This window comes from Pyrus communis, chromosome 13 (assembly GCF_041283825.1).
Source record: "Pyrus communis isolate YQ-2024b chromosome 13, ASM4128382v1, whole genome shotgun sequence".
Classification (NCBI taxonomy): Eukaryota; Viridiplantae; Streptophyta; class Magnoliopsida; order Rosales; family Rosaceae; genus Pyrus; species Pyrus communis.
This window is the reverse complement of record NC_142577.1, coordinates 18995402-19067015: the sequence shown is the minus strand read 5'-3', so window position 1 is coordinate 19067015 and position 71614 is coordinate 18995402. Positions and strand designations below refer to the sequence as shown.

Sequence of the window (71614 nt, the reverse complement as noted above, 5' to 3'; positions counted from 1 at the left end):
TAAAAATATTTGTAAATAGTAATCGCCCTTACCCTTGCCAAACGGATAGACTTGCACAACAATCACTTTTTAGAAGCAATTACATTTCCTTGCCCTCCTAAAACAGTTGGACATGCCGTTATAATTGTTTAATTTTGTTTGAGCTATTAACCCCTTTTCAATCAAATCAAAAATATATTTATCTCCAATTTAAAATTTTAAGTGACAGTGGTAGTCATATTTACCCACAAAAATCACTCCACATATCATATGCTTTGTTTTGCAATAGCATGTCAACACATTATCCAATCTATGCAACAAATAATGGATCTAATTAACGGGGTCCAAAGTGTCCATTTGGTGGCATAAGATTGGCATCAGAATGATGCGTGAAATATTAAATATAAGTAACAAAAGAAAGGAAGAACAAGATAAAAATCTATGTGCCCACAGAATTACTATGGTGGAGGAGGGCATAAGAGAGAGGGCCCGAGTATTGGAGAAGTGGTGGCGTTCTATTTGATGCAGGCCAGCTATGAAAACCAAGGAAATCATTCTTGTTACTTGCAGTGTGTTTTGGTTTGGGGGTGATGATGGATTCGCCAAACTCTTGTTTTAGAAAGGTTATGATGACCTCAAAGGCCTGAAGCTCCAACTCGAAGGTCCCCAGGATACTATTGTGTTCCCCTAATCTTTTACTTGCCTCCTTCTCCTTCTCCATGACCTGTAAAAATCATTGCACTGGCCTAGGCTTTGTCACCCAGCAAATCATATGACATGATTTTATAGATTTCTTGCCTTGCTGCACATAAAATGATGTCTCTTCTTCATGTCCCATAATGAATCATGTCATCACAAGGCAATACACTAAGTATCTCATGTCTTTGCTTTGTCGTATTATACTTTTCTTCTTCATCTCTAATCAACTGGAAAGTTTGAACTTAAATGTGACGTTCGGACCCGATCAAAATATAACATTTCCCCCACTCCATGCATTGGAAAGTTAAAACTCATATATAACTTTTGAGGCCAATTAAAAGTCATGTCTTTTTTATAAGTAACTAAACTTATAAATTTGAATTCCAAAAAATGTTTGAGTCTAAGGTGAATGTCGTGACAAAGAGAAAAAAACTTCATTAAATAATGTTTGAGTATTGATTTTGATGTACATACTCACATAATCACATGTAAATTTATAATTTGGAATTTAACATTTGGGCAAAAGGAGAAAATAAGAAAACTCAAACTCACCACTACCTTTGAACTCAAATATAAAAATATAGGTATAATTTTTTTTTTTTTTTAAACAAAATATAGGTATAAAATTTTAAGTCTTGCATTTGATCATTTCATTTAGGAGAGGAATAAAACAAGAAAGATGCCCTTTTTGAAATATTTATGGTTGTTATTAATCAAGGAAGATCTCATAAATGGTTACATTTTCTGACAATTAAGAGTCGAATTAACTATTCTTTGATAAAAAAAAAAATTTAAGTCTTTTTGAATCGTAAAAACACATTTTGAAGAAGCAAATATCAATATTCTCATGATCATAAAGTATCTCTATGTTATAGGCATAATTTACTATACAATTATGGAGGCCAAAGAGAGAGGGGGTGCAACACATAGAGAAAGAAGAAAAAGATATGTAATTGTGAGATGTGTGTTATCTAATCCTATTGTGCCTTTATTTATAGTAGTATAGATGGTACTTCCTTACCCCAATAGGATTACAACTCTAATAGGATAATATCTAGCCTAAGAGATATGGTAGAATCCCATAAGGATATCCTAGATATGATAGGATTTACACGATCACATTCTTAATCTAATAGGACTGCAATACTCCCCCTTGAGTGTGTAAATACTCAAACAAATGACGCATCAAGTCTTCAGCGATGAAGTAAGTTCAGTTGATGAAGTCGTTGGTACAATGAGCGAATGCGAGTCTCAGATTAACAGAAGATGCATAAAAGGTAAAACTCACAAAACCTCGCTATGGTAAAATCTAAGGTGGGATAAAAACCCACAAGCTAAGGAGAAAAGTAAGATGTTGCATTAAGTCAAAACTATGTCTTCTGGACTTAAGTAGAAAAGTTCACAAGGGTATGACCAAACCAGGATGACTGCCTCGTCAAAACCTAGTTAGGTAGCAAAAACCCAGTGGGGCTCCTAATCGTAGGGAAAAAGAGTACATTAAGATCAAGTGAGTATACTTCTGGATACTCCCCCTGAGTTTGACAAAACTTCCAAATGAGAACTATAAGAATTGCATATGAATAGTTAGGCATACCAATTCCTCGGACTAGCTTTTGGAAGGTTAACTTTGGCAGTGACGTTGTGTAGAGGTCGGCAAGGTTGTTTGGGATCGGCTTGCATGACTTCAATCTTATGATGCTTTGCTGATGTAGATGCAATATGTCTTGGCGTTAACTTCGTTGATGTATCGTGTCTTGGTCGGGTTGATACATGCTGCATAATCTTCATGGATCATCAATAGGACTCAACGATAGATGAAAACAGCAAGTACTTCGAATATTTTCACCAAGAGATCTCAACCATGTCTCACGTGTGGTGTAGTGAAGTGAGGTGAGTCTTAGAATGATTTGAAGATTCTGCAACTAAGGTTATATCATTAACCTCCAAGATATTGCGATATCCCTTAACTGTAAAGATATAACCATTCAGAGATTTTCCTTGGGCGGGTTTAATAAGTAACCAACGTCAACATAACAAATAAGGCAAACATCATTCCGAGGATCAAAGGGGTCAGATCCGCTAGGGATGCGTTAAGATTAGCCCAAATCCGTAGTACTTTAAGGGTAGCGGAAAAACGTCTTTAATACCAATTCAGTGGATGCACGTAGGCGCGATGCTGCATCTTTACCAATAGATCAACAACGAATGAGATGTCTTATCCAATGTAATGTGCTAAGTACAACAAAGCACAAAGTTGAACTCAGATATGGTACTTCAGATTCTATAACCTCTTTAAGGGTCTCATTTGTAAATAACGTATGAAAGATAATAGGTATACTCAAAAGGTAACACCTTCCAGGTGTTGTTCGACTGGTAGACCAAAGTACTGTTAGAACAACACTTAAACTTCAGGTGAACGTATAAACAAGTTTTCCCAAGATCCATCATCTCAAATTCCATCTTTAGATACGAGACAATTTTCTCAAGCTATTTTAGAGTCTTAGTGAGATGCATGCCATCAACATAAACCGTAACTCTAGCAATTCGGAATAAGAGTTCATAGTTTAACACATAAGAGCATAATTCATATCCCTAATTGATTAAATAATCACTTAGACAGGTATACCACATCCACCAGATTGCTTCAATCCGTAAGTGAACGCCTCAAACAAGTTGAGAAGGTGTTCCATGGTTTGAAACTATTTGAACCAGCCCATGTAATTATTCGGGAACTTATATGTCAATCTCCGTATTAATATCCCCATGGAGAAATACTAACCACATTATAACTGCAGTCAATCACAGGGCATTTAAGAGAAACCTTGCGCCGTAAGGCATGCATCATATTGCACTGTGACATCCCACATCGCCCAGGGGAGTGATCCTTAAATGTATATTCCAATCCTTACCTAGCACGAGGCCTTTTGGGAGCTCACTGGCTTCGAGTTCCGTAGGAACTCCGAAGTTAAGCGAGAAAGGGGCTAGAGCAATCCCAAGATGGGTGACCCACTGGGAAGTTGCTCGTGAGTTCCCAAAAACAAAACCGTGAGGGAATGGTAAGCCCAAAGCGGACAATATCGTGCTACGGTGGTGGAGCGGGCCCGGGAAGTGGTCCCACCCGGGCCGGGATGTGACAAATTGGTATCAGAGCCAATCCCTGGTCGGAAATGTGCCGACAAGGATGTCGGGCCCCTAAGGGGGGTGGATTGTGACATCCTACATCGCCCAGGGGAGTGATCCTTAAATGTATATTCCAATCCTTACCTAGCACGAGGCCTTTTGGGAGCTCACTGGCTTCGGGTTCTGTAGGAACTCCGAAGTTAAGCGAGAAAGGGGCTAGAGCAATCCCAAGATGGGTGACCCACTGGGAAATTGTTCGTGAGTTCCCAAAAACAAAACCGTGAGGGAATGGTAAGCCCAAAGCGGACAATATCGTGCTACGGTGGTGGAGCGGGCCCGGGAAGTGGTCCCACCCGGGCCGGGATGTGACAACACTATTTCATTCATCTCATTACACCTCATTTCCCACTTGTAACACAATAGGGTTACCTTGGGTAGTGTAGGAACTACGGGTCTAAACATACTTTGGTAAGGAATTTAACTTGGATTGTGATTTCAATTATCCAATCAGTTCTACGTTATCACTAATTAACATAACATAGTTCAATATTATCGCTTTTCATTTATATCTGTAGCTTCTATATAAGTGAAAAAAATCATGGATGATAATTTCATTCCAATTCCATTATCTCATCCAAACTAGTATACTGGACTAAGAACTTCAAGTCTTGAGAGTAATCCAGATTAATCTCATGAGATGAAAATGATCTGAGACAACGATCGAGTATGGATTCATATTGTGTCGTGACCTTCCTCTTCTAGGGAAGTGAATCATATGAACCGTGTGATTTGTCGTGTTTTAGGTTGAGACATATTGATTAGCTATTCACCGGTGTATTGAACCGTCCAACAAGGGCGGCCAAACCAGCCACTAAGGGCGAGCACACCCTTTGGGAATGTTGACTCAACGTCTGTTAAGTACGTTTATCCTTGCAGGCATGTTTGCAGCTGGTATATGGTCTCGTCACTTTAGCTAGATCAGAGGAATGCGTCTGGAGCAACATTTTGAAAGTTAGAATTCATCACACTTGTTTATCACACTTGTGCAGTACAGGGATCAAGATGAGACATAGTGGGCAACGTCCTCGGAAATTCACGTCGTTCTACAAAAACATTAACGTTTTTATCTCCCCTTAATGGTGGGAAGACTCTCTCATTGAAGTGACAATCCGCAAATAAGTGGTAAAGAGAACATATGCAAGGGCTCTAAGAGAGCTAGTGTGAAGGAGAATCGTAATTAACAAAGATTCACATCCTTATATGAGGACCCATATTGGTACGTTACGGCGGTGTAACTTGGCACATGGAATGTACACCCAAATGCGTAAATACCAAACCTCAGGTTCGTATCCAGTAACCAACTGTAACGTCGAAATGGTTGGGTGGTAATGGGCTTCAAGACGGACCAACATAGCTATGTATAAGATTGCATAACCCTAGGCAGAAACCGAAAGCTTGGTGCGTTCATTAAGTTCGGGTGATCATTTAAATTGCGTTTTATGATCACTCTGCGAGGCTATTTTGGGGTGAACATGAGAATTCGATGTCCAATTCTAAAACCAAAAGACATGCAATTCGTTATCAAAAATCATCGAAATAAACTCTCCGACATTATCCAGTCTTCCAGACTTTATGAGATAAATAGGATGGTGAACCCTTAAAGTCAGCTAGACGGTTTAGCAGCAATGTGTCATGTGACCAGTTTGTCGATTCATCAACCAAAACCATAAGTATGTATATGGTCTGCATTTTGGTTGGATTAGTCCACATATATTTCCTTGAATCCACTATGAAAAAAGTCGCTTTGTATCTTTGCTAGGGATGATTTAGAAAATAAATTTCCCCAAAGAGCAGGCTGGGTAAAGTGTGCTTGTAAGCAGATGATCCTTACTTAGGGTTAGGAGATGTGTCATGGCATCATTATTCGCCCAAAGTGTCCTAAAAGGTCGTGCCAAGGCAAGTAAACTGGTCAATCATCAAGCTATAGGCTGGCCACATGTGGCGTGTTCCCAATTGGGAGGTAGCCTATTGGCCCCAAAACAAAGCTTCATGCTCATTTTTGAAGGTGGTGCAAAGATATTACTATCTATTTTCTTCAATAGTTTCACTCATGATCATTGTCATCTCGAATATCCTTAAAACTCAACGACATTCTTTTGGAACGAGGAGAATATAAGGTCTCTTAAATGGTAATTTAGTACCATTCATAGAATGAGAAGCGTGCCAATGCTCTTAATCATGTTGGATAGACCTGAAGCCGTCGTTAGAAATGTGATTGAGCTATAAAGTTAGTGTGCGTAGTATTGCATTCATCTAGACGACTAACTTTCCCACATTCGTACCTAATCACATGTTTAATTGAATCCGGTCACATGTATACAAGAAACATGATTCAATTAACTCATATTCGAGGACAATATTAATAAAGATTATCCATAACGAAAAACAAACTCTAAACTTGAATCTAAGAACATGGAAAAATGTTCACAAAGTAAATGGTTTACTAAGGGGATTCGGCCTACAAGGTCATCCATGTCAAAAGTTTGCTCTTCTAATGGTGTTTGGTAAAGCAAAATTAGTCTCATTTATTAACAACTAGAATGGTACTCATCAATGACATTGGTAGGGGCACAAACAGGTGCATAACCAATGATCTATTCCATTAAGACGAAAGTAGATTCTGCAGGGTTGAGGTTTGGGAACAATATCCCTTATTCTTGAAGCTTTAGGTCTTAGGTGCCAAAGATCACACTTCACATGTGATGCCACTCCTTGGCAAACCCTTATTCTAACATATGTTGTAAAAACAAACTTGAAATTGGATGTGAGATAAACAGACCCAGACTTGGGTTCAGTAGGCTTCAGCCTAAGCTATAGGAGTTTGTTCGGTAGGCCTTTGCTGAAATAGAGCAATACTATTCAGTGCACCTCTGTCGAAGCAAAGTATGCCCTTCGGTGCATCCATGTCGAAGCAAAGCACCACCATTCAATAGACTATAACCGAAGCTGAGTTTATACCTTTTTCTCACATTTATGGTAGTAATCAGATCTGAGAATTTGGTAAACTTCCACTCTCTATATTGCTGCTTCAAGAGCTAGTTAGAAACATGAAAGGACGAGAAAAATATTCTTTAGTCAAAATTCGATCGGATTTATAAACTTTAGAATGGTACTTATTCATGGACGTAATCATGGTGTGTTTCAAGCAATATCTTTCATGATTAGACAGTTTGTATGAGCGAGCCAATGAGTCGTGAAATCCTTGTTAGGGAGGTACTTCTGTTTGTAATGCTTCGGGCATAAGTCTTCAAATGAAGATCATGGTGGAAGCTTATTCAGCTATTCCATGCCATTGTTGGCTACAATGATTTCTCAGCATCTTGATAGTCAAGTGGAGATTCACATCTTGTACCCACATAAAGTGATTTTTGTCCAAATCAGTGAAATCAAACTTGTTACAGTTCGACAATCCACTGAATGGAGGGAAAAAGATTGTAATTGGTGCTTATGGAAATAAGATATCCATAAACATGAAAGTTAGAACATTCGGGGTTCTAAGACATGGTTTACATGAAAAAACTTTGAGTTTCTGTGGGTGTATTGTTTATGAAAACTTTGAGTTTTAAAGCCACTTAATTTGAAACTACAAGTTCGAGTTTAGTTATGAACTTCCAGTTCATAAAAGGAGGTACCAGTAAGAGCACATAATACAATATATAACTAAGTGTTGTGGATTTGGGTTGCTTCAGGAACTCAAGTGTGAGTGCTTCGAGACTATGAAAGGGAGTCAGCGGTTCAAAGAAAAGAAATAAAATAAAATATTGAATCGTTAATATCCAAAAGTGGGTTTCAGGCCAATAGTTTTGAATGTCATGTTAGATTAATAAACTGTTGGTCACTTTAATTAATTCAATAAATCGAGACCATTTGGGATTAATTGTAGAAGTAAAATAATATAAAGATTCAGGCCTATGCACAGAAATCATGTTGGCTGCAGGCCAATTAGGAGGCAGCCCCAATCGGACTTGGTCTGTGAAAAGAAGCAGCCTATGCTGTTGGTTAGACAACTAGTGTGAGTTGGTATGGGCTTTAGGGAAAAAGCAGCCCAGCTGCAGGTAAGAGGGTTGGATAAAGCAAAGAAAAATAGGAGGCCATTGGGCTCTTGGGGACATGGGCTGCGCAGCAACCTAGATGGCTGCAGGTGGCAGCGGGCCGAGATGGAGCGAGGCCGAGCAGCGCAAGCCTACTGGCGATGGGCTAAGGCACGGGACGAAGCCTAGCAGCCTCTCGCTTTGGTTTTTGGGCCTCATAGACGACGGCCCAATTTTGTTTTGGGAAGACGATGGCAAAGTCGTCGCTCTGGAGGTCTGTTGCTGAGCATTGAAGGCTTGGCTCAAATGGCGTGGCTTCAAGCCGCAACTCAGCCATATTTTTCTCTTTTTTTTCTTTTTTCTAGATTTTTATTATTTAGGATTTTCAGAACCCATAAAGTTAATAAAATCATACTTCTATTTTATTTAGATTCTTTGACTCACATATTCCACATAGCGAATTTCTAATTGTGTTATGCATGAACACATATATATTGACAAATATATGAACATATACAATATATATATCGGTAGGAAAATATAAATCTAGGGGGTTCATGTATCATGAGGAATGTTTTCATACTTCATAGTCGTTTCAAATATCTTAATTTATTTTAAAAGAACATGATTGGCAGAAAACAACTGAGTATTTGAATTTGTAAAAGATCCTTCTAGGAAAACCAGAATTGCATATCTAATGAATTGTATCATGTTTAACAAGAAAAATTAAATTGAATCAATAACATGCAGATCAATGTAATAAAATAATAAATTAATCATTAAAAATGATTAAAATGTAATACTCCTTTTAATGCAGCGTCAAGATGTCACATCCCGGCCCAGACCCCACCACATTCTAGGCTCAGCTCCAATGTAGCACGATATTGTCCGCTTTAGGCCCTTATCATGCCCTCACGGTTTTGTTTTTGGGAACTCATGAGCAACTTCCCAATGGGTCACCCATTATGGGAGTGCTCTCGCATGAACTAGCTTAACTTCGGAGTTCCGATAGAACTCGAAGCCAGTGAGTTCCCAAAAGGTCTCGTGCTAGGTAGAGATGAGAATATACATATAAGGCTTACAGGATCCACTCCCCTGGACGATGTGGGATGTAACAATCCATCCCCCTTAAGGGCCCAACGTCCTCATTGGCACACTACCGACCAGGGATTGGCTCTGATACCAAATTGTCACATCCCGACCTGAGCCCCACCGCATCCCGGGCTCGACTCCACTGTAGCATGATATTATCCCCTTTGGGCCCCGACCACGCCCTCACAGTTTTGTTTCTAGGAACTCACGAGTAACTTCTCAGTGGATCACCCGTCATAGGAGTGCTCTTGCACGAACTCGCTTAACTTCGAAGTTCCGATAGAACCCGAAGCCAGTGAGCTCCCAAAAGGCCTCGTGGTAGGTAGAGATGAGAATATACGTATAAGGTTTACAGTATCCACTCCTCTGAACGATGTGGGATGTAACACAAAAGCATGCTAATAACACATAGAGAGTCTCACTTTTAACGCCGGCCACCGCTGCTATCGTCGGATTCTAGGAAAATTTCAAATCTTAATATCTCATCCATTTCTCAACCAAAATTCATGAAATTTGTACCAAAACGAAGCTTAGGACGAAAGGAACACATCCTTACCACTTTTAGGACCTAAAACCAACGTAATTTGGCCAAAAAAATTCGTGAAAACAAGCCAAACCCTGGAACTCGATAAACCCAACTGTTCATACGTCAAAACCATTCTAAAATTGATCCAAAGTGCTAGAAAAGCAAGAATAACCTTCTTAAGTCTCAAAACTACCTGAAACCTTCGCAATCACATCGGAGAAATTTTCACCCTTCACTGGAGATCGAATAACTCGAGTTCTACAAGTCCTCACGTCCAATCAAAACTATAGCTCAACTCCTGAGCTTGCAAGGAGCATGAAACTGACTTCCACAACTTCGATCCGTGAGTGATGAAGTTGGTTGAGAGGTTGTTCGTACAGTTGTACAGAAATGGAAGAAAAATCTGAGAGGGAGAAAAAGAAAAAGGGTTAACGGATGTGTGTGTGTGGTCCAGGTTGGCAACCAAACAAAACAAACATAAATCTTAACTTCCAATTGGGTCCAAATATTTAGGAAGGGAATTGGTCCTAAACCTAAGCTCCATTACACCATCATAACTCAACGTTCAAGGGCATACTAATTATTCCATGCTATCGAGGATAAAATATTCCATATATCGGGACGGGTTGTCATAAATTAGATATTTTAAATTCATTAGTTCAACAATTAGATATTGTAGAATCACTAAAACAACTATTTTATTTTAGTATGTGGTATGTATTTTATTTTACCTAATATTTTGCAAGCAATTTAATGTTTAGGGTCTAGTTGAATAACTATTTTTTTTTTATTTTGTAGTTTTTATTATATTGTTTGAAATAACAGGGACATAGAAGAAATGAGAGCTTTAGAAGAGTGAAGAAAGATGGAGGGAGAGCTGAAGACAAAAATGTACAAGGAATATAAGAAAATACATACAAAATGAAAACTAAAAACAAAATGCTTTTTAGCCAAAATGGTCCCTAAGATTTGCATAACACATCACTTTGGTCTCTGAGATTGAAAATCAATAGAGATGGTTCCTGAGATTGTCCACCATCCATTATTTTGGTCCTTCCGTTAAAAACTCCGTTAAGTGTCTTGGAGCTCTTAGTCAGAAGTTTGGGCAATTTTCAAAGCTTCATAACTCAATCGTTTCTTAACCAAATTTAACGCATAATATATTAAAATGAAGATAAGAATAAGATTATACCTATTTGGAAGCCCAATGGTTGCCAAAGATGGCTGGAAAATAGCCTGAAAGGTGACTGGTCCGTGGGAAAACTAGAAAACTCGCCGGAAACTGGGTAAATTTAAATGTTCATAACTTCTTCAATACTCAATGAAGTTTTTAACAGAATGATCAAAATAATGGATGGTGGACAATCTCGATGACCATTTCTATTGATTTTCAATCTTAGGGACCAAAGTGATGTGTTATGCAAATCTCAAGGACCATTTTAGCTAAAAAGCCAAAACAAAAAATCATTTTAAGGTGTTTTCACTTTCAATATTTTCTTTTTCATTTTTTTTTGGTCCTTCTCTCCCACCATTCTTCTCATATCACAAGTACAAAATGTAAAAACCAAAAACTAAAAGCTAAAAGGTTGTCAATTGTGCTATCATATTTCTTAGGTGTTTTTTTTTTTTTCAAGAGGTGCTAATTTTTAGAGTTGAAATTAGGGGTGATTTTTAGAAAAATTGGACCATAGATGCATTAAGGGGCTTGGGTGGTTCCAGGACCACCTAGAAGCTTGGATAAATGGTGTGAGGACCTCTAGATCATCCAAATTTGGGCATATGGTAGAGGAGAAGAGTGCAACGGCAAATTGCCGGTCACATGGTCTGCAAATGATTAACAAATGAGAAGAAAATATTTTGTTTTTAAAAGACTTGGCCAAAACGACTTCGTTTTGAGCCAAGTCATTTCAAATAAATTATTTAAAAGCAAGTCTTTTTATTAAGCCACGTGAGAGAGTCACTTTTTAATTAAAAATAAATAAAGAGAATCTATTAACTTTCTTCCTACCCGAGATCTCCACCTAATCACATTTTGCATTCACTTTTTCCAATAGCATTATGGATAATGTTAGGGAGGCCAAAATTTTAAACCAAATTTGCAAACCAAACGATGCGTCACTAATCGGAAATAAGCATGTTAATCAACATTTAATTAATAATTCAACCATCTACAACCACATCATTTATTTTACACAGTTTGATTTAAAAATTTGGTCTCTCTACAATTCTCAATTCCAAGTCCCTTTTTCCTCTAACCCCCCACCTAACTAATCCCTAGGGCACCACCAGTTGCTCCACGTCATCACCTGTTTCACCTCCACGACCACCATCTCGTTCACTTCTCTTAATTTCCACCACCACCTAATCCCCTAAATTTCTGAATTTAAGTAAGTTTTCTATTTTAGCCTAAACTAATCATCTACGATGTTAAAATCGATGTGTACTGCATGGAAAATTTAATTTCATAATAGATTATAGTTATTGTTAATTTGTTATGATTTGACTTCATAATTGATTTCTTGGACAAATTTAGTCTTTGTAGTTTATAATGTTGTTTGTACAAAGATTATGAATGAAAAGTTTATAGTTTATCATTTAAATTTTTAATGTTATTTTTGTCTAATTTGTTTGGGAGCTTTTATATTGAGATCACCTGATGTTAAAATCTTGAACCTGCCACTGATTAGGGGCATGTTTATTAATAAAGAATGCATGGAATGAAAGTCATTCACATTCCAGATTACCCCCTTGTTTACTAACTTAAGAGGGAATCATAATATGCATGGGTTTCGCATGAAATGAGAACTAGATTCCTAGTTTTGGAGGAACGACATTTTTCCTGGAGAGATGGGATTGGAGAATAGGGAATGAAGAAAGTGGAGGTTCCATTACAAAATCAATTAGCAATATGGGGAGTAGTTCAACTTACTTATAAGCTCATGCAAGGTCCCTCCTCCCATCAAGGGATTTATTCTCAGTACTCCCCCTCACGTGTGTCAAATTCTCAAGTCTAGTATTTGGACAACACAACTGGGTGGGGGTGGAGTGCATGTGGCTATTGAGTTTCACACGTATGACAACCTAGCTCTGATATCACGAAGAAAGTTAAGGTTCCACTATAATGAAGAAAGTTAGGATTTTACTATAAAACCAATTGTCAATATAAGAGTACACATGCAAGGTTCCTCCTCCCATCAATATGGGATTTATTCTAAAAAACGCCATCTTACGTGTGGCAGATTTTCAGCTAAACACGTGGATAACATAAATCGGATGATGTAGAACACGTGTGGCCGTTAAGCTTTAGACGTGAGACAACTTGCTCTGATACTATGAAAAAAAATTAAGGTTCTACCATAAAACCAATTAACGATATAGGGAATAGTCTAACTTACTTATAAACCCATGCAAGATCCGTCCCTTCTCCCATTAATGTGGATTTATTCTCAACAAGGAATGAGAACAAACTTTTTAAGCCAAATTATGCTAAATTTTTTTAATGATGAAAAGTAGAATGTAAAGGGTATTTGTGACAGCCCGTCCCGGACTTTTCGTACCGTAGGGATGAAATGACGGTTTTGCCCCTAGTACGGTTGTTTCGTTGTGTGGTTGTTTTTGGGTTTTGATTGGTTGATTTTGGACCACACACACACCACACTCATTTCTCTCTCTCTTTACCTTGTCCCGAGACCCTCTCTCTCTCCCTTTCCTATCATTTTCGTACGGACAACACCACAAACCCTTGGATTCGTCACGGACCGAGGAAACAAACCATATATTTGTGCTTGTGAGGTCCTTAGGAGTTCAACCATACCCATTTCAGGTAAGGATACCTTCATTTTCACGTCAAACTCGAGATCCCCGATTTGGTCACTGTTTATGCACACGTTAATTCTTATGTTTTTGGGAATTTCAAGCTTGTAGGAAGCTTGGTGAGGTTCTCAGGAGATTTGTTCCTCTTATTGTAAACTTCATTTTGGTACCAATTTTGTAAAATTTGGACGAAAACAGAAGGAGATATCAAGTTTTGAAATTTTCCCAGTTTTCTGGCGCCGGCGACGGTGCTAGAGGTTGGCTGGAGAAGATGATGGAATATTCCGTCAGTTTGGACGAAATATTCCTAACGGCATTAACGAAATCAGTTAAACTTAACGGAATATTCCTGACGGATTTAACTGACGCCGTCAGTATGCCAGGCATGTGCCTGCGCGTGGGCGGTGCATGTGGTCATGCCTTGGCTGGTGCGTGCGGGCGCGTGCGGGGTTGGGAAATTATTTTAAAAATATGGGGATGTTCATGAGGTTGAGTAGATCACGTTAGTGTATTCATACACTTCATTTGAGCATTGTATGAGAAGTTATTTCGTAATATTGGTTATGTGCTTTAAAATTAATTTTTTTATAGTTGTTTCGCATATAGGTGAGACCTTAAGGACAAGCGCAATCACTCGTGGCAAGGGGGTTACGACCCTTCTACATACTAGTGAGTAGGCTTTTGGCTTTTCGTATATACCTATATACTTGTGTTTTTCCCAGAAAATGAAATGGAACGTTTATACGTTTATATGCCATGCATATTGTTTGCCCGTTTAATTATGCATTATTAGTTGCATATATATATATATATATATATGTTTGGTGCTGCGAACGCACAGGTAAGTACCAGGTAAGTTATGGTTTATGTTTATATTTAGTAGTGATTTGAGATGCATAAAGATCTCATAACCTGCACCCCTGGTGTTAGTGCTCCCGCCCAGAGTTAGGCACAGTCTTTCACATGATGTTCACCTCCCGCACCACACGCTCATCTTGAATCCAAGTTAGGTGCACAATCCTATCGTACAGACCACTTTAGGTGGTTCCGACTCGTAGGTGACCCGCGATTATTCGCCCAGTTTTCACGTGATCGTAGCACTTGAGCGTACTTATTTTACACCCAGTCCTGTCGTACAGACCACTTTAGGTGGTTCGGACTCGTGTGCAGGTATAGTTAATGAGTTGTGGATTTGAGCTCTAGATTCAGCCGTACAGGTCACGTTAGGTGACTCCGGCTGACAGATTACATGGCATGGTTTGGCATTACCTGAGTACTTGCATTTTATTTAGAGGCATTTGACATGGCATATTTCTGAGCATGACTTATATATATATATATATATATGTATATTCTATTTTTCTGGGAAGCATACAGGTTTTACGGCGAGGGGTTAGAACGTTGTTTATGAAATGGTTTTTGAAAAGCTTGTTTTTGCCCACTCACGTTTTCTGTTTTGCGCCCCTCCAGGTTCTAGTTTGGCTAGCACTCTTGGTGGCTCCCCAGAGGATTTTCCCGGCTTATCTGACAGATTATCACCAGTGTAGGACCACCTTTGGGTGTGTTTATTTAGTGTTGTTTCTCCCGAACTGCACTAGGTTTTCCGTGCTCTGAACTTGGTTTTTCACACTTATGCTTGCAAATGTATGTTATTACTTTGTGTATAGCTAGGTTTGTATTTTATTCGTACTCTTATTATTATTTATTAGCTTCCGCACTGTGCACATGGTTACGTCATTTCCACGTGACGACCAGCATGCCCTGATCTAAGTCGGGGTGTGTCAGTATTTCAGTAATCTAATTAGCTTTTATTATGATTATTAGTAGTTAATAAACACATTATTAGGCTTTAGCTTTTTTCTTATTTTGATTCATGATAGTTTGTAAGCATTTCAAAGAGGGTGCTTCGTTTTTCGTTTCATGCCTACTCTAATTTTTACACGACCAGATTAGGGTGCAAGCTGGAATGATGTTTCCGATTACGATTGTAGAATTTTCGAATTTGAATATTTTCTGAAAATTTAGAATGGATATTGAAATGCATATAAGGATTTCGAGAATTCTGAATTTTCTCGAAGTGTTCCGTATTTATTCCGATATTTAAAATATATATATATATATATATATATATATATATATATGAATTTTTGTAGTTACTCAAATTTATGGATTTTGCAATCAACTTTTGTATTTTATTGTTAGTTTTGGCTACTTTTTGTTCATTTTTTTATATCATACTAGCATTTGCCTACAAACTTTGTGTCTATGAACACATTTTTTTAGAAAATGAGAAGATGAGAGGGGGGAGAGAGAGAGAGAGATAGAGAGAGAGAGAACATGGGGGGAGTGAGAGGTTTTTGTTTTAAAAAAAAAAAAATATTGGAAGTATTTTAACATCACCTGTAGTGAGGCGTCAATAAAAAACAGTAAATTTTGGACCTGTGAAATTACATGATTGCCCATCATTTTTTTGTGTGATAGAAGACTAAGTAGTTTTTTTTACCCTCTTTTGGTTGACAAAGAGGGTTTCATTAATTAATAGAAATACTAATATATCTCCAATACCACAAACTTTAACTGAATTTATACATGAACATGTATCAAATATTATGAAAGAACAATATGTCACATCCTGGCCCGGGGCGGATCACTTCCCGGGCCCAACTCCACTACCGTAGCACGATATTGTCCGCTTTGGGCTTACCATTCCCTCACGGTTTTGTTTTTGGGAACTCACGAGCAACTTCCCAGTGGGTCACCCATCATGGGATTGCTCTAGCCCCCTTCTCGCTTAACTTCGGAGTTCCTACGGAACCCGAAGCCAGTGAGCTCCCAAAAGGCCTCGTGCTAGGTAAAGATGGGAATATACATTTAAGGATCACTCCCCTGGGTGATGTGGGATGTCACAATCCACCCCCCTTAGGGGCCCGACGTCCTCGTCGGCACACACGCGACCAGGGTTAGGCTCTGATACCAAATTGTCACATCCCGGCCCGGGGCGGATCACTTCCCGGGCCCAACTCCACTACCGTAGCACGATATTGTCCGCTTTGGGCTTACCATTCCCTCACGGTTTTGTTTTTGGGAACTCACGAGCAACTTCCTAGTGGGTCACCCATCATGGGATTGCTCTAGCCCCCTTCTCGCTTAACTTCGGAGTTTGCCGGCACCACTTCCCGGGCCCGCTCCACCACCGTAGCACGATATTGTCCGCTTTGGGCTTACCATTCCCTCACGGTTTTGTTTTTGGGGACTCACGAGCAACTTCCCAGTGGGTCACCCATCATGGGATTGCTCAAGCCTCCTTCTCGCTTAACTTCGGAGTTCCCATGGAACCCGAAACTAGTGAGCTCCCAAAAGGCCTCGTGCTAGGTAAAGATGAGAATATACATTTAAGGATCACTCCCCTAGGTGATGTGGGATGTCACACAATAAATTGCATGTACGAAAAAGTTCGAGAATATTCAAAATCCGACAAAATTTATGAATTATGTTTTAAAATTACCGAGTTACTTTGATTCCAAAAATTACAAAAAATAAAAATTTAAAAATTAGTATCCCAATCCTATTTGATTTTTAAATTTTAAAAATGAAAATTAGAAGCATTATTTCGAATCCGTTCCGTTCAAAATCACCTCTTGACCCAGTTCATATTAATCCCTGTTTCATTCACATTGATATTGTGATTCTAATTTCTACGTACGTAAACAGACCTTAGACATTGTTTGACCCGAATAAAAAAGAGCCCAACCTTTTAAAATAGGCCCAGGTTTGAGCCCAATGCTTCCACCCTTTGTAAAACCCCAGGCGGCACTCTCTAATCTAAACCCTCCACTGTATTCTGAATCTCAACTCTTCCCTTGTAAAATCTGCTGTTGTTCTTCTCAGTTCTCACCCAGGTCTTCCCGCTTCCTTTCATTTTCTATCTTAATTTTACTATTGAGGATTTAACTAAGCTTATAATAATGAGAAATTTCGCTTTTTTTTTTCAATGAAAAATCACACCTTTTTTTTTTCTATTTTTTTTCTTCTGAAACCCATTGCAATTTCACGCACCCTCTTCACTCTCTTGCCTAAACTCGCTTAAGTTTTGTAATTTTACTAATTTCTGGCTTTTATTTTTTCATGGAAGTTTAAAACCTTGTTTAATATGTTGATTTTTCTATTGGGGTTTTGGGGTGAGAGCCATGAGGGAAGCTAGGGTTTGTTTGTGTGTGTCTTTGAGGCCTACGTAGTAAAATCTTGGGTTAAAATCAGAGGAATTGGAGTTGTGGGTTTTGAGTAGGGTTTAGATTAACTTTATGGGATTGTTGTTGATTGATTATGTTTTAGATTTTGAATTTTGCTCCCAAAAAAAAAAAAGAGATTTTGAAATTTTTTTAATATTTGCATTGGAGGTTGGTAGGTAAGTATGTGTCACAGACATGGGACAATTGAGATGAGCCTCGAATGGAAATGCCCATAACAGATTAACATTATTGTGGGTTTTATTCTGCATTTGAGAGTCATTAGGAAGTGGGTTCCAATGATTGAGTATTCCACCATACCCGTTCATTGTCTTAATTGAGAACGGTTTCTGCTGTAATGGGTTTCATGATTAAAAGATAAAAGGTGGTCCTTTCGTTACTGATTTTTTCGTACAAGTGTAAGAGTTGTTGAGGGTGTTGAAGGGAAGGTGAAAACAAAGTTAGCTTCTTCTCTGAGAGTTAGCCTTCTTTATTTGAATTACTTCCTTTTGGTTAGTTAAGTGTTTTTTTTTCTTGATTTACTTCCGTCTTGTTTGTCTAATTTTTTGATAAGTATAGGCATGAACCATGATATAGAGTAGCCATATTGTTGCTGAAACAAAGCCATTATGCATTAATTTATGGAACTTTGCAGTTTGCTTGTCATGGCGTTTAAATTTTAGACAGTGATTGCTTTAGCTACTATTTGTTCTTGTTATCTATGGGGTTTCCTAAGTTGGTTGTTACGAAGTTCTAACAGATGGAGTATGTGAGCCCAGAAGGTCTTCGCTTAGATGGTCGTCGGCCCATGGAAGTATTTTTCCATCTCTTAATTTTCCATTTTATTCAATCATAATTGTTATAAGTTTTCAATTATATTTATGAACTAAATATATATTCTTTGATCCCAGATGAGACAAATTCGAGGAGAGATTGGTGTTGTGGACAAAGCTGACGGGTTTGAATTACTAAAGCCTTGATTCTTCTTTTCTAATCTTTGTAATTTAAAAAAATAAAAAAAATTGGTCTTTCATATCAAATTTCAGTTCTGCTGTGTTTGAGATGGGGAACACCAAAGTCATTGCTGCAGTGTATGGCCCTCGAGAGGTTAGCCAACACTTTCTCTTCATTCTATAATTCCGAGCTAAAATTTTAATGATCTTGTGTGTGGTACTCATTATTATTTAAAAGGTCTTGTACATTTTCAATTTTAATTCATTCAAGCTGTTAATATACTTTTGTTTTCTAGGTCCAAAATAGGAGCCAACAGATGAATGACAGGGCACTGGTAATAGTTCTCATCTAAGTCTCTGTGTGTTAAACTTATCTATGTTGCGGTTAGTATGATAAACCTGACAGGCATTGGTAATGTTTGTAAATGTAATGTCGTTTGCAATTGTTAATAAGTTTAGGTGCGATGTGAGTACACCATGGCAAATTTTAGTACTGGAGATCGCATGAGGAAACCAAAGGGTGATAGGTGATATATTCTATTCTATTTCATATTCATACATACATGCTTTGGATCATCATCAATATAAAATTCAACATAAGAGTGTTGTATCCATAACTAAATTATACTATAGCATTAAAATGTGTATCTTTGATGCTCCCCAGACGATCCACAGAGATTTCTCTTGTTATTCGGCAAACCATGGAAGCATGCATTATGACACATTTAATGCCTCGGACTCAGGTTCTACTGATGCATCTTGGGAACTTTTCTTCGATGAATGTCTAGTTTGTTCTTTTCTGAGCCTTGTATCTGTTTACTGCAGATTGATATTTTTGTGCAAGTTCTCCAAGCAGATGGAGGTAAATCCCGATGTTTCTTAGCAGCCATAGGTCCTATATGATATGTTTCCTTTGTGTGTGTGAATGTTTGGTCCTGTTTGAGTCAAGATATTTGTAGATCCAGGCTTATTGTCTGAAAAATGAAGCCTCCTCAATTCATTTCATGTACGTTAACCACTTGTATTTGAATTTAAAGATGTTAATTTTTTAACTACTATTGAGGCAGTTCGTGTTTGAGGGTCAACCTATGCTGCAGGCAGTTCATTAACAGTTATTGCTGTTGTTGCATCGTATGGAAATAGAGATGTGAACGATAGTGTTCACTGTTCACAAAGTACCATGGTTGTCCCTGTTATATGTGTATCAGTTAGAATGTTAACTATTTACTATTTAGCAAATACTTTTGGATTTGAACAGGTTGCTTCACTGTTTTAACTGAAGAACGGAAAGATCTATCCTTGAGTTCGATTATTTTATTTATTTTATCTTTGGCAGGTACTAGATCTGCATGTATCAATGCTGCAACCCTGGCCCTTTCAGATGCTGGAATTCCAATGCGTGACCTTGTTACTTCCTGTAGTGCTGGCTACCTTAATAGCACACCTCTACTTGGTAAACTTTTACATTACCTTATGCTTGTACGGCTCCTGTATGGCCATTGTAATATTCTTGTGAGCTTATTGTTGCTGGTTTGGCAGATTTAAACTATGTAGAAGATAGTGCTGGAGGCGCTGATGTCACTTTAGGCATTATGCCAAAGTTGGACAAAGTGACTCTTCTTCAGGTAATTGTCTTATTTGTTTCTCAATCTGTTCTCACAATGATAAGTTACAGTTGTTGTGTTAGTTGGCATCTACAGTGTCTTCTTTGTAGCGCCTTTTGTAAACCGCTTATTCGTGATGATTGTTGATGCAGATGGATGCTAAATTACCATTGGACATTTTTGAAAATGTAATGCAACTTGCAATCGAGGGCTGCAAGGCAGTTGCAACATATATTCGAGAAGTAAGCACTTTTTTGCTCTATTTTTCCCGCCCCGCAGTGATAAGTTCTGCCTTGACATGTGGCCTCTGTATTTGGACAGTGCTTGTTGCTCAATGAGAGTTTGCTTCATTTCTTGTTGCAGTTTTGCCATCTTTATTGGAATTTTAATCTGGGTTTTCTATGATAGGTATTACTAGAGAATACAAAGCAATTGGAGTATCGCCGAGGCACGTAGTTTCAAATCATGGTAAGGCCAAGTACATTGTTTGTTTATTGTTATGGAAGTCTGATAAGTTCTAACAGTCAAGGACAGTCACCCACCTACTCTGCTTTCAAAGTTTTGTTTTCTGCTGCCCGTAGGTTTATAGCTGTTCTTATGAAGTTTGACGGCGGTTGTATCATGGAGACGGTGTTTGATGGAGGAAGTAGGCTTAAAATTGAACACATTCAGTCGAGTATCCCCAACCAGAGAGCTGTTTTTAGATTCTTAAAATTGTATCTGTAACATCTACGGCATGGCTCATATACAACATCTACGGCATGGCTCTTCTTGTATATGAATATTCTGAGTAACAGATTTTGTATCAAAGAAGATCCCGTTTATTTCAAAGATGGACAATAAATTAATTATACGTTCACCTGGTGACCAGAAAATACATGGTCACTAACTATTAGTTTGGATATTAGGGTAGAGAGTGAATATTATGTTTTATGTTTTAACTTCAACCCGTGGTTCACCATCATTACATCACAAACCCAGAAATGCTATAGAAAGTGTCCAATAGCATTTTCTCCATGCTATATATATATGTATTTTTTTTTTTAATCGATAGATTTTGTTAATATAATTTTTTGAAACGATAGATTTTGTTAGATTAAATATTAAATTTACAACCTACGAGGTTCGAACCCACGCGATCATGTAAGAGCATAATACTTTTTTATTACTGTGATAAAAGGTCGCTTGCTTCTTGATGCTATATTAGGCCATGATGTGGAAAGTGTAAAATGCTATAATCACCCTTTATAGCTTGTAAATGCTATGAAAAATTTACTATATCAACTCCAAAATGCTATAACAAACTTTTTCCATAGCATTTTTATACAATTCACAGCATCTGGGATCATATAGGAAGCATCTAGAGCAGTTTTTGAATCGTTATACAACCTACCAGCTACTGCACCATAACAGCTAAAAATGTACTCCATGGAGGCCTAGTTTTAGCCACAGGGATAAAAGTTCTCTCGCTGATCAAATCAGATGCCTATATCTGATCACAGTGTGCTTATGCAAATTGCAATCAAGTCTATTATTGAAATCCAATAAACAGATAAACTAATACTATCCCAATCAAAAAATGAAACTTTTAACCAGAGAGATTAAGTTTTGATAGCGTACGGCTTAGAAACACTAATTAAGTTTTCAAAATGGTGTTAAATGTTGTAACATAACATTTGATAGCATTTTCATTAAACGCGCCATAAAACCTATCAAAGGCAGTTTTTGGTGTAGTGGTCCTGCCCAGCAACTATTGTGGCCTCACTTGTCAGCACCTGTTTTCGTATGTGTGGAAAATCCACGGCGCTTCATTAAGTACAATGTGTGGGTTACATCATACAACAAGTCTGAAAAATGGGCAGGAGGAATACACGTTGATCAAAGTAGAGGTGATGACACATTCGATGTGTGGACCAATAGGTGATAAATTGTGATTAAATTTGGTTAATGCAAACAAAAAGAGTTTACAGAATGCTTGTGATTCTTGTTCTTTTTTGTTGACCGGTGTGAATGGTGATTATTTTGAGTGCGCAGGAATAGGAAAATTGAGAACAACGACAGAGTGTTGTGGTACACAATTGGGTTTCACCACAATCCTTGCCAAGAGGATTTTCCAATGATGCCAACATTGAGTGGTGGATTTGAGCTCAGGCCAACCAATTTCTTTGAGAGCAGCCTTGTTCTTAAAGTTAGAACTATACCTTCTAAGCATCACTCGCCTAATTGCACCGTCAAAAACTAGTTGTGGACTTTTTGTTTGTCATGAATGATTAATAATCCTAAGAGCTTCATAGGTGATGTTTTCATCCCATTACAGTTTGTTTTAATTTCTTTCAAATTTTCCATTACAAATTGAATACCTAGTCTCATTCCAATCCATGTCACCATGAACAAACAAGTGTTATTACTTGGGAAATCAATATCTTGGTGGGGTTCGTAGTCTATGTGGTTAAGAGAATTTACATTACTCCCAAACATAGCTAGTAGCAGACTGAGATCTTGATTGTCACAAAACTTTAAAAGAATCGCTACACTAAGAACTGTCTTCTTTCCCACCCAATATTGCTAGTATCTTTTTTTTTTTTTTTAATTATTATTGTTAAGGAGAGAGGAGCGTTCAAAACTATTATTGCTAGTATATAATAACATATTTATAGGAGAAAGTATTGCAATGCATAAGAATATGAGACGAATGATAAATTAAACTTTCATTGATTGTATTATGTTTCAGTTTTACAAACTTAAAAAGAGTTAAAACTAGTCACTGCAGATGTGATTTACTAAAGTCCTTCCGAGCCACCAGTCAGTCCAGATTTATGAACACAAACTTACAACTATGCAGAGAAGTGAAGCAACCCAACGTATGTATACAACACCTTGTCCCTTTCACAACAAACCATGATTAATTAAACTTATGAAGAATGGTGTTATAAAGTATTTCTGTCATAACTAAGAACTTCCCTTCAAAAGGGCAGCTTTGTTAGAGCAATGGGTTGGATTCGAAGAAATTTGCAGGGCGTAGCTCGAATCCGCCATGAAGGGTGGCCATAGCTGGGAAATCTTCTTGGCATGGAATGTGATGAAATCCCACTGTGTACCACAATACTATATCTTTGTTTTCAATAGCTCTATTCCTGCACATGAAAATGTTTCCTCTTAAATCAAATTTGACGCAAAATCAACACTACACAACACGGATGTTCATACATGAAGTTTGCTACGACAGAGATTGAGCAATTTTCGGTAATTGATGCATGTGAGTCTCACAAGACATCAAAAGTAAATTAAAATTCGTTTGCACGCGGTGAGCCACTGATCTTACTATTAACTTTACAAATATTGATGACCTCTTTACTAGTAATCTAAAAGAGCAAAAGATAAAGGGAAAAGGAGGTGAAAGCAGAAAGGTACCTCTGGCTCCAAACAGCTAAGCCATCATCTCCATGGCTCCTATCAGCATAGAACCCTCCAGCCCACTTCTCTGACTTATTATAGGCAGTCACCCAAACTTGATACTTAGTATAAGAAGCCCTAATCTGTGGGTAATCATCATCAGCCAGAAGAGAAGTTACTGGCTGTCCTGTAATCAGCCGGTAACCAACCTGATTTCCAAGCCTAGTCTTACTATTAGGGTTCACAATCAACAACTCGGCAGGCTCCAAGCCGAGCCGAATTCTCGCCTCGGCTTCAGTCCTGACGGTTTCCCAAAAGACCTTCCAGTAACTCTTTCTTGGTGATGTTGGGTTAACGGTACTTGCTCTTGCCGTTTGGAACTTGGCCTTGACAAAGGAGTTGGCGTTACCATCGACGTCTAGGTCTAGCATATATGTGAGGAAGTGGTCGTGGTTAACGGCGACGGTGTTTTCTGATACCAAGGTTCCGTAAACGTTTTTCGTTATTTGGTCGTTGCTTGTGTATGAAGTTGCCTTTACCTCCAAGACACCTGTTAAACCCACCTGGCAACAAAGTGGATAATTCTAAGTTGATTCTCTAAAACAGTTTTATTTTTTCTTTAAGTCTCTAAAACAAGTTTAGAGCAGCTTAGGTTTAACATCTCATCACCGGGGTTAAGCCTGAGAATGGATAAAACCGTCAAATGATGAGTAAAAGAAAGTTAGGTTCACGATTGAAAACATTTTAAGACAAAAACAAAATCATAAACTAATTAGCACGGTGCTACTTTTTCTATCAACATAGAGAATCAGAGATTCAAATTTGCAGATTTCTTTCAGCTTTCCAAAGAGAAGCACCTTCACTTATATTTTTACTTTACAAAAATGCTATCTACCTCTATTTATATTTCTATCCCCCTTGTTGGATTCATCCAAGCACTTTGGCTATATCCAAATGACCATCTTCAGAGAAGGCAGCATGCCATCTTAGAAATTCTGGTCTAACTAGAAAGCATCAAACTCAGTTTCGAAGCTTTCTTCATCAAATAAATAAATAAATAAAACAACGTCATTCTCTCTCACAACCAAGCATCCATGATAAAACCAATTCAATCGCTTTCGGTTTTTCCTCACTAACTGGAGTCTTAAAAATTCAAATTAGATTTGTACATGTTGCAACCCATTTCAGCTTTTCTTCAAGATGGTAAAGGACATTCACATAGAGACAGAGACAGAGACAGAGACAGAGAGAGAGGGAAAGAGAAATGGGGGTGGGGAAGAGACAAGGTTGCTAATGTCGTGACATATGTTCTAATACATATTATGATTGTGTAAATCCTAAGTACAGATAGATTAGGAATCCTTTGGGATCTAAAAGATCTTTCCTAATAGACTTTTTATTACTTGAAGAGCAAGTTTCTGTCCTTCTTATTACTATAAATAAAGGCACAAGGATTGGTGGATTAACACACAATTCCTCAAGCCTATTCTCCACTCTCTTTCTCTCTATGCCACACCCCTCAATTAAATATAGGCCACAACACGTTATCAGCATGGTCCCTCGTTGTGCTAAGAAATCTAACGTGGTTATTCTTCAATCAGGGGAGTATTATGTTTAAATTAATCTTAATTGATTAAATTTTGTTTTTCTTGAATTCATATACTTTTATTGATTCAATTTATTTTTCTTATGTTGAACGTGATACAAGCTTTGGAGATAGAAATATGAAATTGAAGAAATAATTTTCTGCATCAAACCAATTCATCAATATCATCACGCAATTAGGTTCTTCCAAAACAACGGTTTTTATCTCGATATTTTTGCAGCCTTGATAGCATGAACATTCACCATAATGCATGACCCAACTTTACGTTGTTCGAATTTTAGATTCTACATAAATTATGTATGCATTATATCCATAATTGCGGAATTGTGTGAATTGATTTTGCATGAAATTATATATAGATTAGTATTAAATTATATATGCATATAATTGAATCTGAAAAAGAAAAAAAAAATTAGGGTTTTAAACTTAGACAAGCTGCAGCTTCAAGCCTCCTAACCCTGAGCAACCAAGCTGCAGCCTGCTAAGCAAACAGCCTAAGCCGCTGGAGCTGAGCCAAGCTATGAGCCAAGCCACGGAGCCATGATGGCTCATGCACCTAGAACCCACCTCGACACCTTCCATGGCGTTGCCACCACCAAAACTAACTCAAGCATGGCCTGCAGTCATGCCTAGCCATCGTGGCTGCCTTCCCGACGACCTAAAGTCGTCCCATCTTGGTGTTTGGCTAAGATTTACATGAATCTAGCCGGATTTTGAAAAAAAAAATGATTTTCAAATCCGAGGGTTCCCTAGGTTCGTAGACGTCGAGTTCTTCAACACTCTTATGATGGCTTAGTTTCTTTGATGAACCCCAACTCGATCGGAAAGCCATCTCTGTCCTCGAACACAGCCACCAGCAGCGGCGACGCTAGGTTTTCTTCCCCGACAACCATACCCAGCATGGGCTGAGGTGTTCTTGAATTGACCCAAATCCCTCATGAGCTTTACTTGTTACAACCCGCAGCAAAACAAATTTTTGTTTTTGTTTTTAGGCTTGCCTACAACAGCCCGCTATCTTTCCCTACTCGGCCCACATGACACAAGCCTGTAAGGCCATGGTGTCTCTGTGACAACCCGTCCCGAATTTTTACGGAACAAAAAGGGTTTTTATGTAAACTGTTACTTCGAGACTTTTATTTTGAATTAGAGCCTTGTTGACTCTTAAATTGGGAGCCACTAGGGCCCACATGTCCCTTCCTTGTTCCCTCTTGCACCTGTGACCCTATTATTCTTCTTTTTTGACAAAAGAAAACTCTCTCTTTCTCTCTCTCTTTCTCAACTTTCTCATCTCTCTCCCTCACTCTCGGCCCTTTCATTTCTCTATCAAAAACCAACCTTCATAGAGGGGTTTCACTCAAACAACACACAAAAACAACATAGACTACACCACAACCTTCCCTCATTGTCCCTACGAGTTCTTGAACCAAGAAAATAGAACAAAAATCATTCGAAAACTCACCCCTGAGCTGCACTGTTCAAGGAACTTCTCCGGTGATTTCTCGCCATTTCCGACGAAGGTAAGCCTTGAAATTGGTCCTTATCATTGTAGATCATGTCTAGGTTCACGGTTAGTAAGTTTTTGGGTGGTTTTGATGGTGTAGGAACTCGGAAAAGCTCAAGGAAAGTCAATGTGCAAACCTGGAAATTTCCAAGTCGTGGAAATTTCTAGGTCGTGGTCATTTGGCCATCTTTCAACCCACTTGGTATGAATCTCTTGTCTACATTCCTATCTACATTTTGTCTTTTGAATCACTCAATTTTGTTGAGTATTGATAAAGTTATGGACGTTTAAAGTTTACCAAGAAATTCCGGCAAGTTAACAGTTTTCTTATGGACAATCACCTTTCGAGGCATTTTCCGGCCAAACCAAGGCGAGTTAGCCATCGTACAAGGTACCATTCTCTTCATCTCATTGAGTACTACAACTTTTGAATCACTTGATTTGGTTGAGTAACGAATAAGTTATCGGCGTTTGAAGTGGTGCCTAGAAATTGGCCAATTCAAAGCCTGAAAACGAATCAACCCAACCCAAGTCCTTTGAACCCAGCCCAAAACCCACGGGCCTTCAGCCCAACCCGTGACCTTTGTGACCCAAACCCATGGACCTTGTAATTCGGCCCTAACCTGGGCCCAATCTTAAACATATTAACCTTTTAACCCAAAACCCAACCCACCTAAACCTAACCCTAACCCAAGTCCAAACCCTAAGCCCTAAACCCGATGACTCGACCCGTTAACTGTCAACATTGACTTTTTCAAGTTTTGTCTAGGACCCCTCATAGGCTAATTTTGACATCCTGGATCCGTTTTTGACGTCTGTTTTCCCAAATTCAATCGTTTTGATAAAGTTTTGTTAATTGTACCCTTTATGTGCTTAGGTGCAATTATTAGCGGTTATTCCGTCATTCCTATTTTGTACGGCTCTTCGACAACGGAGTATCTGTGAGTGGACCCCTTCTAAAATGCATGTTTTAATAGTAGAAATGCATACATAAAGATCATGATTTAATGGTTATGTTTTATGAGACGTTTTATGAGTAAATTAGATTTACACCTATGATATATCATGCTTTACCTCGAATATTTTGGAATACCATATTTTATCAAACTTATGTTCTTTGTAGTATATATGATGGATGACTATACCTTATTTATGAACATGTTTTCTTTACACTTCTTTATAGTATATATGATGGATGACTATATTCTATGAAGATGATTTTGAGATATATGTACTTATGTTTGGAAAGAGTATATTCAAGGTTTTGTGCGCATCTAGTGGTCATTGTTCTGCCTACGGGCAATGATACTTATATTGACCTTCGAGTTGGGTGTTGTAGGAGCCTACAGGTGATGATACTTGTATTGACCTACGGGTTGGGTGCTGTAGGAGCGTATGAACGATTGATACTTGTGAAGAAAGTGTTATGAAGGAAGAGTTCTATAAGCCTTCGGGCGATACTAATACCACTAGTTAGCACACTATATACGACATATGTTTTACGAAAGTTTTTATGGCATGCTAGGGTTTCAGAAAACCTATCACCTATTATGTTATTAGTTTTCATAAAACTTTGGGGGTTAGTATGTTGATAACTGTTTTAGTATTATAGATATATCAACTTGGTCTACTCATGTTTGTTTTGCGCCCCCTCAAGACATAGAATCGAGGCGTATAATCCCGGGGTCAAGGCACTTCCGCATCAGCATCTTCGAGTCCTCTCAGTGTAGGACCCACTCATTTGCTCATTCAATTTTATATTATTTCTTTTTAGTGTTCTAGTTAGATTGTATGCTCTGAACACGTTCCTCATTTGCATATTTATTACAATTAAATTTATAAGTCTTATTCATATTCATAGTTCTCATGCATCCTAATATGGCTTCGTCACCTTCAGGTGTTGGCTAGCACATGCCTACCCTGGTATTCGGGGAATATCAGGATCAGGCGTGTCAGTCTCAGTGCACAGCAAATCACATGATCACAGCCCCTTATGGCTGTGGTGCTCCCCTACATCGCGCTGCAACGGATCACAGCCACACGCTAGTGCATCCGTGCCTGCAAAACACACAATCGCTGCCCCTGTTTGGCTGCTGGACCTTACCCAGTTTTAGGTCTGCTTCTTGACTCTCGGCCTATGACCATTTCAGCCCTCTTTTTTTTTCCTTGGCTTGGATCCCATTCCTTTTCACGGTTTTTAAAAGCCTATTAAGGTTTTGGTCCACTGCCTTGTGCCACATATTATATTGCCTTTTTTTTTTAGGCCTTATGGGTTTTAATTTTTTCGCCTAACTTTTAATTTTGGTTTGAAGTCCAAACAATTAAATTATAATTCTAGACCTAAAGATCTATTTGCATATTTTTTTTTTATATATTGCATTTGTTTGCAGGTATTATGAACTTGAAGTTCATATTTCCAAACCTGAAGTTTTGGAAAAGTGTCATAGAAATCTAAAGTTTCTTAACGCTCAACACTCATGTTGAGACCCGAAGTTCTCCATGCTTAAATCCATTTAAATCAAACCATGTCTTAGAACTTGCATGTTCTAACTTTGTTGTTTATGGAAATTTTATTTCCTAAAACACCAACCACATTCTTGTTTCTGCCATTCAGCGTATTGTCAAACCTTAACAAGTTCGATTTCACTGATTTGGAAATTTTGAACAAGAAACTACTTTATGTGGATACAAGATGTGACACCCCACTTGACTAGGACTAGTTGTGAAATTATTGTAGCCAGTTATGGTGTGGAAGAGCTTAATAAGTCTTCGTCATGATCTTGATTCGAAGACTTATGCCTGAAGCATATCAAATGGAAGTACCTCACTGCCGAGGACCCTATGGTTCTTTGACTCACTATGGATCGTTTCAAATCATGCAAAGATGAATTCTTGCTCGAAGCAAAACATGATTGAAACCTTTACATCCATGAATATGTACAATTCTAAAGTTTATAGTCGACCAAAGTTTGGGTCTGTCTCTCTCTCATACAATCTAATTTCGAGTTTGTTTTACAACCTATGGTAGAATTTGGGCCTGCCAAGAGGTGGTATCATGCCTGAAGCATGATCCTTGGCACCTAAGACCTAAAAACTTTAAGAATACGGGATAGTATTCCCGAACCTCAACCCTACAGAATCTAACTCCTTTTTGACTGACTAAATCATTGGTTATGCACTTTTCTATGCATTTACCAATATTGTTGAGGAGTACCATTCCCATAGTCAATCTATGAGACTAATTTTGCTCCACCTAACACATTTGGCGAGCGAAATTTGACATGGAAGGCCGTACTGGCCAAACCCCTTTGTATATTTTATTTACTTTGTGACTAATTTATTTTGTTCTTGGATTTAAGATTGGTGTTATAGATGTCACTATTATTCTCAAATAAGAGTTAATTAACGAAAATTTCCACATGTGACTAATACAATTAACTCATGCTTAAGTATGTTTTGTGGGGAAGTTAGCAGTCTAATTTTATGCTAACTCCATACCTAATCATCCCCTGACAACCTTTCAGGCTTATCCAACTTGATTGTGATGCATGACACTACTCTATATTGTCCAATGGTACTACTTTTACCATAAAAGGAAGCCTTATACTCACTTGTTCCTGAATAACGCCTTTTGAGCTTTAAGGATATTCGAGAACATTATTACCATATTGAAACCAATGTAGAAAATGGAGTAAAATTCCTTGGTTTATTACCATATTGCACTTCCTACGAATATAGCCAGAAGCATATTCTAGAGAAGATGGAACGCTTAACGAATAGATTAGACCTATTCAGGCCCATTATGTGGCCAGTTATAAGCCCGAGATTCCAAAGGAATTTTCGCTATGGATGTACATTTAGGATATCTAGGATGATCCGTGATTGCCATTTTGGGCATACTCTTACTAGAAGTAAAGACATCATACCTGGAAGCGTATCATGCCTTAGCACCCTCCATCTTTTCTACAAAGGATTCAAGGGGACATTTGTGGACTGATTGAACCACCATACGGACCATTTAGATACCTTACGGTATTGGTTGATGCTTTTACATGTTGGTCACACGTGTGGTTGTTGTCCACAAGCTGCATTCTCTACATTGGTGGCTTAGATTAACAAGCTCAAGGCTTACCACTCTAATTATTTGATCAAATCTATTCGATTGGATAAGTTAGAGAATTTACATTGAAAACTTTCGATGGATATTGCATGTTGGTTGGGTTTTGAAGTTGAACATCCAGCACCCCATGTTCATACCCAGAACAACCCAGCAGAAGCATTCATTAAACGTCTTCAAATGATTGTGCGATTAATTGGTCATACATACCAAGTTCTCGATCTCTGCTTAGGGCTATGTAATATTACAAGCAACCATGTTGGTCCGCCTAAGGCCCGTCACGACCTAACCATATACAGCATGTGTTAGTTGGTTACCAGATACGAACCTGACATATCATATATGCGCGTCTTTGGTTGTACGGTCTATGTGCCATTTATGTCGCCCTTATGTACAAAAGAAAAAAATAGGTCCTCAAAGAATGATGGAAATCTATATCGGTTATGATTCTCCTTCTAATATTCGTTACTTATAACCTTTGACAGACGATCTCTATACCCTTATTTTGCGAATTGTCACTTTTCTAAGACAGTCTTCCCGCCGGTAGCTTGAGATAAGAACGTCAACATTCCTAAAGAACGATACGAAGTATCGTGGATGTCTTTACTATGTCTCATCTCGATCCCAATCTAGATCTTCATAGTATAACCAGACGCTTCTTCTGATCTAGCAAAAGTGACGAGATCACATATACCAACTACAAATGTGCTTGGAAAGATGGGTACCAAATATACGATGGACCTTCGTCCCGAAAGCAGGAACGCCATTACTATGGCTGACATTCATACATTGGCGGCTAGCTAATCAATCTATCTTGTGCTAGAAGCATGGCAGATCACTTGGTTCGAAGGATTCATCTCCCCAAAAGTGGAGGAATATGGCACGAACGAATCTGCCCCTCGATCGTCGTCTCAATCTTTTTCATATCATAGGAATAAATCCAGATTACTCCCGAGACCTAAAGCTCTTGGTCTGGTATACTAGTTTGGATGAGATATGGAATTGGAATGAGATTATCATAAATGATGTTTCATTTATATGGTAACTACCAACATAAATAAAAAGCAATGACAACAAACTGCGTTCCGTTGATTAGTGTCAACGTAGAATTGATTAGTCAACTAAAAGAATCAATTGATGACGAATAAGATGAATGAAATAGTACGATATGACACCTTGTGGCACAAGGTTTCTCTCATACGCTATGTGATTAATTGCAGCATTACAAAAGTGGTTGTATTAACTCTGGGATCCTAATACGAAACCTACATAGAGTTTCCAAAAGACTTACATGTACTGATTCAAATAGTTCTAGACCACAAAAACACCCTCTCGGTTCTCAAATGCAGAACTATCCGGGTAGATGTGGTATACCTATCTAAGTGAATATTTGATCAGTTAGGGATATATGCCCATGCATATGGAAGAATCAAAATTTCTAGAGTTGAGAAAACTGACTCGCACCTAAAGTCAGACTTTTAAGATGAATGATCTTGGGAAAACTCAACATTACCTCGACCTGAAGTTTCGAGTTAGTTCTAATGGTATTCTGGTCCACCACTCAAACTAGACCCATAAGATGTTATGTCCAAGTATATCCTGATCGTCTGTACGTCACATGCAAATGAGACCTTTACGGAGGATATGGAGCATAAGGTTCCATATTGGAACGTGAGGCAACCATATCTAAGTACAAGTGGAGTTTGTTGTACTTAGCTAAATGCACTAAAATTGGACATCTTATGTACTGATAATCTTTTGGTATAAAGTAGCACTGCGCCTACACGCCATCACCAAATTGGTGTTAAAGAAATTTTTCCATTAATACGGATTTGGGCTTATCTATCCTTATACATCTCAGAATAGATCACACCCTATTGATCTTCAAAATCATGCCTACCTTGTGGGATTCGCTAAATCAGACTATTTATCTAACCACACAAGGTACATTCCCGAATGGTTATGTCTTCACCATTAAGGAACACAGTAATATCTTAGAGGTCTGTGACATAGATCTTTAGTTGTGAAACCTTTGAATTGTTCTAAGATTCACTGTATCTCGCCACGTGAAAGATAGGGTCGAGAACTCTTGTGGAGCATATTTGAACTCTCAGCGATTTTCATCCATTGTTGAGTTCCAATAACAATCCATGAAGACAACACTGTATGTATCGACCATATCATGATACATCCAACAAGTCAACGCCAAGCATATTATGTCTACATCAGCATGAGCATCAGAAAATTGAAGTCAAGCAGTCTGATCCCAGACAACCTTGCCGACCTCTACACGACGTCACCGTCGAAGTCTACCTTCCAGAAACTTGTCCAAGGAATTGGTATGCGTAACTTTCTCACTTGCGATGCTTGTAGTTTCATTTGGAAGTTTTGTCAAACTCAAGGAGAGCATCCAGAAGTATACTCACTTGACCTTAATGTACTCTTTTTCTCTACGATTATGAGCATTTTTCCCACTTGGTTTTTGCTACCTGACCAGGTTTTGACAAGGCACCTATCCTGGGTTAGTCATACCTTTGTGTACATTCTATTTGTGCCCCGAATACGTATAGTTTTGACTTAATGCAACTTCTCATTTTTCTCCTTTGACTATGTGCTTTTGTCCCACCTTGGGTTTTGCCATAGCAAGGTTTTGTGTTACCACTCATGCATTCTTCTATTTGTTTTGAGACTCGTATCCACTACTTGTGCTGATTAGACGAGACAACTTCATTAACTGCTTCTACATTTGCCTGAAGATCTGATGCACCATCTATTTGAGTATTTGCACACTCAAGGGGGAGTGTTGTGACATTTTATATATACTAAAACCCAAACTCGGGTGGCACTATTCTAGGGCAATGTGCAGACCAAAATGCCCTTCAATTCTTTTGGTAAGCCACTTTTTTGCCATCCTTTCTACGGTAAAATGACTTCCTTGCCCTCCGAGGCCACGCGTTTATCCTCTCCGGTTTCGACCCTTTGGTTTTACGTGTCGTTCATCCTCCTTTGCTTTGGCTTTTGATTGTTCAAGATGTCTTTCATCACTATGTGTCTTTCATCACTATTTTGCCCTTTTGTGCTTGTCTATATTTTCCCCTTTCTTTCCGTTCCTTTCTCTCTCTATCTCCCCATTCTCAGTTTTTGCTTCTTTTGGAACCTAGGGTTTTTTTTTCCTTTCCACGTGGTCGTTGTTCTTGCTGCCCGTCGTTCTCAACCGTTGTCGGGGTTTTCTCTCCGATTAAGTACTGCATTTTTCTTGCTTTACATCGCTCTTACCCATGGTCGTTTTCTTACTGGAAAATTTTCCATCCTCTACTTTTCCTTCTATTTATGGACTCTGTGATTTTCGTTGTGGTTTCAGCAAAGATAATGAATCTTCTTAAAACATCTATCTTTTTTTTCAGCATAATTCAGCTTCTCAGTTCATTTCTCAGGTGTAGGTTATCCTCATGTTCCAGTTCCATCAGGACTACAGGTGTTTATTTTGGTTTCATATGTCTTTCTTCAGTTCTAAGTCCTTCGCATTAATGTGTACTGAAATGTAATGTACAAAACTGGTATGTGCTACTTCTCAGTTTTCTATTTATATGTTTTTGGAATTTTCGGGTGATGGAAATCAACGCGATTTCATGTTAAAACAGTATCATAATTTTTGTTATGGTAAGAACTTAGAACTTAGAACCTTTTTTTCTTTATCTTTCCCCTTTTGTAGTTAAGGAATTGAATTACTTTTCTATACATTTTTTTTATCACTCACTAATAATTTGTTAATTGTTTTAATATATATGAGGTTGGATTTCTACTTTCTAAGATCCATTATCATCTTTAGAGATTGCTTAATTTCATATTGTCAAATAGTTTATGAATTTCCAAATTGAGTGCATGAATATGTTCTTGCGGTAATTTAATTAAATGTGATATAACTTTAGGTGTATATACCTTTGAAATACAATTTTTCACACAATTTCTAATCTCACAGCAATGCACGGGCAAATCTTTCTAGTATGTTCTAATACATATTGTGATTGTGTAAATCCTAAGTAGAGATAGATTAGGAATCCCTTGGGATCTAGAAGATCTTTCCTTATAGACTTTATATTACTTGGAAAGCAAGTTTCTCTCATCCTTGGGGAATTAACACACAATTCCTATGGCCTATTCTCCACTCTCTTTCTATGCCACACTCCTCAGTTAAATATAGGCCACAACAGCTAAGCTTTTTCAGTTTTTTAGTCGTTTTCTATTTTTTAGATAAGAATATTATATGAATTTATAAATAGGAGTCTTAAAAGTTTTTTTTTTTTTTTTAAAGAAGGGATAAATCGATAATATGTGTTTTAAAATGTGGGTGAAGAAATAAGACAATAAGGTGGGTTTAGTAGCACTATCCATTAAAGGTTTTGATGCTTCAATTTGTTAAGAGCATTTATCATTATACAAAAGAAAGAGAGAAACAAAAGAATCTTACCCCAACTTTGATGGTGCCACTTTGCTGGAATTCCCAGTCAAGAACGTAATCATAGTTGCCAACAGTAGCCACCATTCTAACCACCAAACTCTTGTCCTGCTGCCCACTTGTTATCTACAAAATCAGCCAATTTAAATTACATGTACACCTTTTATTTTTCCTGGTACACATGCAGGTTAATATTCAAACTCAAAACCCTAAACCCTTACCAATTTGCCTGGAACGTTAATTTCAGTATGTCTCATTGCAACATCACCCGAGTACCTCTCAAAGATGCAAATGGCCCCTTCTACCTTTTGTGGCTGACCATCAGCCCCAGCCATAAACCCGTCAACATATTCAGCATTTTCCGGGCAATCAATCAGAGGCTGCAAACTATCAGCTGATCTCCCGAACCCAAATTCACCAATGTCCATAAATGTCCTGAAATACCATTCACTTGTAGGATCCATATATGGCACGAACGTCTCGGACACGTGCCCTTTGTACAGCACACTCCTGTACTTCTTCTTCCTGGAGTCAAATACAGAAGCCGTAGAGATCACACTTCCTGCCCTAGCATTGAACCCAACATGAAAAACCCAATTTTCCCATTTGACCTCGTGGCCTGAGACGGTGAAGCCACTTTTGGTTTTGCTGCAAGGGGCAGAATTGGAGTTTTCTTTTGGGGTTTGGAAGTCAGTGCCTTGAGCTTTGGGCAAAGGAGCTCTGAACCTATCAGTGTACACTGTAATTTTCATCAAATCAAGGTCCACTAGCATTGTTATTCCCTCAATAGGCCTTGCAAAAACATTGACTGATCCTCCTCTATAGAAGCACTGGATTTTCACGGCTCTCTTGGTAATTTCTTCCCCATACCATCCAATTGAAAGGGGTAGGCATGAAACTTCAGATAAATTCAATCCCCTTGCTGAAATTGAGTTTATGAATTTGGAGTGACTGAGAGGAAGCTTACTAGCTAGGAAAAGCTCGGTAAAGGTGAGAGGAGGGTTTCCATGACCTGTGTGGACATGATCGGATGTGACAGAGCCGGTGGCCAAGTCCACAATGAGCTCGTGGGTCTGACCACCGGCTCGAGCCACCACCTTGGCCTGGCGGGGAGGGGTGGACCTTTTTTGATTGCTTGAAGATAACCATTTGAGGACTTCAGCTTTCTCTGGCTCTTCAGTGTCAACAAAATGAAAGGTGAGGTTAGGAAGATTTCCAATGTGAGACTTCTGAATTGTGAGCCTAGCTGTATTGATCTCAGTTGGGGTTAGAGGGTCTAGGGGGTGGGATGAGGTAGCTGTGAAGCAGCATTGTAGGATCAAAACTAAGGGTATAAATAGGGCAGTCATGAATTTGCTTTGCAAATTCCTAATAAAGGAATCAATTTGTGTAGATTTGGTTCTGGATATCCAACTGTTTGGGATTACACAATACAAAAGGAGCAATTATATAGAGGGTTATCCTGACTTTAATGAGACAACTCACACTTTTCTTGCATTTCACTAGTCCTTTGCCTTGCACTCAGAGCAAGCATATTTAATTCTAACTGCCTCTCTTTGCTTTGCTTTGCTTTTGATTCTTTGATAATTAAGTGAAGGGCACCATGAGCCATCATTTTACACATCTGTCTTTGCAATTGCAACCGTATTTTCTTAAATGTCACATGCTACAAGTTGAAGAATACGTGTGTAAAGGCCCACAAAGATTTAACAATAATAGTGATATTGTATTGAATAACTTAAATCATGTGGAAGGGAAAATTGAATACACGACTTTGGTATAAGGATAAACGTTCTTAATTAGCACTTGAATGAGAAACTCCTTACAATAAAATTTCAACTTTCCTTTAATAAAAACGCTTTTACAAACAGTGGTTTTTACGAAACGAAAATAATTAACAAAATTAAAGGGAATGTGCAGTGTTTCTTACATAACAATCCCAAACAAGAATACAGAATGAGCTATATACAGGGGTGTCTTCAACGGCTGAATTAAAAATTTCGTAGCCTTCCATTCTCAGTTTCTCCCAACCTTTTATGGGGTATCTTTCTTGCATTAAGAGCAAGGAGAATGAATTGATGAAAACCTTCTCGGTATGGAACATGATGAAAGCCCATTGTGTACCATAACACAATGTCCTTATTTTCAATGTCCCTAATCAGATAACTTTGAGTCACTCACTCTAGTTGTTTGCGATGTGTGTCTATATATTGTAAGCCCTAGATGATGAATAAAATAACGAAGTAATAGACATATTTCATTTTGGTATCAGAGCCTGAGAGCGGCTTCATACTGTCACATGATAGGTGGGTTCCCTTTGCCCCGCACAATGATTGTGGTTCACTTGCCCCCGCATGTTGGCTGAGTTCTCTTCGCTCCATGTGGTTGTTGATGTGTGAATCTTCTACGTGTAATTCACTAATTGGGTCCCACGTGAGGGAGCGTGTTGAAATATCCCACCATAAGATTTTTACTTAAACAAAGCTCATTGCCTAGATTTCACATCAGCAAATTCATTAATTATGCTTGACTTTACACATTTAAAAGTTTTTGGATGCCTAAACTACCCCTATTTTAATGCTTGATGTACACAATTAATTCCATGCTGATTGTAAGGAAGAATTAATGATTTTGCACAAAAAAAAAAAATGGTATAAATTCATTGCCTAATATATAATAACAATAAAACATGCCTAATATATGTAATAATACATGCTTAATAAGGTCAATAAAAAAATATTATACTAATTAATTTACCTATATGTAAATTTATGATTAGCAAATAACTTATATTTTGTAGGTAAATTAATATTGAATCAAATAACATTCCTTCATTTGTAGGCAATTTACTAGCAAGTGTACCCGCGCGTTGCTGTGGTGTTTGAAAACATAATTGAATATGCAGAAGTCTCAAAAAATATATGCACCAAAGAGTGGTGTTTATATACATATATTACATCCATGTCCATGTGTTAAGGAAGTGCTATTTACATTCATATATTACATGACAAAAATTGGAAATATGGGTGTGCCATTCTTAAGGATTGTTTTTCAAAAGCTATGGCTCTACCCCAGAGATTGTTTTATGTGTACAATTTTACCAAGTTAAAACAATCCAGTTTTGTTTCACTAAAGACACCCAAATTCGTAACTTCGTTAATGATGTCTCCTTCGTTTTCTACAACGTAGAAGTAAAAATTAAGAGAAGGAAATTAAAAACAGAATTGGATCACTTATGAATTGAATCACACTAAGTTGCACATGAATTGTATTGAATGAAAATCTAAAGATGAATGAGAATTTTTCATAATCTAACTCTACAAAATTTCAATATGCCAGATTCATTTGTAGGCACCAAATCAAATTGACAAAATTAAGTTGGGTTTTTCATATTCTCTATTGGTTTTCAGTATGCCAGATTTCTAAATTTTACTTCAGGCAGGATTAATATGCACATCTCTCTACCAGTATATAGTTCCGCTAAATTGATTTTTACTCAAATGTTTCACAGTATTATTGTAACTAGGGGAAAACATAACAAACATCCTTAGTCACAAACAGAGCATAACTGAATGTCATGTATGTCACAACGCAGAATTCGTCCAACTGAATTGTGTTTCTAGTTGATTATATATCAAAACTAAATAAATCTATCAAGCATATGAAGATAAAATACACACCTGGGATATCAATCTCACAAAATCGCAGCATAAGGAAGCAGATGGAAGTACTCAACGACTGTTGTAACTGCCCAGCTGTTGAAACTCTTTTGTACCAAAGGACCCTGCAGCAAAGTCCAATTGTTAAACAGGCAGCAGAACTTAGAAAAACGTATAATAAAGATAGAAAACTAAGAAAAATTCCATGATATACCAGAGCATAAGGAAGATTCAACCACCAAGGATCAATATCATTCTTTGATCGATTGCCACTGACTTTGTTAGCCAATGAATCCTTTTCAGCTACTTGATCGATTGCCACTGACTTTGTTAGCCACTGATTCCTTTTCAGCTTCTTGGAATAATATTTACTTTCTGGTGCAAGGAAGGGAAAGAGTAATCTATACGAATGCCGACTTATTTCCAACTCCAACACCAACCATTCTGCATCACTGTTGAAAAAAAAATGTATTATAGGTTGATCAAATACTGCTATGTAGTAGTGTAATTTCATATTAAGAGCTTTTTGTCACCTGTAATTTGTTAAGCTTTTGTTTGGCAAAAGCTTTATTGTATCGCACACAGAATTTTGAAGCAACCATCAGAAAGATGAGCAAAATTGAAGTCATTGTTACTCATATCGGATAAGTCTATTACATGCTGCATTTTCTTTTTATGCATGCCTGATCATTTTATATTTGTGAATCTCATGTCATAGTGAAGCTTAATGAACAGCTCAAAGAAACAAAATTGTAACAAAGTTAAAAAGAAAATGCAGCATGCAAACACCAACAAAAAGTAACGCGTTTAATAGACTTATCCAATATGAATACATAAATTCTTAGAATGATATCAATATGAAGACGTCTCATACGTGAAAAATTGCAGAATGTTCTGAATCAGCAGGAAGAATTTTTACATTATGCTTGGGGGCGAGAGGAAGAACGATAGGGCCTCCAGCAATCAGGGTCTCTTTATTGGCTAATGCTATGTCTGTCCCTGCTTCTATTGCAACCCCTGTAGGCTAAGAAAAAAAAGGTAACATGAGAAATTTCAGTCTCTTGATTTATGTTCATTTTTAAGTCAAATACTGTTTTTCTTTTCTGAAAATATTTTTTTTCAATTTCATTATAAATCATCAGTCGTTATGATTTGTCAGTCAACTTTGCTATCCCATCTACCTTCCCTTGTCTTTCAGTTCTTATATTATGTATTTCAAAAGTTATATGTATCGCTTCTATTCAATAGAAAAATTGACATTTATAACTTCACTGACAAAGCAATTACCGTCAGTCCTGCACAACCTACAATTCCTGTAACTACTGTGACCGCATCTGGGTGGCGGGAAACCTGAGAAGAGAAAAATGAGCAATTCCTTGAAGATGAACAAAACAAAATTCATCAACCAAAGGCGATTGGATGCTAGGCTACCTCAAAGCTTGAACACAAACCAAGATATAAGATACTCACCAAACTTTTTCAATGGCTCAATTGTTTGCTTAACTTGTAAAATTTGAAGTGTTCGCTAAATGGTTTATTTTCAGTAGTTCATTCATACAAGGAGACAAGCTTTATACAATCAGATGCAGCCTATTCTAGGTAACAAATCTCTAATTACAAGTTGATTGCAATCTGGTCCTATGATAGCTCCCAGATCATTGACTATTTACATTCCCTACAATCATGTTTAACCAAATATACTTTCCTTTAACATAACTTGACAACTTTTTCCTGCAATTCATAAATAAGATCATTAGATGTAGTAAATAAAAATTATAAAAGAAAAATTCTCACCTCTGGTATGCAACAGAGGTTAAATTTCTAATATAAAAAATAAAACTCTTGCATCTAGCGAACCTAGTTAGTCCTCAACACGAAACAAACAGATTTTAAGCAGTTAAATGCACATCCAGCTAGGCAGCTACAAAGAAACCAATTCGAGGCTTAAACCTAGCTTATGACTACATTGAAATGACAAAGAAAATCCATATTAACAAACTAATAGAAACTTGTTTCCCCACTACCAATATAGAAAATCTTACTAATGGCCAGGCCGAAACGAATATGAAAAAAAAAATCACCTGAGCAGAGCCTAATCCAAATACATATTTCTCCATTGAACTCAAACCTTTCAACAGAAACCTAATAAAGGCAAACCACAGTCTTGTTAATTTCCTCATCGTAATTGGGACCAAGCATAATATTCCTTGCAGACAGCGTGCTTCTCAGCTTCGGAAGAACCACATTGTTCGGCATTGTGCTCTCAATTGGTTGCTTCTTCTCTGTGCTTGATTTGATTGTTGCCTTCATGGCCTTAGCTTGGTTCATTGGAGGGGTTGATAGATTGGGGTTCTGATTTTCACCATCTTCCTTGAATGTTGAATTATTGGTCGGATAAATCGAAGATTGATTTAGTCCCCCCCTTCTCTTTAACTTCACATCTCTGAATCAGCCAAAAAAAAAAAAAAAAAGAAGGTTAAACAGTGCCGAATTTGAATTAAAATTGTACAGTGAAAGAAGAGGATTCATGGGTTTTTCTTGTTACCTCTGTATTTTATCACGGTTTGGTCAGTGTGATTTCTTCACGTTTATCATCCAATCTGAGACCAGTAGGTTCCTTCTTGGGAGATTGAGGCTCCTCCTTGCTTGTTTTAACATTTCGACTCTCCGATTCATCGTTCACTGGCCTTGACTTCGACACCGTGTTGCTCTCCGGCCTAATTGACTCCTGCTGAGCCTCCAGCGATGCCGGAACAGCTTGAGAGTGGGGCAAATCATACGAAGACCCGCCATTTTCAGCTGGAGATCCTGGGTTTTTTTTTTCCAAATTCGGACGGGAAGTCTCAACTTTAGCAGGCTGATCAGCCACCACTTTGGCCGTAGAAGAAATGGGACTGTTTTGAACCACCGGGTTCTCGTCGTCATACTTCACGGGTCGCGGTCTTTTCCTCTTGTGTGCTGCAGATTCGAACCAAAGACACCAAATTTCCATCAGTCACGATAAAAACACAAAAGAACCCAGCTCTGTTTGCTCACCGAAAAACCAAGCGATTCAATCCCTTTTTCTCAGTCTCTCAGCAACCAAACGGAGCATTTGGGGTACCAAAAAAGAAATGAACAAAACCGAGAGCTCCGTGAGCTTATAATACCCACCGACGGCGGACATGGAAGTGACAGAGGAGCTAGGAAATGAGTCGTTTTCATCAAGAAAGTGAAAGAGAGAAGGCAGCGGCGAGGGAGTTCTAGAGAGAGAAACTGGTTTGAAGGAGAAGAGATGAAATTTTGGAGAGAGAATGAATTTTAGAGAGAGAACTCGAGAAACCTGAACAGGAAGGAAACGGAAAGGTTTACTGGAGGGGTGTGCACACACCTATTTTCATTCTCACACATTTTTGATAATTTATATTCGTTGATTTTCTTCTATTCATCCAATCCGATAGCCAAAAATTAAAAAGGTGTATGAAAAGTAAAATGGGGTGTGTGGATATCACACCCCTTAGTGGAATCTTCGAGAGAGAGGTCAAGAAATCTGAGAGAGAACACGCGTCCACCATCAGCAACTCGTGTCCATCACTGGCAAAACAAGGGTAAAAACGAAGTCAAAATGTATAATAAACAGTGATCACAAAAACAAAGAAGGGGCAAAAATGGAAGAACACTGACAAATGAACAGTGTTTCAAGCGTTTTTCTCTTTTAGTATATACTAGAAAGTTTGTCCACGCGTTGCTCCTGGATTGTCAAATATATTGCAAGTATTGTATATAAATGTTACATAAGGGAACAAATATTTTGCAAGAATTGTGTGTAGAATTTATAAAACATGTACCAAGTATTTGCATAAAATATATAGTTGTTACTTGTTCAAATTATAACAGCTTGTACAAACATGAGTTCGAAATTCACCTGCCTTAACTTCTCCACACTTTACACATAGAGACCCTTATCTTATTTGGTGGTTTAAAAGCTTGCAAATCATGGGAGGTTGTCCATTCTATTACAAAAATGCAGAACCAAAATATATATTTTATCAATTTTCAAGAGCATAAATGGACATATTAAATTGTATGTAAAGAATGTATAGCAAAATATCAAATAGCAAAAGAAATCTCACATAACTCTACCACAACAATAAGAAATCTCAAATAGAAAAAATCTACCAACTACCATACGGATTATTTTTAAAATGAATAAAAGACTATCCTATTATGGCGAGCTTATATCTTTCACTTGTTTACTATTCTTATGAGTTGCAAAACACAACCAACAAAAGAAAATCAAACAAACATCAAAAGAAAGGTCATGCCTAATAAGAAGGTTTCATTTATAATTATTTCTATTTCTACATAAATACTAATAAACTAAGCTCCCAATGATCTGCATAAACATTAGCAGGGCCCTCTTTTCCATAGATGGAAATGACTGAAACAGATTCGACCTATGTCTTAATGACATCAGTTATGTGTTAAACCACCTAAATCGATTCAAATCACGGAAGAAAGGTAGTCATCAACGTTCAAGCAACTGAAGCAAAAAAGAAAAGGTAGGACATATGAACATTGGGATTTTGTACCATCACCTAGACAGTCTTGCCAACATAAGGGTAGAGGATATAAATGAATGAACTCAATTCCAATACGCTAAACGTTTAAGGTATATACATCGTGAAAGTCTTATGAATAACAAATTATCTGAAGTTCAAGATATTGGATTAGGTACATACAGATTTGGAGACAAAACTAACATATCCAGGCCTATATAGCTTGCAGTGAATAATGTTATCAATTGTTCCAACAGTGTCACCAATCTTAAAAGCTCTAGCTTGAATTCCTCCAACAATAGCTAGGCCAATGACAACCTGCAAAAGATACGATAATTAAAGTTAGTATCGCCAGTTCATTTTCCCAAGTTAGTGAAATTAAGATGACTTTGCATCAATCATGTAACCTTGTTGTTTGCTAGTGCATATGCGATCAATTGCTTAGTGTTTGACTCAGGTACACCTTCAGCAATGATTGCCATAACTCTAATGGTTGGTTGCTTGAGAGCAGCCATGGAAGAAGCAGTAGCACTTCAGATATGTCAACCTACATTCATTGTTAGGTACAACCATAGAAGTTTTGCACTCCAAAACACTACTCATAGAATAATCACTGACCTTCTGTATGAAGCAAAGTTGATTAAGACATCAGCAGTAGGATGTATGGCGCATGATGCTTCAATGCTGCAACAGTTATCAACCCAAAGGTCAGACAATCTCAAAACAACAGATCAAGAATGGTAATCTGACTAATAACATGATTTGAATATATTGGATATGGAAAATTAAGATTAACCAAGCATACATGCATATACATAACTATACAAAAGGTGGCTTGCATCCACGAAAGACGAAATCTAGGAAGAGGATGAGGGAATGGCAACTTACTTTGAGTGCGTATGGTGATTTCCTCTTGACCGAAAAATAGCTTCTAGAATCCCTCATAACCGGGGTTAATGATTCCAGCAAATGATGGTGTCTCCCTCCCTATTACAAACCTCAGTTTTCAAAAACTAAAAACTATAAGTAAGATCAAGTTTGAAGTCAAAATTAGGAAATGAAACACACCGCAAAGGAAGTCAAAATCGAGTTAGAAGCACCTGATATATATTGCCAGTGGTAATGTTGTTATCCCTATTAAGAGTCACATCTAGGAAGCGTTCATAGTTGTCCAGGTCCAAATCAACCTACAATTACAATTAAAGTTTAAACAAACTCAGCAGCATAAAGTTTAAAGATAAGACTAACACTCAACATGATACCAAGATAGAATCCAAAAATAAATTAAAGATATGATTAAAATTATTTTTTCTAATCAAACATATTTTCTAGTTTTCTTATCCAATTATACAATTGCAGTTCCTAAAACAAAAAATAATTTGTAGAAAGAAAATTAGAAAATTCGAACTTGATAATCGTCTACCTTAAGAAACCCCATGACCGAGTAACAGCAACAACAACATTGAGACATAATTTGGTAAATATATATGGTGGACAAATTTAACAACTCTAGTACTGTTAACAATGCTTCAACCAATACAACATAAATCAAATCAATATATACCTGTATCCTGAGTCCGAATTATACCCTCGTGCCCTATAATGTCTTGGTGAGTGACTCCTGCTTAAAATCCAAACAAAACAAAATCTGTAATTTCAGTTTCCAACACATTTAACTTTTACAACACACAAAAAATCAAAACTCTCATCATTAGAAAACCAAAAGGAAAACTTGAAATTATATACCTGAAGCACAAATGGTTTGCAAACGCATATACAAAATTTCCAAAAAACAAAGACAAACATTTCCTGAAATGAAAAGAAAAGCAAATCATAGAGCCAGACTGAGAATCCAAGCACAGAAATAAAACCCCCAAAGTTATGATAACAAAATTTAAATGCAAGACACATCTGCAAACGGAAGACCACCCCAACAAAATTTAAATATTGTTCGACAAAAAGCCTAAAAGAAAAAGTAGATTTTATATACACACATTGAACACAAAGGGCTTGCAAAGTTGCACATGAAAGCCCCAAAATTGGGACATGAGCGTTTCCTGAAACCAAATAAGCGCAAATATCAAACCCCCAAAATGAAAAAGAAAAGAAAATTAAAGACAAAATCCATTAAATCAGATACACTAGAAAAAACGCAAAACTCATTGGAACAACACTAGCGTGGAAGAGAAAAAAAAAACTAGGTTCGAAAATAAGTAGAAGGTGAGAATGGAGAGAAAGAAGCGAACGGAAAGAAAAAGCTAAGAAGAGGTTGGAAACGGAACAATAGAAAAGCAGAAATGGGTATGGGAAACGGAACAAAAAGCAAACCTCACGATGACCAATACGTGGTAAGAGAGGCCCCAGTTCCCTTAACTTTTCCAGCCCCCTTCCGTTAAATTCATGGAGGCAGATTATCTGCCATCCTGTTTGGGTGTCATTCTCATCCCATCTTATTTTGTGCGGTCACAATTAAGCCACGTCAACATTTTATATTGATTTTTTTTATAAAGATAATAAGACAAAAAATAATAGAAATATAAAATTTTGACGTGGCTTAACCGTGACAGCACAAATAGGAGGGGATGGAAAAGGCACCCAACCAGGAGGGTAGACAATCTGCCTCCTAAATTCACTGTGTATCACATTTTTTAATATTTTTTTGGTCTTCCCACCAGCTATACATGGGTTTAAAAAATTAAGAATGTATAAATTTTTATTGTTTGTTGTGCCACAAACCATGTGGCCCGGTTTTAATCACTTTTTTTTTCTTCCCACCAGCTATACATGGGTTCAAAAAATTAAGAAGGTATAGGGGTGTGCTATCCACACATCTCATTTTACTTCTTACACACCCTTTGTTAATTTCTGTCCATTGATCTTTTTCAATTCATCTGATCCGACGGCTGAAAATTAGAAGGGTGTGTGAGAAGTAAAAAATGGTGTGGATAGCACATCCCAATTTTTATTGTTTGTTGTGCTACAAACCATGTGGCCCGGTTTTAATCACATTTTTTTGTCTGCCCACCAGCTATACGTGGGTTTAAAGAATTAAGAAAATACTAAAAGAGAGACTCCACAGATGGAGTAACGGGTGAATAAAAAGGGCAAATTCAGGATTTTACTGTACAAAAAAGACAAAAAGTAATGGTTGAAGACTAACTTTAGGGGCATTTTGGTCCGCACACTGCCCTAGAACAATGCCACCCGAGTTTGGGTTTTAGTATATATAGAATATAATTTTCCATGTATAGATATATACTTGGCACATTTTATTATTATAAGATATATGTACAAATAATAGGTAAATGTTGTAAACTTTCATAGTTTAAGTGAAATTGTGTAAATCCTAAATTACATTTTATTCTAGTTATTCTTTCCTATATGAACTTGTATTCCTTGGGGATGAAGGATTTCTTCCCCCTCTTATTACTATAAATAAAGGCACTATGTAGGAGGGAATAACACACACATTCCTCCATACAATTCTACAAAGGCATCTCTCTCTTTTCTCTCATTGTCGTCGGCCACCTTCTTCTTGTCAGATAAAATACGCTACAACACATTATCAACATGTTCCTACTGTTACGCTTAGGAATCTAACGTAAAAGTTTTCTGCATCAAACCAGTTCATCCATATCATTATGCAATCAAGTTCTTCCAAAACAAAGGTTTTTATCTCGATATTTTTGTAGCCTTGATAGCATGAACATTCACCATAATGCATAACCCAACTTTACGTTTTTCGAATTTTAAAGTTTTCTGCATCAAACTAGTTCATCCATATCATTAAGTAATCAGGTTCTTCCAAAACAAAGGTTTTTATCTCGATATTTTTGCAACCCTGATAGCATGAACATTCAGCATAATGCACGACTTAACTTTACGTTTTTCGAATTTTAGATTCTACATAAATTGTGCATGCATTATGTTCATAATTGTTGAATTATGTGAAATTGATATTGCCATAAATTGCATCAAATATATGTCCATGCATTAAATTATTAAATTGAATATGCAAGCAATTAAATTTTATAATCTGGAATTAAGAAAAATTTTAAAATTAGGGTTTATTAAAAACCCATCCCATCGAGTCCCAAGTCGCGAGTCGCTGGCTTCCAAGACGCGCCATGTAGAGTCATCATCACCAAGCTTGCAACTTGTGTGACTGAGCCGAGCAGCAAGCAGCTCTTTCTCCATGAAAACCAAAACGACGTCTTTCATGGCGTCGTCCTACACTCGCTAGTAGACGAGTCATGGCACCAACGCTGACAATGATTATTAAAATTTCCGTCAAATTTTATTAAGTTTTTGAGGATTTCAATTCCAAATCCCCATGGTTTTCACACCCAACATCAAGAAATCAAATTTTTTTTGTTCAAAATAGGGTTCCAGGTCGAACCTGTAGTTCCCCTGACCAAAATTCACCAAGAACACGGCCACCAGAAGCGGCGGCGCTGGCTTCAACTCCTGTGACCTTACCCAATAACGCTGGGATGTTCTTTGGTCCTTACTCGAGACCACATAGGCTTGGCTACCCTTAGTACAAACACCAGCCCTTTGAGTTTTGGTGTTATTTTCAACTCATTGGAGAGATTTATTAATCTGGGCTCAAAGATTGCAGCCCATAATCCGAAGCTCGGCCTAAGCGCGGCACCAACCCGTAGGACTATGGTGTCCCATACGCCTGCATAAGTTTTGGTGTTATCGGAACTCATGAAAAGCTCGCGAGAACTGCCGCCCACTTGAAATCGGAATTTGAGATTAAAGATCTAAGAAAAACTCGATATTGTCTTGGTCTCAAGATACAGCACTGTTCGGATGGAATCTTAGTGCATTAAACAAACTACACCCAGAAGGTGTTGCGCCATTTTAACGAGGATAAAGCAAAGCCTTCAAGTACTCTTATGGTCGTTCGATCGCTAGATGCAAAATGAGATCCATTCCTTTCGAATGAGGATGATGAAGAGATTTTGGAGCCTAAAGCTCCTTATCTAAGTGCGATAGGCGCTTTATTGTACTTAGCTCAATGCATTAGACCCGACATCTCTTTCACTGTTAATCTTTTGGCAAGATACAGTAATGCACTAACACGCAGACATTGGACTGGTGTTAAAGACACTTTCTGCTACCTTAAGGGTACTACGGATTTGGGCTTGTTCTATCCATATGAATCCTTAAGTGATGCCGCACCCCAGCTTCTCGAGTCAATTCTCACCTTATTGGTTATGCCGACGCATGATACTTATCTGATCCGCATAAGGCACATTCTCAAACAGGTTGTCTTTACCGTTGAAGGCGCTGCAATCTATTAGAGGTCAACTAAATAGACCTTAGTTGCCACTTCGTCTAACCATGCTAAAATTCTCATCTTACATGAAGCAACTCAGGAATACTTTTGGTTGAGAGCAGTTATGGGCCATATTCAAAGCTCCTACGATCTTTACCCCATCGTGGATGTCCTGACGATGATCTATGAAGACAACGTAACATGCATCGAACAGCTCAAGAAGGTTACATCAAAGGAGACACCACCACGCACATTGCGTCAAAGTTCTTCTTCTCACATCAACAACAAGAACATCAAAAGATTAAAATCACGCAAATCCATTCACAAGACAATATGGCCGACCTCTTCACCAAATCATTACTGAAGACAACATTTTAGAAGCTTGTTCAAGGAATTGGTATGCGTAAACTTTCAAAGTTGTAACATTGCTAGTTCTCTTTGGAATTATGTCAAACTCAGGGGGAGTATCCTGAAGTATAGTTGTTTGATCTTAATGTACTCTTTTTCCTTACGATTATAAGCATTTTTCCCACTGAATTTTTGCTACCTAACTAGGTTTTAACGAGGCACCCACCTTAGGTTGATCATATCCCTGATGACGTCCCATAGACGTTTCATTTGACTTTGCATTACTCACGCATTTTTCCTTAGACTATGCGTTTTGTCCCTACTTAGGTTTTTACCATAGCCATAGGGTTTTTTTAGTGGGACTTACTTCTTTATACAAGTTCCTACCTTATTCAGAATAGCATTGTTCCCATAATCAATGTCGACAAGTCGACTTCCTCAACTTCTACATGATGCTGAATCCACCTTGAGTATTTACACACTCAAATGGGAGTGTTGTAAACTTTCCTAGTTTAAGTGTGATTGTGTAAATCCTAGATTAGATTTGATTCTAGTTATTTTTTCCAATATGAACTTGTATTCCTTGGGGATGAAGGATTTCTTCTCCCTCTTATTACTATAAATAAAGGCACTATGTAGGAGGGAATAACACACACATTCCTCCATACAATTCTACAAACACATCTCTCTCTTTTCTCTCCTTGCTTTGTTTTGTAAGTAAATGAATTTTGAATCAGATAACATTCCTTTATTATGTAGGTATTTTATTTTGTATGTATCAATATCATATTTATATTGGGCACATTTTATTATTATAATGTACAAATAATAGGTAAATTAGTATTGTATAAAATAATATTGTTTTATTATGTAGGTAAATTATTTTGCATGTGTTAGGTTTGCTTTATCATGTAGGTAAATTATTTTGCATATATTGGGTTTGTTTTATTATGTAGGTAAATTTTCACATTTATTTTACATATATTGGGTAAATTATGTTGCCTTTTTTTGCAATCTAACATTTTAATATTAAGGGTACAAGTCATCAATATAGTTAGCAAGTTTGTTAGTATTTGGTTAGAGTTGTTAGGCTTTCTAGTATAAAAACAGAGTGTGTAATCTTCATTCTTTTAAGTCATTATACAAGTCTCATATTTCTCTCTCTAAATTCTCTGTAGTTCATCTTTCTTAGTTACTCTTTCTACTCCATTTTCTTTTCGATTCTCAAATATTTTAATGTAGTTAACATGGTATCAAAGCCACCAGTCTCACGCCATGGATTTTGATGGTTCCGCATCATTAGTTTTTCATCGTCTTCTAATTTTATTTATCTTCCGTTAAGTTCTTCAATGTTTCCGCAATCGTCAAATAGAAGCGGGAATTTTAGGTTCTTGAATATCTTGGTTCTTGAATTTTGAATTCTTTTTAGATTTTCATCAAGTTCTTCATCTCCTGTTGGTAGGAGGAATGCCTACATCTTGGAGGCTCATGATGGTGGTCTACAATTTGGGTTTTGCTCAAGAAATGGGTTTAGCTCCGAACATGGTCGGTGTTATGATTCACATCCGGTCATCAATTTATGAACTTTATGCAGTCCAAGTGTTTGACGAAATGCTCAGCTCATGATTTTTTGTGAAGGTTATGTTTCCTGTCACTTTCTCTGATTTCTTTGAAGAATTAGAATGATTTCTTGCTAGTTGCTACAATTACTTATATGATGTGTGAATCAATTGGTTTCATCCACACTAAGGCACGTAATCATCTCACTTCTAATCATCTTTTCTGGGTTTTCAAGTTTTTGGTGGTTGTTAAGGATTACGATTCTGCTACTGGTTCAAGGTTATGTCTTGTATTGTCGATTCATGAAGGATAAGATTTTGCAATCCACATGTTTGACTAATTGACCCAAACAAAATAGTTCTCTATTCTTTCTGGGTTCTGCATCTTTGATGTTTTGCTACTTATTTTCTATCTTGGTTTTCACTTCATTGAAATGAGTTTTTCTTGGCAAAGTAGTGTGACATATTTCTTGCTTATGTCAATTAGAGTTTGGCACAAAGTTGTCTATTTAAAGTTGGGTAAGCACCATTCTTAAATTAGTCGTGGAATGAGAAAAAGTACAGTAAGGACATAAATAAATTTTTGTGATTAGGAGTTCTGGTATATACTATTATTCTTCTTGTTCTTCAATTTCTTGGGCAAGTGATCATTTTCTTGATTAATGTTGGAAAAGAATTGAAATTGGTATTAAGGCATGATGCCAATAGTTAAGGAGCACTGATTTAGATGGAAAAGTAGCTTTGACATGGAATGAACTTCAATTATAGTTAAAGAATGGAATGCATTGCCTTGTATTGTTGGTTATTTTCATGTCCCTAGCTAATAACTTGGCCCAAATTCTGGTAAAAGTGGCCGTTGCAAAGTAGCGAAGGCATCGATTATCATACATTGATAGATACTTCAGCAATATTTGAGTTCCTTGCCTCAGCCTATAATGTCGAGTTTAACCAGCTCAGTTGTTAGCATGTATCTATTGTAAGTTCGATTATACGATAAAGTTTGAAGAAGTTGTTAATGGTAAATGCCACGAAGGGTAATCCTATGATGTGAGTAGGTAAATCCCACGAAAGGTAGAAGAAGTTATTAACGGTAAATCCCACAAAGGGTAATTTCGTGATGTGAGTAGGTAAATCCCATGAAGGATAATCTTACATAGATGTTGATTTTTTGTTGGTGAAATTGTGAAGGCCGATGCCATTGTTAAGAGTAGTTGTTTTTGGTAAAATCCATAAAGGGCAATCTCGTGGTACTATAGTTAAGGTCGATGCCACACTATAGTTTGTTAAGTTTATGTTTTAAAGGCGGAAGCCAATATTGAATGAGATTGTTGACAGTAAATCCCACGAAGGGTAATCCCATAAGAAGTTGTTATACCGGCATGAGGGTGTGCTATGACTACTTTATAGAAGGTTGTTCTTTGTGAAGCTCTTGTTAAAGGCAGAGGAAATATGTCATGATTTCGATACACTAATTAGAGTCAGAACTATGCAAAATCTGGAAAGATCAACAAGAGACAGAAGTTTTGGAAATTGTGCAAAATTTGATTGATGTTGGCACGGATGATAATTTTCATATGCTCTATAGCACAGATGGGAATGGTTTTCATACAGAACAAGGTGATGTACATGAAGATATTATGACATGGAATGAATCTGAGGTGGATGAATTCAATCATCCATATGGATTACAAGATTGCAAACGGTTCAACTATGTTCTATTTTCTGGTTTCATAGTAGTGATTGCAGATGCTCCTCCAATCTTAAACTGGGTTTCTCCAGTTGAGATCCCAGTTTAAGATTGAGGCGAAGTATTAAGGGTACAAGTCAGCAATACATTTAAAAATACAATTAGCAATACAGTTAGCAAATTTGTTAGTATTTGGCTAGAGTTGTTAGACTTTGCTTACTGGTGCATCTGCTCAAGATATCTAAAGAACCATCATATCCTGGAGACAACACATGGTTTGCTTACTGGTGCATCTGCTCTCAAACGCTTCTAGCTTGAAACAGTTGTATATGCAGTTTATTTTATAAACTGTATGCCCTTTCGGGTCTTGAATTTTCGAACACCATTTTAGGAGTTTACTCAATATGTTCCAGTAGTTTCTACAAATACTTTGTCATCTCGGGTTTTTGATTGTGTGGTTTATGTTCACATTCAGAAAGTTCATAATAGTAAGCTTGATTTGTGTGCATTTCGGTTTTTTTTTTTTTTTTTTTCTTGGGTTTCACAACTCAACAGTAGGGATTCATGTGTTATCACTCCGCCACTCGACGTATGTATGTTACAGTGGATATTACGTCTTCCCAGTTTGAATGGTTTTATAATTCGTCTCTATCCAACTCTAATCATCAGGGAAAGATTAATGACTTGGATGATCTACATTAGTTAGATTGCACTTTAGCTAGGAGGAGAAAGTGAGGATGTAATATTCCAACTAAACAAATAGCCCGTTGTGGAGATCAGTCTAACAGAATAGTACAACCCAGTTCAACAAGAACCTACCAAGGAATCTTGAAAGGAAGATTGTGTCTATACCGTTTGTGAATTCAGGGGAGCAATCGATTGATGTACTTACTCATGGAGTTTCTAGTAAAGTTTTTCAGGACCCACTATCGAGTTAGGCATGTATGATATATATTCACCAACTAGAGGGGCAGTGTTGACGTTATGTTAGATATTCGAGGAGTCCTATATTTAGTAGGATTAGGCTTGGTAATTGGATGTAGTCTTTAGGATTTAGTTTCCTTATTTTTTGTAACTATTTTCCTTGTAGAATAAGGCATGTGTGCCTATAAATTGTAAACCCTAGAGAATGAATGAAGTATTAAACGTATTTCTTTTCAAAATGGTTAATTAATGATTAACTTTTTAACCGATGACTTATTTAGAAATGTTTTTAAAATAACTAAAAGTGTTTTTGGTGAAAATGTTTTTTGTACCAATCTTAGCAAAAATACAAGTAAATTTTGGAAAAACACCTAAAGTTCTTCCTACAAGAAGCACATAACTAGTGCTTCTTGAAACTCAAAAATATTTTTTGTAAAAGTACTTTATTCAGTTATTTTAAAAACAATTTCAAACGAGTCCGCACTTGAATGGTACTGTGTATAGGAGTTCCACTGCTTTTCTTGTTTAAAACTGCTTATCTCTAGGGTTGGGCTTGGGCTGAAAAGCTGATCCCAAAATTGGTCGGCGATCCCAACCCATGTAACGTTGCAGAAGCTCTGGACTCTTCCTCGTAATACACACGGTATTCTCACTTCCTAACCTCTCCATTACACAATTTCAAACGACCACCTTTCAACTCTAGGAAGCTCTAGAAGTTGCTCTCTCTCTCTCTCTCTCTCTCTCTCTCTCTCTCTCTCTCTCTCTCTAAATTGTGAGCCGAAGCGGTCCTTGTTTCTGCTGTAATCCCTCACTGATCGTTGCTGCTCTTCTATCTCTCACTCGACTGTAAGTCCCTTACTTCCTCTGTACACAATTAGCTTCATTTTATTTTCCTTAATTAATAGCCATGCTAGCTAGCTATGTCTCTCTCTGTGTGCCTGTAAGTAGCAATGCATGCACTTGTTTTTGCTGTTTTGTATTGACTTAAAACAACTTTTATTACCACCCAACAACTTGTTTTTGCTTTCTGGAAATTGGAAGAGGCTCTTCTCTCTGGTTTCTATCTTTATTGTTCAAAATTTTTGTTTTCTTGCCAAGTTTTGACCTATTTTGTTGGGGTTTCCAGTAAAATATGTGGGGTTGTGGTTTTTTTTTTTAATTTTACTTTCATGTTTCTACCAACAAATGTGAGATGGGTAAGTTGCCTAAGAGGTGTTTGTGAGAAGGCCTGCTTGAACTATATGTTCCCAATTCTGTCTGTATACTGCAAAAGCCAAGACGTATCAGCAGGTCTTTTAGGATTTGATGTTGCCAGCTTAGATTTGTTGGTTTCTCTAGTTTTTCATTTTTTAAGTGTAACTTTCAAAACATGTTCCAACTAGGAATTAACTCAACACATGCTCAAATGGAAAAACAGAATCAATTTTTTTTTTGGCCGTGTTAAATCGTAAAAAAAAAGGATCGAGAATGCTAATATAGGAAGATAGAGTTTGGTAGATAGCAGAGATTGTGATTGTACATGAAACCGCGAGATTTGTAGGCGTTGCTTGGGGTAAACTAGTTCAAATGGATGATTGGGCAGCACAATCTGGGGGGAAGTAGAACTTGAATTGCATTTTTTAAGTGGTTCCAACCACATACAAATGTTTCCTCATTTAGGAAGGACTTTAATCTTTTTTTTCTTTCTCTCTTTTCTTCTCATCTCTTAGTTTTCATCACCTTCTCTTCATCCATTTGCAATTTTTGAAATGCAGGGATGGCTGAGCCAGCATACACAGTGGCATCTGATAGTGAAACCACTGGAGAGGAAAAATCGTCTTCTCCTTTTCCTGAAACCGCTATTGGGATTGACATTGGCACTTCACATTGCAGTGTTGCAGTCTGGAATGGCTCCCAGGTTGAGCTCCTTAGGAACAGTAGAAACCAGAAGATGATGCGGTCGTATGTCACATTCAAGAACGAAAACCCTTCAGGAGGAGTAAGCTATCAACTCTCCAGTGAGCACGAGATGTTATCTGGAGCTTCAATTTTCAACATGAAACGATTAATTGGCAGGGTTGACACTGATCCAGTTGTCCAGTCAAGCAAAAGCCTCCCCTTTTTAGTACAAACATTGGGCATTGGGGTGCGCCCACTGATCGCAGCCTTGGTGAACAATGTATGGAGATCCACCACTCCTGAAGAAGTTCTGGCAATATTCTTGGTGGAACTCAAGGCAATGGCAGAAATCGAGCTAAAGCGGCCCATAAAAAATGTTGTTCTGACTATTCCAGCTTCATTCAGCCGATTCCAGCTTACTCGTATTGAAAGAGCTTGTGCCATGGCTAGCCTTCATGTACTCAGACTGATGCCTGAACCAACTGCCATCGCACTGTTATATGCACAAAAGATTTCAAATCAGAATGTAAACACCGGATCTGAGAAGATTGCTCTAATCTTCAACATGGGTGCTGGATACTGCGATGTAGCTGTTACTGCTACAGCTGGAGGAGTTTCCCAAATAAAAGCCTTAGCAGGATCTGCCATTGGAGGGGAAGACTTGCTTCAGAATATGATGCGTTATCTGTTGCCAGATTCCGAGACTCTTTTAACTAGCCACGGACTTGATGACATAAAATCAGCGGGCATTCTTCGAGTTGCAACACAGGAAGCAATCCACAATCTCTCCTCCCAAACAAGTGTCCAGATTGATGTTGACTTGGGAAATGGAACAAATATATGTAAGGTTGTGGATCGTGAGGAATTTGAGGAAGTTAACCGAGCAGTGTTTGATAAGTGTGCGAGCCTCATAAGCCAGTGCTTGCACGATGCAAAGGTTGATACCGAGGATGTGAGTGATGTAATAGTTGTTGGTGGATGCTCATATATTCCAAAGATAAGAAGTCTTGTCATGAGCATTTGTAAAAAGGAGGAGCTGTACAAAGGGATGAACCAGTTGGAAGCTGCTGTCACTGGAGCGGCACTAGAAGGAGCGGTGGCATCAGGTCTTAGCGATCCCTTTGGTAGTTTGGACTTGCTTACCATTCAAGCCACCCCTCTCGCCATTGGGATTCGAGCTGATGGAAACAACTTTGTGCCTATCATACCTAGAAACACAGCAATGCCAGCACAAAAAGATATGATTTTCACAACTGCCCATGATAATCAAACTGAAGCACTAATAATCGTCCACGAAGGCGAGGGGAAGAAGGTGGAAGAGAACCATTTGCTGGGGTATTTCAAGATCACTGGAATTCCACCATCCCCGAAAGGAGTTCTGGAAATAAGAATAATTCTGGACATCGATGCATCGAGCGTGCTGAGAGTTTTATCGGGGGTTTTAATGCCGGGGTCTCATCAGCCGGTAAATCCAGTCATGGGAGTGAGGATGCCAACAGTTGATGATGGTCACGGCTGGTGTGCCCAAGCCCTACACAGAACTTATGGTTCTACTCTCGACTTGGTTACAGTGTAGAAGATATATTCACTACTTAACACGAATGCAGAGAGTCATGTTTTAGCGTTAGCTGGTGAAATGTAAAGCTGATACTATATTTTTGTATGCATACTTTACTGTGTGTGGATTTGGTGTAATAAAATAAAATTGAGCAGCTTCTGCTCAAATGGTTTGATAAATTATCAGATTAATATTTTCTATTTTCTAAGTGATTTAGATGGCACCAAAAGTATTGCCTTATGATTTACCAGTTGCAGAGTACTGCGTGTCGAGACATATTTTCCTCTATCCTGCAAATCACCAACGGGCAAGTACCCAAAAATGCTTAATAAAAGACTAAGTGTAAAACCACGTCTTAAAGACCATATCGGTATTATTTTTCTAATAGAGGTAGACTCATTGACACCTATAGATTTCATCTCTATTAGAAAGGTGAAACAATTTGTTATAAAAATGTGGTATGAACAACAAATTTTGTCAACAAAAGCGAAAAAAAAATAAAAAGAAAAAGAAATCTTTGCATGTGTATCAAATTAATTTGACAGACAGGTAAGTAGGAATGTCTTTCCAATGAAATGCGGCAAAACATTTAACGTTCTCATATGCATAGAGTTAACTTGGTTAGTGAACCGAGTGCATTAACCAAAAGATCATTTTCTCAACATCCATGAAAAGTTCACTCATAAAAACAAAAGAAATCGCATTTAAACTTAAAAAAACTGCATAGAAAAAAACCCTAACCGCAGAAGCACCACCAAGTAGAAATGCTCATCTTCTTCAGAACTTCACTGTACTTTAAGAAATACTTTACCACTTCCATTGCACCCTGTAGTCCATTTAATCCCTTCACAGAGTTGGTGTTGAGTTGCGAGGACAAACAAACAGGCAAAAACTCTAGTGGATTGAAGGGCTTGAACTATCCGCCGAGTCTTCCAACTTTAACACGAGATGTTCGACTCAGGTGACTTGTCAAGAAACTCAACTAGGACTTCCCGATGTACCTCATAAAAAGTTAGCTTCAATCGCTTCATGTTTCTGGAAGCAAGCATAGAGTAAACCCCAGACCAAGTTCTAGCTCCCGAAAAATTAACAAGAGACATGCCTAAACTGGAAATTTTGCCAAGAATGCAGTAACACGGTCGGCGTAGGCAGGAATTGCATTGTCTATTTAATCACCGATAACAAGTTTGATCTTGAGTCTTGACTAAAGCTTTCGGATTCTCCAGAAAGTAATTTGACGATGCAAACCCCATGACACAAAGTTTTTCAAGATTTGGGGCATTGACAAATAAATTGTTTGACAACTCTGTATCTTTCACAGTTGTTCTTAAAGTCTTTGATTCAGGAGCAAATATTTTGAAATTCATTGCATCTCTTCTGAAAAATGGATGTATATCCAAATCTTCAAGAACAAGGGAGTTACAGAAAAGCTTTTCCAATGAGGTATCACCTAATACAAGATCTGCAATAACATGAAGAAACTTGAGCCTTGGGAAACAACAACGCAATGTCGCAGGAAACCCAAAAATTTCACTAAAAAGCCCAATTATATTTGGAAGCTTAGTCATTATATATTCGTAGCAAACCAAGCTCAAATTCATGAGTAGAGTGCAAAATGAGGAGTACGCAAATTCACATTCATGCCACGCCAAAAGAAATGATAATTCATAATTCGGATATTCGAAAAAACTCATAGTAAGCCCATGCAAAACCATGTGTATTGATCATGCCAAGCCAAATTGAAATAAGTTTATAATATTAATACATTAACAGTTTAATTCGAAACACACCAACCTGCTCTTCACCCAACATGCTTAAGTGGGCCAAGCCACATAATGAAGATTGCAGAGCGGGTTGTGGCGTGAACGGTTACGAAAAGTCCATTGGGCCTACGTGGGATTCGAGCTTGTGGAGATTTTGGGCTACTTGGGAGAACCAAAATCAAGGCCCACAACTCTAGTTTCACACGGGAGGTCATGAGAGATATCCCAACCCGTTTCCTTACAAACTAACCAAAATGCTTCACACAACCAGTTTGCCTAGATTTATGGGTTGACAGAGTCTAACCTTGGGCCGCACACCTCATTTTAACGTGGTGGAAGAACTTTACCATTTGAAGCTCGCGCAGGAAATCAAGGAAGAAAATGGAGAAGGTAGCCAAAGATGGAGCGGGATTTGGTGCAAGGCAAAAGGAGATTTTGGGCAAAATGATAAACTTAGCCTTCTACAGTACTATCCCAAAGAGGCATGATGTGGCTTCAACAACGGAAAAGAGAAAGAACGACTTAACAAACCAAGACGAGGAGAGAAACCTAAGGGATTCTCCAGCTGGGATTTTGAGGATTCATGTACCTATAAATTCAAGCCATCAGCACATACGCTTGGAATGCAGTATGCACCATGCACAGCAAGCAATCTCTAAGTGTTTAAAAACCCTAATTCATGCGCTTTAGCCTTTCCTTCATTCTTATCCTTGCCATAAGACTCCCTTACCCTTCAAAATTACCACCCCATTAGAAACCCTAATTAGCCACTTCAAAACCAGCAACCATCAACGACATCTCTCTCACACTAAACTAGTGGGCTTTTAGCTCTCACACCACGAATCACTCACGCAATTTATAAGTTGTTATGATTATTCAATCATTGCTAAAAGGAGTTCTTGATATATCTGGGATATCTCTTATGACACGCTTTTTTTTTTTAGGTATCTCTTATGATTATTCAATCGTTGCTAAAAGGAGCTGTTGCTAAACATTTTGTAGCTGTGGTGAAAGCTTATGGCTTATATGTCTCAGGTTTTGGACTCCATCCACAATCTAGGAGCTGAACTCTAAGCCATAAGCAGTTAACTTGATGCAATATATGTTCAAGTCAAAATGTGAAAAATAAATAAGGTAGTCAATAGCAACACTGAAATTCGATATAATATGTGACTAATTTAACTACAATGATGTACAAATTGCCATGCACAGTCTAAATCCTCATAAATGCAAAATAGAAACTGCAGTGCTAAGTCTGAAGATGCGTTTACCTATTTCAAATATAAAAAATTCGAGAAAATCGTTGCCAGTTGTATATGTAATGGCTTTAGTTTGCAATTTTTGTTTGGTTTGGATGCATTAGTGTAATAGGAAAGTCCATTAACTACAAATTAGAATAGTATGATTGATATATTCTTAAATTTGAAAGGTTGATTGAGTTAAATCAAAGGTTTCTACTTTTGACTAATATAGGAGAGATCGAACTTGTGTGGATAGAGAGAGCACATCAATCTTAATTATTGTTGTGTAATCGCTCCCCTCTGCATGGCAAAGTTCATATTAAGTACTACCATTTGTACTTTTCAGACAAAGCAGATGTTTTTCTTCTCGCTTGAACTACTTGGTTTTACCGATTACTTTTGTTAAGTCACAAACATTTTAGATTAGGTTGCATCTTCGCTAAAAACTACAATTTGTTGGATTTAGCCAAGTTGCTTAACAATGTTCTCCTTCATTGCACCTAATTTCGACTCTCCCTCTTAGAGTTTAGATTAATTAAGAGTAGATATAGTTTGAATAAAAAAAACTGCAGCACTTAATATTTAAACTCAAATTGCCCTAAAGAAAGTGAGTGTTAAGTACTGCATATGACAAGTCTGTCCACGTTCATCCAAAATACTCACAAAGGTAAATGAAAGGGACACAATCGAACTCCAAAAAACTGCATGGACTAAACTTCAAACCTTCAACAGTAGCTGTACCAATTTGTCTTCATATAATAAGTTCAAACATATAAACGATGATTGCCAGATGTCAGCTCCTAAAAAATTTCAGAAAACAATTCACCAAAACTAACTCCTCTAGTTTATATTCTGTAGCAGTAAATCCATACGAAATCAAGTGTGAATCGACCTGCAAATCTCAACAGTGGAAACCGATCTCAGTAAAATACAGTGCGCTGGAAAAAGGCATATAAGTTCCAAACAGATGGACTCCGATACTTTAACGTCATCTCCTGTGGAATCGAACGCCGGTACCTCCTGAGGACAATTGGTACTCGACAAAACCGCACCCCCAACCCAAATATGCATGTACATACAATAAATCAAAACCACCCTGTTTACAAAATCTATTTACATTCGCAGAACTCCACTCACTCCCTGCACACTCACATCACCACTTGCATACAGATATATTATCAAAAAGTATACGACTTTGCTTGAAATGAAAATAAAAACAAATGTAGGCATGTAGCCACCGCACTTTGACTTCTTAAACAACAAAACCCGACACATATTCCTACCATTTCTGCTCACGTTAAATATAATATAAAGAGTTTGAGACCCCAAAAACTAAAACAAAAAACATATAAATATTAATTACCAAATCATACAAGAACAAGACTCCAAAACAAAATTCAAAATTCAACACCCAAAAGATTCCACAACAGCAAAAGATAAAATATATAAATACATTTATATATATCAAAGTTTGAATTGAAATAAACAAAGGCTTTTTTTTTGTTCCTAATCACTTGATGGCTTCTTTTTTTTTCTTCCTTGTTTTACAGCATATGGGTTCCAATGCAGTTTTCACCGTGTCGACCACGCTATCTTGTTCCCAAGCTTTGTTGCCCTTCGAAACCCTAAAAACTTAAGACTTTGTGAAAAATTAAAATTAGAACCCCAACACATTTCAAAACTAGACAGTGGTGCACAATCTCTCACACCTTGCCTAGTACGTCGTCGTCTCAGTACTTTAATGCACGAGGAGAGTTGGACTTTGTGAAAGGATTATCTCCGAATTCCTTTCACCAAATCTACCCAATCAATCAATCCGAGTCCTTGAAATTATATCCAACGGCTATAAATAAAGGATCTATTTAAAAGTTATAATAATTTTAACCGTTTAATCAAATTTCAAATATCCGGATTAAGTGATAGGTAGATTTAGTAGAAGAGATCCGAAGATGACTTCTTTCTTTGAGAAATAATTAATCAATTATTACTGCTCGCGTCAAAGGAGACTCCTTGTTAATTTAACAAAATCTATGTACTTCTCTTCCCTTTCTCTGGGTTCAGAACCGTTGTGATACGGACACGTGGCGGCGTCTGATGTGGGGAGAGACGATGGAGATGAGTCCGCCCAGTGGGGGCCGCATCTTTGACCTGTAGATCATCTCGTCGTACGGCCTCCTGTAGAACTTCAAGAACGGCGCGAAGGACTCCCGGGACTTCTCCGTCCTGCTGGCGTGGCTCTCCCTGCGGAAGAACGTGGCCGGCGATTGGAGGAACGAGGGGCGTGGGGTCCGCGGCGGCTGGTTGTGGTGAGGGGTTCTGCTGGGCTCGCTGCCGGAGCACCGTTGGGGGAGTGGGGTCGACGGGAACAGGCTTTTTCTCATGGCAGCGGAGTTGCCATAGCCGTGGATTGTTCCACGTGGTGTTCTGGCGGCGGGGGATGCGAAGGAGAAGGACCGGGCGTTTAGCGGAGAGATGAGCGCGGGTCCCAGCGGGGAGGGTGTGGTGGGGCCTACTTTGGATGCGGACGTGTCTGTGAGGCTGAGGTACCAAGGCTTGAGAGAGTCGAACTGATGCTGAGCGACAGTGAAGGAGAAACGAGAGGATGAGCAAGAGCCGACCTTGGCCGTTGATTTGATTGAGGCAGGGTCGAATCGGAGGGACGAGGCTCGCGGGTAATTTGAGAAGTCACTGAAATCCAACGACTCCTCAAAGTCTAGAGATGATACCATCATCGTAGCCGTTGATAGCTCAACAAACGGTCGAACACCCTACAAAGTACAATCCAAATAAACAAGAACGGTCACACTAAAGACATTCACCTTTTTTTTACTTTTACCTTGTTGTCATATAAATTAACTAGTAAAAATTTAAATACAAACTTGGTCACTCCAAAAATTGAACAATGACACACATTAATGGTAACGCATGGAAAAGAATTAGAAGCCAAATGGAACATAACAGCTAACCGCACGACTGTCTAAGATCCCATTCTTTAAGCTACCCGTTGAAGTATATAAATGTTATGGTGATATTGTTTTACCTAAAGTTCGATCTAGCAGCAATGTTAAAATAATTTTTTTAAGTACTTATAGACACTTATCGTCGACACATATATAATCATTAACCCAGTTTAAGCTGGTAAACTAAATTCAACAGTCAATAAACGTACGTAGGTATTAAAATAGGATGAGTGTTTTAAACTGTTGATAGCTATATTATATTCTGTGAAAGCAAACAAGCAATAATTGTGGCATAATTTGAATCCAAGCAAGCAATCAGGAGCTCATGATAGCTATCTTGACTTGTATTTTTTTTTGAATTCTGGGAAACCCAGCACAAGGATGTGACCTAAACTTGAAAAGGATAAGAATTATAGGTACGTTTTGGTTCTGTACCCAAAAAGCACCACACAGAATGCACAAGTTGTCAAAACAAATACAGTAACATTGGACTTTTATACCACCAACCCAATGAGCTAGATAATTAAATTTATATAGGTTAGGTTAATTTGATTTTTGAAAATTTAATTAATTATTTACCTTCCAAAGATATGAGAACATTGTGGGAGGGTCAATTACGAACGCTTTGAAGAGCCGTCTTGGGTAGTACTCCGCCACAATTTTCAGTCCGGCCACCAGCAAGTTCATAAAAGCAGAAGCCGACCTGAAAAAACCTGCAAATTTATCCCATTAAGTTTTAATTTAATCAACAATTAAATTCAAAATCATATATTTTAATTAGTGATTAAAGGAATAAAAAGTGATTAGTGTCTGGTGGCGTAAAAGTAGAATCCTGGGTACTTCTGCCGCAGGATCAAAAATATTCAAAAGCGAGCTGTATTGGAATTGACGAATTCTCGGAAGGACTCTAATTCCCTACAATGCCCCTACATTCCTGGACCGCTAAAGAGGGTTAGACCGTGACACCTGAGGGGCACTCCGGACAATTTCTGATGATATCTCAGCTTCTCCGACATAGCCGCGTGCCTGGTCTCTCATTAACTACGCTGTTCCAACCATATCGTGCAGTTTCTAATGTAGAATGATGTTGAATGACTAAATTGGCCTTCGGGATTAGGGTGTGTTCGTTGGATTTACGAAGGGCAAGTTTGGGAATTGGGAGTAGGGGTCCTTACTTGCGTCGAAAAGGAGGACGAACTGCTCTACGTTTTTTGGCATGGACTGAATCGCCACCTCCAGCGTGAATACCAACAAGCGAGTGAACCTTAAATTTACAAAAATGGAAAATTAATTTCAGAAATAAAAAAAGCTTGCATGAAGAATTAAATAATTTCAAAAAAAAAAAAAGGAAATATTAATTAAAAAGGCTTTCTGGAGTTTGTTTACTCACAGTTTTTGTGAATGGAACTTCTGGTAATCTTGTTTAATCCTGAAAATCTGTTAAAAAAAATAAGAACAAAAATGTGAGGTTAAAAAATACAAAAACAAAAGATTAAAAGGGGAAAAAAGGAGTGAAATGGTAATTTACCACAACTGGCCTGGATTCTTCATCGTGGCCAGACACGTAGGCAACACCTTCAGCGAGCTCAGCTGAGAACTCATCTGCTATCAAGTTCTCTGTGTGTTCAAAAACATGAAAAATTAAAATAAAATAATCAAAACAGATTTCAACTTTATTTTTTTCCTCCTTTTTTGTGGTTCGAAAAAATAAATTAGGGAAAGAAGTGAGATTCATCATTAGCCGGAGTTGGGCTTGCACTTTAACGTTTAATTCAAAGTTGTGGAAAAAGCAAGATTCTTTGGCTAACCACAAAACAAAAAGAGAAACCAATATGCACTTAATAAAAGAGAGAACTAGAGAGAGAGAGAGAGAGAGAAGAAAATTGAAAACCTGGGTTTTTACATACCAGTGCCAATATTCTGTCTCCATGAAAGGCAAGCCCTAAGTTGCTTGGCCGCCTTCTTAACACTATCTCCTTTTGCTTTCAAAAACCTCTCCACACAAGCAGTGTTGCAAAACTTCTCCTGCAAAAACAAAAAAATGAGACCTATATTCCATATAAAATTATTAAAACAGACAAAACACATTTAAATTAAAGTTTGAAAAATAAGAAAACCAATTAAGATCGAAATTTTAAGAAAACCCATGAAGTTAAAAATGGAGATCTGAAAGTTGACGTGAGAATCCAAACCTGTTTAACTGTGAGTGGGGCTTGTTTTCTCAGAAGCTGAAGAACTGCTTCAACTCTTGCATTTCCTTTGCTCTGTTCATCTCTCGGGTGGTGATCTTTCTTCCCCATTTCGAATTTTGGACCAGTGATGAAATAAAAAAAACCAACTAAATTCCACCAAAACACTCGGACGTTTATACCAGTCTTCAAACTTACGCAACCATTAAAATGTTCACTCAGGAGGGAGAGAGAGGGAGAGAGAGAGAGAGAGAGAGAGATATTAGATAATGAGAGGGAAAAGATGTTGAAACTTGAAAACTGAGAGGGTTATAACGTTGAATAAAGGGGAAGGGAGGCGGAGAGGGCGTTATATATAGCAAAACGACAGCTCATAACGCCGTTACTATAAGGGGGCTTCTTTGAATTAAAGCAAAGTTCCATCCGCGTCAACTGCTTGGTTTTTGGTCAATGCTATTGTAAATATTTATTTGAGTTTTTACAATGATGGGTCCGAAAGTGATTCGTAACGGAAAACGTCGGCTGGTCCAGGCCCAAGCCCATCGCCCACCAATTACCTTTTAATTGCTTTTATTACTTACCAATTTTACCCTGATCTCGACCTTTCCCTGTTTGTCCCTGTGTTTCTTTATCAGAAAAGTATGGCTGCCTACTTGTTGGCTAAGGCTCAAGAGTTGACTGTTCATGGAGGCAGTGTTAATGGCACCCCCCCCCCCCCCAATAGATTTCAGGATGATATCTCTCTCATTATTGTGTGATTTGGACACTGACATGTTGCTCGATGGTCACTCATTTATAGTAGACAATGTAGCAAGTATATGTCATTATAAATTTTAATGTTAAGATTAAGAGTTTTGCTTCCATCAGTTATATAGTTATATATATGGAATTCATTGCTGAACTAACGGTAATAATAGCGTATTTAGTGTGAACAACCAACGGTAACAATGGTTGACTTTCACTTTTGCGTAATTGGCGTGCGTGAGAGGACAAAGATTAGTACTTTACCCTTCTATTAATGTAGAATTCAGAATTGTTGTTTTTTTTTAATTTCTAATTTAACTGTTTTATTTCCTATTTAAACGAAAAAATCACTCACCTCACGTTTTTTTGTATGTACAATATCAATCAACTAGTAAGATTCGTTCATGGAAATGGGGTGATTTTAACAGTTCAACAGAAACAATGACTGATAACTTTTTGCGTACTTAGTGTGCATGAGAGACAAATGTTAACATTTTACCCTTCCGTTATATAATTCAAATTTTTTGTTCTTTTGTTCCTATTTTTAATATTTTGTTTTCTTTTTTGAAAAAAATATCACTCACATCATGTGTCTTAGTATGCAAAGTAACAACCAACTAATAAGATTCATTCTTGGAAAGAGGGAGGATTTAAACTGAGAGCCGAATAAACAAAGTGAAATTGATTTTCTTAAAGGAGTAGGATTTTTTCCTCTTCTATCTCCATCATCTTCTCTCCCCTTCCCTCCTCTTCTTTCATATTTTGTCTCTAAAAAAAATTAATATAAGATATTGACGTGGTTTAACTATAACCGTTCAAGTAGGCCGGAGAGGAAGGAAGGAAAGAGATTACGAGGGAAAAAAATTTTCATCTTTTCTTAAATGCACGTGAACATCCTTGTACAAATATATTTTTTTATATTACCTTTTGTATACAATTATGTCTATTTTTCTTGTTATACGTTAGCTTCGTCACATGATGGCAAAAAACAGGTAGATAATTTGATGCAACAGATAATATGGAGGATCAGAAGACTCCATCCCTTGTATCATAGCACTTATTCTTATGGTAGAGAATTAGGACCGTACGTGCATGCATGATTCATATGCACTAACACTGAATATGATTGGCACAGTGACTTTGTATGGAGTAAAAAGGCTGCATGCAGTGGTACTGGATGTAATTATTGCGCGAAGAGACCAGTTTTGGTCTGGTAAATTAATAATCGAGGGTTTGTAATGATGACACTTTTTTAGAGCAACTTGGGATGGGATGGTTTTGGTTATGATTGAAATACGGATAGTATACCACGTGTTTTTAGTGTTTTTATATAAATAGTGAGAAATTTTTTATTTTTTAATTTATTAACTTTTTAACATATATATCTCATCATTTATATAATGATACGTAATGTATTACCATGTTCTAATCACATTGAAAAATCTCTAATGATATAGGGTTTGATGACAGAAGCCAAAAATTTCAACATGTGATCAGATACTGCGGGATATATACATGAACACAACAATTTAGATCAGAGGGTATATGCGAGTCCTACGCCTGCATGTTACAAACTTACACACAGTATCTTCGTATAAAAATCAAGGGCAAATCTAATTTACTGTTATTTTCCCAGTTTTACATATTGATGAAACATTGAGTTGCTCTCCCTTTTCTTAACCAAAATCGATCGTAGTACGTTTGTTGAATGGGTAAAAAGGAATACCAGATCTTACCTAATGACGTGACTCCAACATCATCATGACAACGGATGGAGGGTTTACATTTCTATACGTACTTTTCAACCGCGTTTACACATGGATAATTGATATCGATTAAAGTAAAAGTGCATGGTAAGAATTAGAGTAATCACGTTGATAGCTTGCTTTCGTACCATGCTAAGAATTAGAGGTAATCAACCAAAAACCAGTAGAGTGTGTGTGTGTGTGTGTGTTGTGATATTTATGTATCAAAATTAGAGTGTTGAATATGAATTTGGATGTGGGGATGGATCAGATAGAAGCAGAGAAGAAGTGTTTGAAGAGTTCTGGCATCAAGGTGATCAATCGAGGGTGGTAGACAATATCGATCGGATATGGCCAAATAAATCCTCTTGCATTTCTTGTTTCGGTTTTTGTTATTTGGCCTAAATCAATCAAACTGATTACGACTTACAGGTTGATTGGTAGTTGTTTTCACCATACATAAAAGAAGAGAGACTATAACTCAAAATCAAACAATCATGCATATATAACAAGACAGCATAACATGTCATATTACAAGAATATATATTGTTTTGGTTAATTAATCTATGCTATTGCTACGAGTACGTAGATAGATGAGAAATGTAAGGAACAATCACTATGCATTGTCCATGAATTATGATACTACATATGCTGATTTACACCACAATTTCCGGAACAATGTTGTGAGCAAACAAAGAACATAAATATGCACATATTAAAACAAAACACTTAGTCCCATGAAGTCAAAACCTTGATACTTGCCGTCCATAAATATCATACAATATCCAAGTCCGTTGTTGTTACGGCGAAGAATTTTTCTTCTTCACACTTGGCAATTTCATATATATAGATACCCACATTGTCGCCGACATTCTTCACGTGTCCAAGTCCTTAATCAAACCCCTTGATCGCTTTTCAATAATTAATTATCCATTTGTCCTCCCTCAATTTTAAATTGTGTTGTACTTTGTTTCTTTATGCTTCGATCTCCTCTAGAAGTAGTAGTAGTAGTGATTACTAAGTTAGCCGCTTGCCCAGTTTCGAATGAAAGAAGTCAAAAGGAGCTTAAAAATTGATGCTATGTGCATGCCTCCTTATATATTCCACCTATATTTATCAACTTTTCTCACCAGTATTGTTTGTCAGAAGAACGTAGGTTAGGAAACATTACCCTTGTCTTTTTATACTCTCCGACAATCTAATAGTTATGTTATGTTGTTCACTTATAAATTACTATTGTTGGATTAGGTCAAATACAAACAACATCATATGTCCAACAAAAAATATCAAGTATACGATGAAAGCAGACTTGGTCTCAATCCCAAACCTAATTAGCAATAATACGGAGAATAAACCTAGTCCTTATAAGTCTTGCGAGATTTCATAATTACTTTTCTACGTGAAACAATTCTTCCCGTACTCGCATATTATATCGATGGAAGTGTATGCATATTCAATCGGTAATTCTTCATAATCAACGATCTTTAATTATTATATTAGCAGCATAACATGTCAACTATTTAACATAGTATTTCTCCATGTATCCTCACAAGATTAAGAATCATATAATTATGGACAGATTTGTCTAACACACGCACAAAGAGAGAAGATCGTTGGGCTCCATATGTAAAAGCCATTGCTCGTCGCTTAACTAAAAGAACGTACAAAGTTAAGGTTGGGCAATACATATAAGTTTAGTTAAATCTAAATCAAGCGCAATTTAGGCTGGTAATTTGGGGTTTCCAAAGATGTTGTAAGCTTTATCGTGATAATTAAAATAATGTAACAAAATTAATGTTTAGTGAAAGATTTGTTTCGTTTGTCCACGTTCAAATGTGCGAGAGATTCTTTCCGCACACTTTACCCAACTCTCTTTCCCTTTCTATTTCTACTAATTTTTTTTAATTAATTTATATATTTTCTCAAAAAAAAAAAAACAATATTGTATGCATGCTTATGATTTTGATACTTGTTATAGTTGGGCATGTATTATGACGGTGGGGATCAAAGGAATATGATGTTGTTGCTTCAAATCCCTCCCACGTGGCCCTCGTTTACTAATTAAAGTGGTCTCCTAGTACATTCTCTATTGGACCATTTCACACCGAACCCTTTTTTGTGATTCAAATTTTGAAACACCAACCTTTTTTGTCACAAAACATTATTTCCTTCTAGAAAAATAAATAAATAAATAAAAGACACAATGTGCAACAGAATGCACCCAAGTCCTTTAAACCTGAGGTCCAAAACAATATGACATAAAATAATCATTACGTTTTAAATTCAAAAAAGAATAATGTTATTCATACTATATTTTTATATTATATTTCTATACCACCTTAGATGACATCTGATGTGAACAGCCACATCATTTGAAAAAATTGCAAAACCCAAGGAAATGAAAGAAAAAGACTCTTCCTATACCGCAATCATTATTTAATTAACTAGTTTTTCTGAATTATTAATTTATTAAATAATGAAGTAAATTTAAAAATCTAATTAATTCAAATGATGTGGCTATCCATATCAAATGTCATCTAAGAAGGTATAAAAATATGGTACAAAAATATGATGTGAATAGCATTACTAAAAAAAAATAATATATAATCTTACTGCTTTCCTCTCTGGCTCGTACTCTCTCTCCCTAAATATTCATATAACCCAAATATTCATATAAAACGAGAAACGGGGTGAAAAGGTGAACAGTTTGTCTGCTAAAAATATTGGGGAAGGGAGGGCCTAGGCAATTTGCCATATCGACGGGTGGGGGTAGGACCTTTTTTGTTTGTCCTAACCTTCTAACTTATCAGGGTGGAAGTTGCAAGCAGCTTTGTGACTTTGTCTCGATGAAACTAGACCAAAGGTTGGTTTGATATTACTGTGTTTTAAAAAAAAAACTACTGCTGCTATGCTGTGAACAGTTTGTCTGCTAAAAATATTGGGGAAGGGAGGGCCTAGGCAATTTGCCATATCGACGGGTGGGGGTAAGACCTTTTTTGTTTGTCCTAACCTTCTAACTTATCAGGGTGGAAGTTGCAAGCAGCTTTGTGACTTTGTCTCGATGAAACTAGACCAAGGGTTGGTTTGGTATTACTGTGTTTTGAAAAAAAAACTGATGCTGCTATGCTGTGAGAATAAACAGCTGTAAAATAAAGCAGTAAAGTGTTTGGTAAACTTTTTTGTAAAAGTGCTTTTGACAAAAAAAAAAAAGCAGTATTATAGTGTTTGGTAAACTTTTATGTAAAACAGATGTAAAAAAAAAGCCAATTTTTCAAAGCTGAGTTTTGCATCTTCTTGTTTTTGGCTTTTTTCACCCAAAACTGTGAAAAAAAGCTGAAGCTGAATGTTTACCAAACACAAAAACAGCTCTCAGCTTTTTTCAGAATCACCTCAGTACCAAACCAGGTCCAAGTCTCCAGATAGATAGCAATCTGCACGAACGAAACAATTTATCCTTTTTCAACCAGTGGCCGGGTACGGATATCAACTGTTCATGGCAAGCATATACCCAAGCTCGAAAAGAACAGTGGTGTATTGGGCATATATATGTACGTGTATTTGTACGTTTAAATATATTTTTGTAATTTGATTCTAGTTTTTCTTCTCAAGGGTTATCGTCGATCTTGCCTAACAGCTAGGGTTGGGCATGGTTTGGTGCGGTGTGATTTTGGAGTAAAACCAAAATCAACATCGAATTTTATTTTAGTTTGGTTTGGTTTGGTTTAACAGTCTGCACTCGGAAGAGGTGGTCATCCTTAGAGAGCTGACCGCTAGAGAGCAGACCACTTGAGAGCCAACCACTAGATAGTTGGCCACTTGGAAAATGTGATCAATCATGTGCCAAAGGGTCTCTTCCATATAACAATGATCTAGTCCCCAACCAAAGAGTCTTCCATCCCACAATAATCTAGTCCCTTGTCAACAAGTCCACCATCCAAAATACGGTAATCTAGTCTCTAGCCAACGAGCCCTCTATCCAACGGTAGTTTAATCCCCAGTCAACGAGTCTTCCTTGAAAATGGTGACATGATAAGAGTGAAGTTGGGTCAGACAGAGATTCACGTTAACAAAGACCATGTGATTGAACTAGATAATATGCTCTTTTTTCTGATAAGACTGGTAATATAGTATGATATCGGAGTTGGATTAATTTTTTGTGTAATATAAGTAGTGTTTATTGATATCAGTGGAAATATCGATATGCAAGTTTGTGGAAATATTGATGGATATATCAAATATTGATATCAACCCCCCCCCCCCAACCCCCCCGGGGCCCCAAAACCACAATTTCATATCTTCCTGTCATGAAGAAGATCATGTTTCACAATAAAACTAATCATGTTTCAAAATAAAACTAA

At 37.5% G+C, this 71614-nt stretch overlaps 5 protein-coding genes and 1 long non-coding RNA gene across 10 annotated transcripts; 2 read left to right on the top strand and 4 right to left on the bottom strand.

The window, feature by feature from the left end:
• Positions 1 to 17143: 17143 nt before the first annotated feature.
• LOC137737748 (exosome complex component RRP41 homolog) lies at positions 17144 to 20934 on the top strand. Of its 2 annotated transcripts, XM_068477301.2 has the most exons (13): positions 17144 to 17219; positions 18307 to 18360; positions 18458 to 18504; positions 18593 to 18653; positions 18796 to 18834; positions 18959 to 19026; positions 19164 to 19242; positions 19325 to 19361; positions 19836 to 19952; positions 20039 to 20124; positions 20256 to 20345; positions 20512 to 20571; positions 20685 to 20934. In XM_068477301.2, exons 2-12 carry the CDS (start codon positions 18307 to 18309, stop codon positions 20557 to 20559), a joined length of 726 nt encoding a protein of 241 aa, XP_068333402.1. In that variant the 5' UTR covers positions 17144 to 17219; the 3' UTR covers positions 20560 to 20571; positions 20685 to 20934. The 2 variants fall into 2 exon arrangements, with proteins under 2 accessions (XP_068333402.1, XP_088538368.1); XM_088682242.1 differs by lacking the exon at positions 17144 to 17219 and having other exon boundaries at positions 17285 to 18360.
• Positions 20935 to 22794: 1860 nt separating this feature from the next.
• AO1 (amine oxidase 1) lies at positions 22795 to 36742 on the bottom strand. The gene is made up of 4 exons (XM_068475338.2): positions 35398 to 36742; positions 35189 to 35302; positions 23515 to 24059; positions 22795 to 23237 (listed from the first exon to the last, which is right to left on the bottom strand). The coding sequence occupies exons 1-4, from the start codon at positions 36523 to 36525 to the stop codon at positions 23084 to 23086; spliced, it is 1941 nt and encodes a 646-aa protein (XP_068331439.2). The 5' UTR covers positions 36526 to 36742; the 3' UTR covers positions 22795 to 23083.
• Positions 36743 to 36998: 256 nt separating this feature from the next.
• LOC137711700 (uncharacterized) lies at positions 36999 to 42169 on the bottom strand. 4 transcript variants are annotated; one of them, XM_088682987.1, is made up of 11 exons: positions 41989 to 42159; positions 41381 to 41793; positions 41077 to 41278; positions 40917 to 40977; positions 40306 to 40360; positions 40123 to 40185; positions 39755 to 39859; positions 39158 to 39287; positions 39050 to 39107; positions 38857 to 38960; positions 36999 to 37668 (listed from the first exon to the last, which is right to left on the bottom strand). In XM_088682987.1, the coding sequence occupies exons 3-7, from the start codon at positions 41079 to 41081 to the stop codon at positions 39810 to 39812; spliced, it is 234 nt and encodes a 77-aa protein (XP_088539113.1). In that variant the 5' UTR covers positions 41082 to 41278; positions 41381 to 41793; positions 41989 to 42159; the 3' UTR covers positions 36999 to 37668; positions 38857 to 38960; positions 39050 to 39107; positions 39158 to 39287; positions 39755 to 39809. The 4 variants fall into 4 exon arrangements, 3 of the variants coding, with proteins under 3 accessions (XP_088539113.1, XP_088539111.1, XP_088539112.1); XM_088682985.1 differs by having other exon boundaries at positions 41989 to 42153; XM_088682986.1 differs by lacking the exon at positions 36999 to 37668 and adding an exon at positions 38149 to 38354 and having other exon boundaries at positions 38857 to 38942; positions 39755 to 39852; positions 41989 to 42169.
• A 2771-nt stretch (positions 42170 to 44940) lies between these two features.
• Positions 44941 to 45495, bottom strand: LOC148691897 (uncharacterized). The gene is made up of 3 exons (XR_015954926.1): positions 45368 to 45495; positions 45120 to 45182; positions 44941 to 44994 (listed from the first exon to the last, which is right to left on the bottom strand). It is a non-coding gene; the product is annotated as an uncharacterized LOC148691897 (long non-coding RNA).
• Positions 45496 to 53721: 8226 nt separating this feature from the next.
• LOC137738039 (heat shock 70 kDa protein 8) lies at positions 53722 to 56793 on the top strand. The gene is made up of 2 exons (XM_068477643.2): positions 53722 to 54024; positions 54933 to 56793. Exon 2 carries the CDS (start codon positions 54935 to 54937, stop codon positions 56630 to 56632), a length of 1698 nt encoding a protein of 565 aa, XP_068333744.2. The 5' UTR covers positions 53722 to 54024; positions 54933 to 54934; the 3' UTR covers positions 56633 to 56793.
• A 4244-nt stretch (positions 56794 to 61037) lies between these two features.
• On the bottom strand, positions 61038 to 65093 carry LOC137738278 (uncharacterized). Its single transcript, XM_068477907.2, has 7 exons — positions 64771 to 65093; positions 64486 to 64603; positions 64107 to 64195; positions 63969 to 64015; positions 63754 to 63842; positions 63158 to 63291; positions 61038 to 62386 (listed from the first exon to the last, which is right to left on the bottom strand). Exons 1-7 carry the CDS (start codon positions 64876 to 64878, stop codon positions 61676 to 61678), a joined length of 1296 nt encoding a protein of 431 aa, XP_068334008.2. The 5' UTR covers positions 64879 to 65093; the 3' UTR covers positions 61038 to 61675.
• Between the last annotated feature and the right edge of the window lie 6521 nt (positions 65094 to 71614).

Coding starts and splice junctions, on each gene's coding strand:
- LOC137737748 (XM_068477301.2), top strand. CDS start 18,307: ATGGAGTATGTGAGCCCAGAAGGTCTTCGCTTAGATGGTCGTCGGCCC. Junction 18,835..18,958: donor AGATGAATGACAGGGCACTG/GTAATAGTTCTC, acceptor TAATAAGTTTAG/GTGCGATGTGAGTACACCAT. Junction 20,125..20,255: donor ACAAAGTGACTCTTCTTCAG/GTAATTGTCTTA, acceptor TTGTTGATGCAG/ATGGATGCTAAATTACCATT.
- AO1 (XM_068475338.2), bottom strand. CDS start 36,525: ATGACTGCCCTATTTATACCCTTAGTTTTGATCCTACAATGCTGCTTC. Junction 35,303..35,397: donor TTAACGTTCCAGGCAAATTG/GTAAGGGTTTAG, acceptor CTGATTTTGTAG/ATAACAAGTGGGCAGCAGGA. Junction 24,060..35,188: donor GTGGCACCATCAAAGTTGGG/GTAAGATTCTTT, acceptor CTTTGTTGCCAG/GTGGGTTTAACAGGTGTCTT.
- LOC137738039 (XM_068477643.2), top strand. CDS start 54,935: ATGGCTGAGCCAGCATACACAGTGGCATCTGATAGTGAAACCACTGGA.
- LOC137738278 (XM_068477907.2), bottom strand. CDS start 64,878: ATGGGGAAGAAAGATCACCACCCGAGAGATGAACAGAGCAAAGGAAAT. Junction 64,604..64,770: donor CCCCACTCACAGTTAAACAG/GTTTGGATTCTC, acceptor TTGTTTTTGCAG/GAGAAGTTTTGCAACACTGC. Junction 64,016..64,106: donor AAGAATCCAGGCCAGTTGTG/GTAAATTACCAT, acceptor TTTTTTTAACAG/ATTTTCAGGATTAAACAAGA.